Here is a 72,089-nt window from a genome sequence, read left to right as displayed (position 1 = left end):
ATAAGCCAATAAATACAATAAAAAAGGTCCAAAAGGAGCAAGCCTCAACAACAAATGCCCTAGATCTGTCACCACCACCAAGAGAAAAAACCCACGAACAAACTAGATGAACTAAAAATGGAGGTGAGCAAGCTACCCACGCAAAATGCACTTCAATAATCCTACCAAAGAGTACTAAATGCACTTCAACAACCACCCAACACCAAAGTGCGCCGCCAAAGAGAGACACGCGAAAGGCTGAGTAGCAGAGGTCGAAGGTGAAGGATTGACGATGGAGAGAAACATTAGGGGTAAAAAGGGGCATAAAACCTAGATTTGAGACAAGCTCAGGGAGGTTGAGACAAGGTTCAAGGAAGCTAGAAAATAAAGGAAAGAACGCAGCGAGAGAAATGCAAGGAAATAAAGGGTAAGCAGAAGTGAAAATGGAAAGAAAATAAGGAAAGAAGAGGAGAATATTGGTGAAGAAGAGAAGAAAGATGGAGCTTGGAAGCAAATCCCAGGAAAGACGGGGAAGGAAGGGAAAATAAAACAGAGGAAGGGTGGGGTTGAAGAGAGGGGTGGAGACCAAAAACAAGGAAGGTTTTTTTTGGGAGAGGGTGGGGGCGAGAAAGGAGATCAGAGGGTGGGAAGGAAAGGGGAAGGGGGAGGAGGGCTAGAGTGGGGTGGATACTGGGCTGCAAGCCGGAGCAAGAAGCTGATGGCTAGAGGCTCTCAGATGTAGGGTAATAGTATATGTTGTATAAATAGGTAGCTTAGTGAGGAAAATGAGTTGATGTTGTAATAGTCTTTTGTAATACAAGTTGCTGTGCAATTGAGAAAGAAGTAGAGTTGGGTTCTAACATTAGAAGATGGAAGTTCATCTCAATTTCTCTCACCTTTAGACTTTAGATGCACTTTAGGACTACCTAGTTTGAAATTTAGTGCAACTTTCGTTTCCGTTTTTTCTTCAATTACTCATATCATCAAAAGAATATAATTTTTCTATACAAGTTGTAGTCTAAACTACTCTAATTTACGAGCACGAAGATTTGAACTCAGTTACAAAAGACTAAATTTAAAAAAAGAAAAAGAAAAAAAAAACCATGTTATGTGGCTTACTGGGTTTCAAACAACTTTTGGTTTAGCTTTCTGAAAGTTTCGATGCAACAAACAAATTATGTTTAGTTAAATAAAGATGCTTCTCAAGTGTGTAAGATTCATTTACTTTTACAGCTCAGGCTGAATGTTTTAGTTTGGGCAAAATATGAAACTCTACCACTTTGATATAAGGTCTAAACCATATGTTCCATGACTCTGGCGAAAACTGAAATTTATTTTGCCTTAAGCAGCTCCTTCCCACGACAGTACGAATTTTGTTTCACAAAAATGGCTTGTGGTTTTTGGTTTGTGTCAAGGTAGAAGTTTTTGAATCCACTGTGCTAAGTGGTCATGACTTTTCTTTGTTTTTTGGAGCCTTGTAGACATAGGGCTAATATTCCCAGATAATATTAGTGTGATTAATTTTCACCTCGTGTGAATTGGAAAAGGTTGTGCAGTCAAGGAAAACACCATGATGAACTTTTGCAAAGATATCGCTATGCATTTGCATTAAGTTGCACTTAAAAAACATTTATTGGAATTATGTACAAGTTCATTGTATTGAAGTTGTGGAGACACATGGACATTGATTTTTTTTTTTTCTTTTTTTTTTTGGTCAAACGATAGATTTTGTTAGATTAGTCACCCACAAGATTCAAACCCATGCCATCATGAAAAGGCTCAACTCCTTTCCATCATTGTGGTAAAAGACCACTTGCAGACACTGATGGCTGCCATGAGTAAGTTCATTCTGCATTTGTTTGCTTCTGGGAACTACCTTAGGAAACACTTTCGGCCACATCTACAACTGATATGGGAAAATGCCTACATTCCTCTTTAGGGGCTTTGAGCTAGGCACGTTTTATATTGACAATTGCAAAACCGTTGAAAGAAGTTATGCAGTTTGTATCATATTTTACTTCTATCTCTGTGATGATTTTCATATCGAAGCAAACCCATTAAAAGAAGTTATGCATTATCTTCACCTGTCAATGAGTATTTGTGTGCCTTCTTGCATATCATCATAACTAAAACAATCTGGACCAGGCTATACATTGTTAATAGATATACACCATACCTGTCATAAGTTCCAATGATTTTTTTTTTTTTGTTGAAATTCATACAAAATTTACATCAAAATTCACCTAGAAAACACTAAAACACTAACATGGCCTTAGAGCTTTCTTCATGGTGAATCAAGCGGCGTGGATTTGTGAGTGGCTAAGAACTCAAATCGAGCTGCAAGATGGTTGGATTAAGTGCTGAGCTTCGAGCTTTAGTCTTCAGTGGCACCAACTATGAGCTTTGGTGCATAAGGATGAAGACAATCTTTAAATCCCACAATCTGTGGAAATTTGTTGAAAAAGGATTCAAAGCTTCCTCATATGAGAAATTGATGGATGAAAAGTAACTTCTCGTTGCTCAAGATTTGGTTGCTTGCAATGCAAGAGCTATAGGATGGATTCAAGGAGCTGTGAGTGATGAGATCTTCCCAAGGATTGCAAACCAAGAAACTGCAAAAGTTTCTTGGGATGTATAGCAGCAAGAGTACAAAGGTGACTCTTAACTAAGGTGTTTGGATTGATAAACCAAAATGAATATGTATGCTGAAGAACTGCCTAATAAAAGGATTATCAAGAAAATTTTAATTAGTCCTACACCTCAGTATGATAATATTGTTGTTGTGATTGAGGGAGCCAAGAAGATAAGTGAAATTTATCCAAATGAAGTTGTTGCAACTTTGAAAAGGTTTGAACCAAGACTAATTAGGCACTCAGAGAACAATGATGTCACTGAGAGAACCTCTAGTAGTTTGAGTTTGTAGGGAAGAAACCATAATCAATCTGGTGGTTACAAAGGCAAGAAGCCTTGGAAGAACAAAGATAAGAAACCATTTATGAAGTACAATGAGAAGAACAATATTGCAATCAAGAGTAATACTAACAAAGATGGGTGCAAGATATGTGGAAATCTTCATTTTGGTGAGTGTTGGATCAAGGGAAAACCAAAGTATCACAAGTGTGATAAGCTTGGGCACATTGCCAAGGATTGCATAAGTAAAATGATACAACAAGTGACTATGCTAAAGACGTAGGTGAAGAGACTTCTATGTTCTTTGCTTGCAATTTAGCATTAGTGATCAAGGATGAGCATGTCTGGTTTATTGACAATGGTTGTAGCAACCATATGACTTCTCATGAGTTATTGCTCAGTAATGTTGACAAGAATATAACCACTAAAATCAAAATGGGAAATGTTTAGCTTGTTCAAGCAGTTGGATGGAAATTTGCTGAGTGTTGGACAAAAATGATGTAACACTAATATTTCCTTATGTTTGGAGATGATGAGGTTGCAATCTTTGAAGACAGGATGCTGGAAAATCATGTTGTTACAATACAAATGATATGGAACATATGTTTTCCTTTAATAATGGAAGATATGAAACTTAATATATTGAAAGCTGCAGTGGAAGACTATGCTTGGGATTGGCACAAAAGGTTTGGACATTTGAATTTCCAAAACCTATAGTTACTTGTCAGTAAAGAAATGGTATTGAGAATGCCAAATTTGAAGCAAACACAAGGAGTGCGTGAAGATTATGCAGTGGGAAAGCACCACAGAGAAGCCTTCAGTCGAGAGATAACTTGGAGAGCAAGTCATCCACCATATTTGATACTTTAATGTATGTGGCCATATGCAGGTGACAACATTTGGTGGCAATAATTACTTCTTGACTTTTATAGATGATTGTACAAGAATGTGTTAATTGTAACTTCTAGAGCACCAACATGAGGTGTTCAATGTGTTTAAAATGTTCAAAGCCATGGTGGAACTACAATGTGGCTATCCGATCAAAAAATTGAGGAGCGACAAAGGTGAAGAGTACATTTCTATGGAATTTTAGAAGTTCTATGATGATATAAGGCTTGAAAGGTAACTAATTGTGGCCTATTCTCCTCAACATAATGGTGTGGCTAAGAGGAAGAATAAGACTATCATTGAAATGGCTAAGTGTATGCTTCATGGCAAGAAAATGCAATATGAGTTTTGGGGTGAAGTTGTCAATACTGCAGTTTATATTCTCAATAGATACCCTACCAAAGTTGTTAAGAATAAAACTCCATTTGAGGCATTCTATGGTTAAAAACCAGGAATTAAGCATCTCAAGGTGTTTGGATGCATTTGTTACTCTCACATTCCAATTCAATTAAGACAAAAACTGGATGAGAACTCAGTGAAGGGTATTTTTCTGGGGTATGGAAAGGTTGAAAAGGTTGCAGCTTGAATCTCAGAAGATATTTCTCTCTAGGAATGTAAAATGGTAATTGGAATTGGCACTTTGAGAAGTAACTAGACTAAGCTTTCCTATGAATTTGAATTTGACTAAGATGAATAACAATGCAAAATGATACTTGAAATCATTGAGGAAGATCAACAGTTGGAAGAGAGGGGTTCTTAATCTCAGCTTCCAGGCTTGCAACTAACACTCAAGTTGAAATTGGAGAATCAAGCAGTGCAGGAATACACCAATAAGGACAAGATCTCTAAGTTAAATTCAAGCAAGATGTAATGTGAGTATGAATGAACCAGAAAGGTTTGAAGATTCTGCCACTGATAGTCTGATATTGCCTGGAAGAAAGCTATGGAAGCTGAGGTAGAAATGCTTGAGAAAAACAATACATGAGAATTGGTTGATAGACCATCTGATAAACTAATTGTTGGTGATCTCACAAACCTTACCGTTCTCTATCTGTACAAAAATAATCTTTTTGGCACTATTCCTGAATAGATAAGGAACTTAAAGTTCCTTTTGAAGCTTGGTCTTACTGAGAATCAACTCAATGGTTTAATTCCCGCTTCATACAGTAACCTAGCTAAATTGAAAAGCTTAAACCTAGGAGTAACCAATTTTTGGGCTCCACACCTCAAGAGAAAGAGGACCTTAAGTTGACCAACTTTTGCCATTGTAGACAACTCACAAACACTTAAGTATAAAACAACTTTTTTACTGGTCCAATCCCCAAAAGCTTGAAAACTAACATGAGCTTATTTAGAGTTTGTCTTAATGGGAACAAATTGACAGGATCTGAAACTTTGGTGTCTATCCAAATCTTTATTTTATAGATATGAGCCACAATAACTTCTATGGGGAAATCTCACAAAACTGGGGGGCAATGTCCACAATTAGAAACGCTACTAATTGCAGGAAAAAGCCTTCCTGGTAGAATACCTCCTCAGATTGTCAATGCACAGAAAATTCATGTCCTCATTCTTTCTTCAAATCGCTTAGTTGGGGTGATTCCAAAAGGACTCGGAAGAATGACTTCTTTGTAGAAGTTAATGTTGAATGGAAATCAATTTTCAGGCCGTATACCCTCAAAATTTGGATCACTGATTGATCTTGAATATCTCGACTTGTCATCAAACAAATTCATTGGGTCAATTGCTAGCATTCTAGGTGACTTTCTCATAACTCATTTCCACCCCCAAGCATTTTTTTTTTTTAATTTCCCGTTTAAAGACAAAAACCCCATTATTTGCTCATTCTTCATCGAATCATATGGATCAATCTAACAATGACGGAATTTATATTTTGTTTACTAAATCACATGAAATTTTACCTAACTCTATATAATATATGGAATGAAGAGAGATATTTTGAATGACTTGAATAAGAGACGCTCTTATTTTAACTTCCGGTTTCGACGAACGAATAATCATTGAGTCCTCCTCTTTCCGTACAACACATACAAAGAGACCCGCCAATAAATAGTTAAGTAATTAGTGAACATATGAAAGATGTTTAGACCATAGACCTCCAGTTACTGGATCTAATCCTCCACGAATAATAAGAAATTTCACCTATTTTGATCAATTCAAGGTGAAAAATGAGGTTGCTCCCTCAGCAAAACTAGGATAATTTGGTTGTTGATCTAGAATTTGCTTCTTTTATATTAAGATTAACTTGTGATCTAAAAAAGTTCTTGCCCGTTTTTCTTTGACAAAATGTTCTAAATATTGAAGTCTTGTATATAATTTATTATATATCCATACTAATAATCTCGTTGCTATGAGCTTATTCTGAGCAAAGCTTGCACATACAGTGGAAGTGAATGAAAAATGTGATGTTTATAGCTTTGGAGTTGTCGCTTTGGAAACAATAAGGAGATTTGTTCTCATCATTCTCATCAGTACCTTCTTCGTCATCGTCATCTGCAGGGCCGGCCCAGGCCCAATGCAGGCAGGGTGACCGTCCGGGGCTCAAAAAAATTGGGGGCACCAAAATTATTACGGTGGTATATTTATATATGGTTTCATAAGAGTATAAGTTTATAAAATTTGGTTCAATGACACAGAAATTTAACTAGAAGTGGTGGTTTTGTCATTTGAAAATAAGGAGGAGGCCTTGGGTTCAAAACACCACATTGCTTATTTACTTTCCAATTTTTACAAATTTCTTTTCATAAGAGTATAAACTTATAAAATTTGGTTAAAGGATTAAGAAGTTTAATTAGAAGCAATGGTTTTTGTTGTTTAAAATTGATGAGAGGTCCTAAGTTCGAAATGCCATGTGCATGTTTATTCTTTTCAATTTTTAAAAATTTTTGTTTGGTTGTTAATTTATTTTTAGTTATTAGCTAGTCGCTATGTGGGTTGTTATTTTTAAATATTTGTTTCAATTCAAGTCTAATCTTCAACAATGAGTAATACGTAGACCAAATTTTTAGAGCAAATTTGCAAATTATATGATGTGTCATCAAAATGTTTAATTTAGTGACTATTCATTACTAATACATATCAATTAAAAACTCAAAAACATCATTATTTTTTTAGTCCCATATTGACAAGGTTAGTAAATAAGAAAAGACGCCTCACGATTTATACAAAAATACTTTCAAAGTTCAGATGGAAAACAAAAGTCATCATATATCTACTTGTAAGCCCGGAGTTTTTTGGTTTCCTTCTCTCGATACAAAATAAATTAGTCTTTCTGTGTTTCTAAATTATTGAGTTTAAAGTGCTTTTCCAAGTATAATTTTATTGATGTCTTACGTGTGAAAATAAATAATTTTCTTATATAAAGTTAGGGCACTTTTTTTGGCGTCGCCCTGGGCCTCAAAAATCTCTAGACCGGCCCTGTCATCTGCATTCCCAGCCCATCAAAAGCTGATCGTGGATGTTCTAGACCATCGTATTTCTCCTCCAACGCATCAAGAAGTAGGGGAAGTTCTCTCTCTTGTGAAGATTGTATTTTCATGCTTGCATCCCAGTCCACAATCTCGTCCAACAATGAAACAAGTTTCTCAACTCCTCTCAACTTAGAAGTTGCATTTGTCAAAGCCATTACGTATGGTAACCTGCAGTGAATTGCTTGCTCTAGATCCTTTGGCTGCCTGAGAATTAGAGAAAGTGGGTATTTCGTATAAATAAGTTTCCCTTATTTGCTATGGCTCATTGTACTTTCATGCACTTGTTTGGTGCATAACAAAATGTGTTCCTTGGTTACAAAAGAAATGTACTGGATCTAATTATTTGTCCACGGTTTTCTATGCAGTACGATGGCATGGTTTCAAATATTTTCCCTAGTGAGTAAATAAAACATTACAAAAAAAAAATAAAAAAAAATAAAAAATAAAAAAATAAAAAAATAAATCTTTCTGCAGAATGGCATGGTTTGAAATTTCAGATACTCAATGTTGACATGGATCCCTAGTGTAAAATTAAAGTAGGAATCTCAATAGAATTTGGATATCAAATTCTCATAAGCCTTGTATTTCTGGTAAGGCAAGAAAGTCCATAATAATTAGTATAAATAAAGCACCCTTTCTCTTTCCCTCTTCTATATATAGTCAGCCATCTCTCTATCACTCTCTCATTAGTTATTAGCAGGAATATTTTTCAACATTCCACATGGAGTTCCACAGAAGAAATATTTTGGAATTTAGCCATCTTCAACAAAGGGGAGTATTAGTTTCATATTACTCTTGTTTTGATTAAACTTTAATTGAATTAATCTTGGACTGTAGATTAAGGCTAGTTTTTCATGTTGTCTTCTGTTGGAGCTTTCTACGAAGGCACGAGGGTTTTCTTCTTCCTATGTTTTTCGTATCAGTATTTTGATGATTACATGGGAATGCTCTTTCCTATGTTTTACCTTGAAAGTGTTTTCTTCAACTCCACTATTACAATCTATTTGATGTTGATTTGTGTGCTTTGGCTCATACGTAAATGGGGTGCTTTGTAGTTGCAATTTCATTTTTCTTGGGACTAAACAGAATCAAACAATGGTTTCTTTTTGTCTAATTTTCATGGCTTCACATTTCATCTACTCTGTGTTCTAAAATAACCATAATCGAGTTGGTAAGTGAGATCGAGAATTTTCTTCAACATTGTAGTGACTGAGATGTGAAATTTGTGGGTTTTGATTACATGAACGAAAATTCTTCTCGGGTAGGAAAACAAAACAAAAGAGAAGAAATACTCTGCATTCTGCAACCTCAATTCAACTTTCAAAATGTGAAAAATGCCAAATCAAACAGCACGGAACAATCGCAGATTCACAAGCATGCATGCTCCTAAGTCCTGAGTCACAAGCATGCATGCTCGTAAGTTCTAAGTCAGTACATAAGCTGATTAGTAAAGATACACTATTTTTGAACGTGCATGTGCGAATTGGTCATGAGCCACAAAATTCTCATAATTCCCCAATCTTGAATACCTCAACCCCAACTACAATAATCTCTTTGATGTCATTCCACCTGAGATCAGTTCCCTTTCCAAACTCATCTATCTTGATCTCTCGGAAAATTAGTTGTTTGGGAGCATTCCACCTCATATCAGTTCCCTTTCCAAACTCATCTATCTTGATCTCTCGGAAAATAAGTTGTTTGGGAGCATTCCACCAGAAATTTGTATCCTGCAAAACCCATATTTTGCTTTATCAAAATAACTTGTCTGGCATAATTCCTGAGAAAATAGGGAACTTAAAATCTCTTGTCCAACTAGCCATTAGCTATAATAAACTTAATGGTCCAATCCCAACATCACTGAGTGATCTAACCAACCTTACCCGTCTATATTTTTGTAATAATAATCTTTCTAGCACAATTCCTAAAGAGATAGGAAACTTGAAATCTCTTATGGAGCTACAATTGTGCAATAACAATTTAACAGGTCTTATCCCTCAAAACATTGGAAACTTAAAGAAGCTAAGTGTGTTGTACTTGTTCAACAATCACCTTTTTGGTTCTATTCCTAAAGAGATAGGTAACTTAAAATCTCTTGTGGAACTTTGTTTGTATCAGAATCAACTCAATGGTTCGATCTCTGCATTCCTAGGTGATCTCACAAACCTTACTTTTCTCTATCTCTATGCTAATAATCTTTCTGGTTCAATTCCTAAAGAGATATGGAACTTGAAATCTCTTGTGAAGCTACCCTTGTCTAAGAATCAACTCAATGGTTCGATCCCATCCCTAGGTGATCTCACAAACCTTACTGTTCTCTATCTCTACACTAATAATCTTTCTGGTTCAATTCCTAAAGAGATAGGGAACTTGAAATCCCTTGTGGAACTAGATTTGTCTGAGAATCAACTCAATGGTTCAATCCCAAAATCCCTAGGTGATCTCACAGACCTTACCCTTCTTCATCTCTTCAGTAATAATCTTTCTGGTTCAAATCCTAAAGAGATAGGGAACTTGAAAATCTCTTGCGGAGCTAGATTTGTTTAAGAATCAACTCAATGGTTCAATCCCATCCCTAGGTGATCTCACAAACCTTACTATTCTCTATCTCTACACTAATAATCTTTCTGGTTCAATTCCTAAAGAGATAGGGAACTTGAAATCGCTTGTGAAGCTAGATTTAGCTCATAATCAACTCAATGTTTCAATCCCAAAATCCCTAGGTGATCTCATAGACCTTACCTTTCTCTATCTCCTCAGTAATAATCTTTCTGGCACTATTCCTAAAGTATTGGTAACTTAAAACCTCTTCGGAGTCTAGATTTGTCTGAGAATCAACTCAATGGTTCAATTCCCGCTTCTTATGGTAACTTGGCCAATTTGAAAATCTTAAACCTAAGATCTAACCAACTTTCGGGTTCCATACCTCAAAAGATAGGGAACCTCAAGTTGACTAGAATGGGATTAGACGACAACCAATTTTCTAGTTGTTTGCCAAACAATATTTGCCACAGTGGACAACTCATAAACGTTTCAGTACAAAACAACCTTTTTACTAGTCCAATACCCAAAAGCTTGAAAAATTGCATGAGCTTATTTAGAGTTCATCTTAATGGGAACAAATTGACAGAAATATATTTGCAAACTTTGGTATATATCCAAATCTTGATTTTATAGATCTAAGTCACAATAATTTCTATGGGGAAATCTCACAAAACTGGGGATAGTCCCCACAATTACAAACCTTACTAATTGTGGGAAACAACCTTGCTGGTACCATACCTCCTGAGATTGTCCATGCACAGAAAATTCATGTACTCGGATCTTGCTTCAAATCGCTTAGTTGGGGTGATTCCCAAGGGACTCGGAAGAATGACTTCTTTGCAGAAGTTGAAGTTAAATGGAAATCAATTTTCAGACCGTATACCCTCAAAACTTAGATCACTGATCAATCTTGAATATCTCGACTTGTCATTGAACAAATTTAATGGGTCAATTGCGGGCATTCTAGGTGACTTTCTCATACTCTACCATATGAATTTGAGCAACAACAACCTTTCTCAAGGAATTCCACTTGAATTGGGGAAGTTAGTTCAGTTGACCGAACTTTATTTAAGTTACAACTCACTTGAAGGTAGCATACCACCAGAAATCACCAAAATGAAGAGCTTGGAGATGCTCAATCTTTCCCACAACAATCTTTCGGGTTTCGTACCATCAAGTTTTGAAGGCATGCATGGCTTGTTATATGTTGACATATCTTACAATGAATTGGAAGGTCTTCTTCCCAACATCAGAGCATTTCGAGAAGCTCTGCCAGAAGCATTACAAGGGAACAAAGGATTGTATGGCAACATTAGAACATTGCAACCCTGTACGCATGGCTCAAGAAATGACCACAAACGGTTAATTGTAATCACATTCACCCTTCTAGCAACAGTTTTCCTTCTTTGTGCTTTCTTTACAATTTCCTACATAGTGGAAAGAAATAAGAAGCATCGAGATAAAGGAGAAAAAAGCATGCATGAAGAAGTGTCGTTTTCAGTTCTGAATTTTAATGGAAAGTAAATGTATGAGGAAATCCTAAGGGGGACAGAAGACTTTGATTCCATATATTGCATCGGGAGCGGAGGACATGGAAGCGTCTACAGAGCAAATTTATCATGTGGTGACATAGTGGCTGTGAAGAAACTCAATCACTTGTGGGATGGCGAGAAGAATTTGGAGAAAGGGTTTTTGAATGAAATAAGAGCATTGACAGAGATAAGACACCAAAACATTGCGAAGCTTTATGGGTTTTGTTTGCACCATCGACACTCGTTCTTGGTGTATGAGTTTCTTGAAAGAGGTAGCTTGGCTAAAATTTTGAGCAAAGATGAAGAAGCTAAAGAAATGGGGTGGAGAAGAAGGGTGAATATTGTTAACAGTGTAGCTCATGCCTTGGCATACATGCACCATGATGTCATGCCACCAATTGTGCACCAAGACATATCAAGCAACAACATTTTGCTGGATTCTGAATGAGCCTTTGTTTCAGACTTTGGCACTGCTAAATTTTTGAATCGAGACTCAACTAATTGGACTGCCGTTGCAGGCACATATGGATATGTTGCACCAGGTAAAATTGTGTTTTGTTCAATATATTCTTTTGTTTTTTCTTTTAGACAAATGATTCTGACATCTTGCATAAATTTTTGAATTTTTCTTGGATATTTTTGTGCTGAATATTATTATTTTTCGTTGTTAGGCAGAAATTACATCCTTTGATTTGGAATAGAGCTTTGAGATTATGTGTAGGATAATTTGGTTGTTACAGGTGATCCAGAATCTGGTTTTTTTATATTAAGATTAATTGGTGATCTAAAAAAAATTCTCGTCTGTTTTTCTTCCTGATGATAAAATGTTCTAAACATAGAATCTTTGATATAGTTTATTATATACCGATACTAATAATCCCATTGCTAAGAGCTTATTCTAAGCAGAGCTTACGTATACAATGGAAGTGAATGAAACATGTGATGTTTATAGCTTTGGAGTTGTCGCATTGGAAACAATCATGGGAAGGCATCCCGGAGATTTGTCCTCATCATTCTCATCGATACCTTCTTCGTCCTCGTCATCTGCGTTGCCAGCCCATCGAATGCCAATCGTGGATGTGTTGGACCAACGCATTTCGCCTCCAACACATCAAGAAGCAGGGGAAGTTGTCTCTCTTGTGAAGATTGTGTTTTCATGCTTGCATCCCAATCCACTTTCTCGACCAACAATGAAACAAGTTTCTCAACTCCTCTCAACTCAGAAGCTGCATTTTTTGAAGCCATTACGTATGGTAACTTGCGGTGAATTCCTTGCTTTGGATCCTTTGACTACCTGAGGATCAGAGAAAGTGGGTATTTCCTATAAATAAGTTTCCCTTATTTGCTATAGCTCATTGTACTTTCATGCACTTGTTTGCTGCAGAACAAAATGTGTTCCTTGATTAGAGAAGAAATATATACTGAATCTAATTATTTGTCCATTGTACGCCAAGCAATACGATTTCATGGTTTGAAATATTTTCCCCAGTTACCCAATGGTGCCGTGAATCCTTATAAAAAAAAAAAAAGTGTTCCTTGATTACAGAACATTACAAACAAAAAAAAAAGTTAAAAAAAAAAAAAATATATATATATATGTCCTTCTATAGAATGGCATGGTTTGAAACTTCAGATACTCAGTTATGATATGGATCCTTATGGTGTAATGCTAAAGTAGGAATCTCAATAGGATTTGGATGTCAAATTCTCATAAGCTTTGTATTACTTGTAGGGCAAGAAAGTCCATCATGATTAGTATAAATAAAGCACCATTCTCTCTTTCTCTCTTCTATAGTCGGCCATCGCTCTATTGCTCTATCACTCTCTCAATAGTTATCAGCATGAATATTTTTTGACACAGCACATGGAGTTCTAAAGAAGAACTATTCTGGAATTCAGCCATCTTCAATAAAGGGTGTAGAAAAGGTTGCATGAGTTTAAATAAAATTTCCCTTTTAGGTAAGTGAGGCTGTCGCCTAGGTGAAGCTATCCATGAAATGGCTTGGTTTCGCATTCGGCTTTTTAAACATTGATGTCCAGTCATCGTGATAAGGTGGTTCATTGGACAATATGTCAAAATAGACATCCATTTATATTCGATTTGTAGAATTTGCGAACCAAAGAGTGTGGGATGTGTACCAAAATGGTGTCCTAACTAATTTTATTGGAGTACAATTTCAGGGCCAAAAGAGAAGGGAATTAGCTCACCTGGACACCAATACGAATCACAACTGAGTTATGCTGTATAATTTGGAAGATATAATAGGATAAATAATGACTCAAAAGATAAAACTCCCTGCGATGGGTACAGCTTACAACACAAAATGCGTAGATAATCACCAAATTGGGAGTTATCTGAAGAGAAAATGATGCATACAGTCAACGCCTTTAATTACTTTGTGGCATGCCCCTAAACCAGGAATTAAGGAAAAACATTTCCAGGATAAAAAAGCAACCATTTTAACTCGCACTCACTCCATCTCTTTACCGTGTGGAGCAAGACTTGTACAAGCAATGAAGACATGCATTCATGTGTGCATGAGAGGTCGTGAGAGAGAGAGAGAGAGGAACTGCAGGATTATTTCCTTGCAAGCATCATTGAGATTGGTGCACCCTTCCATATGAATCATTGTCACAGAGTTTGGCAACTTATCCAAGCCTGGAATCTCAATGAGTTTGGAGGAGTGATTCAGATGCAATTCCTTCATACTCAACAAATCGAAAAATCTGGCATGTTTTCGAGTGCCGTGCACTCATCCGCTTCCAACATTAAAATGAGGTGTAGTTAATTAGGCTTTTAAAAAACTTTAAAATCATGGCATAGTCAAATAAGGATTTAAGAAAATTTTAAAAAGTATGTCCAAAATCAAAGGTAGCCAATTAAAATTTTGAGTAAATTACATAAAACTACTTCAAGTATGAGTCTAATCACAATCACAAACTTCATGTTTTAAACATTTCAATATTATACATCAACTTATAAATTCGTTACAATATCAAACCTCTGTTCAGTTTTCTGTCAATTTAACTGTTAAATGATAACGTGGCAAGACGATGTGGCATATATTTGTTGACGTGGCATGTATGGGTATTAAATTTGTGTTATGTGAATAAAAAATAAATAAATAAGCTAAATAATTTTAAAACATCATTTCAAATTATTAGGAAAAACAAACATCCAATATTTATTCATCATGACCCGCCCTTCCCCGAAACCCTAGATCATCCCTTCCCCACATCCCTTAGCGCCGCTGCCCCATCCTATTCCCACCATCTCTTCTAAAATCCCTTCTCTCCCAGTCCCCCAATCCCGCAACCACTTTCTCTCCCATCCACCCACTGCATCAACATCTCTCTTTTCTGTGAAATTAACATATTTAAGCAGTGAAACCAAATTCCAAGAACAAATCAAACAAGATGACAGCGACACGGATTGGGGCTGCAGCAGGCGGTTGGCTTCGTCTTCGTTGACGTCGTCTCCCACCTTCGACGACTCGAGTCGTCGTGTTCGCGTAATTCCCGTTCACGATCTTTGTTTGTTAGTCGTCAAGAAAAAAGCACTGCAATTCCAGGCCTTTGAAACTTCTTCGTACCCAGAAATTCCAGGGCTCTGAAGCTTCTTCTGGTTCCGCTTCATCAGGACTGGATCAGGTCTGGATTGGAGTGGGGCAGCGGCCGTGAGGGATATGGGAAAGGGATGCTGGGGTTTTGGGGAAGGGCGGGGCATAAGAATGAATTGGATTTTTTTTTAAATATTTTGGAGTGGTAATTATAAATAATTAAATTTCTTTGTTTATTTTTATTCACATGGCACAAATTTGACAGTCATACATGACACGTAGTCTTACCACATCATTATTTAACGATTAATTTAACAAATTGATTAACAAATGTGTAATATTTCGAATTTGTAAATTGATATATAATATTATAATGGTTAAAAGATGACATAAGATTTTGTTATAAGACAAAAAGTTAAGGGTAAAAATTATAATTTATCTTAAAATTTAAAAAAAGCCGTTTGGTAGTATAAATACCAAATACTACCAAGAATACAATAGATTTTTCTGTTTGATCAGAATAAAAAGTGATATATCACGTGTTATTATGTAAATAGTGAGATATATATATGTTAAAAAATTATTAAAAGCACGTGATATACCATACGTATTCTAATCACAATAAACCTCCATGGGGCTTTTAACAAAGCCATTGAACATTCAAATCTCGGCCACCAAACGTGCAAGAAGCCCTTCAAAATCTCCAGGGACTCGACGGGCTCGACTGAGAGCTTATGGCCACCTTATCCAGCAATGTACGGTGCGCCGCCTGGTCGGTCTGGCCAAGCAGCTCCACGCCCGCCTTGTCCTCTTCTCCGTCATACCCGGCAACTTCCTGGCCTCAAAGCTCATCAATTTCTAACTGCAAAACCAATAACCTCAACTATGCCCGCAAGGTGTTCGACCAAATTCCCCACCCAAACGCCTTCTCTTGGAACGTCATGCTCATTGGTATTCCCTTAGCAATGCGCACGTCGACACCCTGAAGCTGTTTTCGGCTATGGGGTCTTCATGTTCGGATCAAGCGTGCCTGAAATTTTACCGTGACTTGTGCGTTGAAGGCTCTGGGGGCTTTGCTTTCGGGTTGAAAATTTGCTAAGGAGGTTCATTGTTTTGTTCTGCGTCTTGGGTTTGAATCGGATGTTTTTGTGTTAATTCTTTATTTACTTACTACTCGAGATGTGATGAGGTTGGTTCGGCGAGAGCTTTATTTGATAGGATGCCAGAACGAGATATTGTATCGTGGAATTCGATGATTTTGGAGTATTCTCAGGCCGGGTATAATGAGGAGTGTAAATAGTTGTACAGGGAGATGTTAAGCTTAGGCATGTTGGGTTGACACTGGTTAGTTTCTTGCTGGCATGTTTACAGTCGAATGAGAATCAGATCGAGACGGATGTTTTGCTTTGTAGTACAAGATGTGGTAGCTTGGATTATGCTCAAGAATTATGCGGTGAGATGAGTGAAAAGGATGAAGTCACTTATGGCTCATTAGTTTCGAGTACATGTTTCACGGGTTTGTTGACATAGCCACGGATGTTCTTCGGATATTAAGAAGCAGAGTTAACTACTTGGAATGCTGTGATTTCAGGTCCGGTTCAGAATAACCAGCATGAAGAAGCCCCGGATTTAATTCGTCAAATGCAGGCATGTGATTGCAAACCAAATACTGTGACATTGTCAAGTATTCTTTCTACAATATCGTATTTCTCAAATCTGAAACACGTTGAAAGTTTATTGATTGGGCGTCTCTAGTATTGACACCACTTTATTGCTTATCACGCTCAACTTTCACTTTTCTATTTACTCGTAGTGAAGTGAACAGCTTTTGGACCTGCCCATCCTTATTATAAACATGTCTGAAAGTTTTATTAAAAATGAAAGCGTTCTGAAAGAGAATAACTTGTTTGGTATTTTATTTGAAAATTTTTATAATTCCTCAAAACATTTCTTAAGAATTTTTCTTGAAAACAATTTTCTTTAAGACTCAAAAACTTGTTTGGTATGCAATTTAAAATTTTAAACCTTACAACTTAAACTGGACAAAAAGATCCAAAAAGAGGGGGTCAACAGAGAAAGAGGAGACAAGAGGAGAGAGTAAGAAGAAAAGAGAGAATTTTGGAGTGAGGGGGGAGGGGGGAGGAGAGAGAGAAAAGAAATGAGTTTAAGTTTAAAAACTTTAAAAACTCATTTTTTTGTGTTTTTAAATAATAGGTTATATTTTTTAGTTAGTCTTTAATTCAGTTTTTTAAAATAGTCTTACCAAACACGTTTTTAAGGCCTAAAACTTAAAAATTGTTTTTGAGTTTAAAAAGTTGAATTTAAATAGAATATCAAACAGGCTCTAAAATTCCTACGAAATCCATGAAAGATCCGTCTAAATTCATTGACATCCGTATAAATTTGCCAAAATCCATATAAGAATTGTAGAGTCTATTAGAGCTTGTTTGGTACTTTACTTGAATCCAACTTTTTAAACTCAAAAACAATTTTCAAGTTTTAGGCCTTAAAAACTTGTTTGGTGAAGTTATTTTCAACAACTGAACTCAAGACTAACTAAAAAAATATAGTTTATTCTCTAAGAACATAAAAGTAAGTTTTTAGGGTTTTTAAACTTAAACTCACTCATTTTTTTTATTTTCCTCCTCCCCTCAATCCAACTCTCTCTCTCTCTCTCTCTCTCTCTCTCTCTCTCTTCTGCTTTCTCTTTCCTCTTTTTTTTTTTTTTACTGTTTTCATCTCTCCTCTAATCCGCTATCTTCATTCTCTTGATTCTTTCTCTCACTCTTCCTCTCTATCTCATCGAATCCTCTCCCTTCTTTCTCTTTCCTTCAATTATCTCTTACTTTCTTTCCTCTTGTCTCTTCTTTATCCCTCTCTTGCGACCCCCTCTTTATAGATCTTTTTGTCTAGTTTAAGCAGTAAGATTTAAAATGTTTTAATCGCAAACCAATCATGTTTTTTACTCTTAAAGAAAATTGTTTTCAAGAAATGTTCTTAAGAAATGTTTTGAGAAATGATAAAAAATTTCAAATAAGATATCAAATAGACCCTTAATTTTTTTTGAAACTTCACTTAAAAAAGTTTTCTAAAAGTCTATTAAAATCATCTAAAATCCAAATTGACAACACACCTTTAATTTTTGTTAGTTTATTATGATGTGAATTAGAAAAATAAAAATAAAAATATTTGATTGTTTGGTACGTATGTCTGGTTGATTGTTTTAAAAGGTGAAGGCGAAACCAAGACATTTGATCGATAGCTTCACCTATGGGATAGCCCCTCAGTACCTAAAATTATTGTAGTACTTATCGCCTAGGTGAAGCTATCGATGAAATGCCTTGGTTTTGCCTTTGCCTTTTAAAACATTGATGTCCACTCATCCTGATAAGTAGGTTCATTGGACAATATGTCAAAATAGAAGTCCATTTATATTCAACTTGTAGAATTTGCAAACCTGAGTGGAATGTACCAAAATGGTGACCTAACTGATTATATTGGTGTATAATTTCAGGCCAAAAGAGTGGGGAATTATGCTCACCTGGACACCAATATGAATCACAATTGAGTTATGCTGTATAATTTGGAAGATGTAATAGGATAAATAAGGACTCAATAGATAAAACTCCCTGAGCTGGGTACAAATCACAACACGAAATGCAAAGATAATCACCAGATTGGGAGTTATCTGAAGAGAAAATGATGCATACAGTCAACGTCTTTAAATAAACTTAGTAGCACAACTAATTCATCCTTAAGGTCGACACCCCTACACCAGGAAGGAAAAACATTTCCAGGATAAAAAAAGCAAGCATTTTTACTCGCACTCCATCTCTTACCGTGTGGAGCAAGACTTGTACAAGCAATTAAGAAATGCATTTATGCGTGCACGAGAGAGGTGGTGAGAGAGAGAGAGATAAGACCTGCAGGATTAATATTTCCTTACAAGCATCACAAACATCATTGAGATTGGTGCACCTTTCCATATAAATCCTTGTCCCGGAGTTTACCAACGTATCCAAGCCTGGATTCTCAGTGAGTCTGGGGCAGTGATTCAGATGCAATTCCTTCATACTCAACATATCTGAAAAATCTGGCATTTTTTCCAGTGCAGTGCACTCATCCGCTTCCAAGATTTCCAATTTTTTTGGTAATTCTGGGATTTCCTGAAGGTTTTTGCAATTATCCAATTGTAAAGTTTGAAGCTTGAAAAGGCCACTGAGGGTGGGTAGCTCATTAAAATCATTGCCTCTTAGATCTAGAACCTCTAAAGAAGATAGACAACCAAGATCCTTTGGAATTGCATCATTTTTTAGATTGCAGTTCGCAAGAGAGAAATGCTTAAGGTTCTTCAGTTGTACTATGGAAGGGTGAATCCCGGACAAAGTCTCGCAGTCATTGAGTAGCAGTTTCTCGAGATTCGGGAGTTTTGAAAAGTCCGGTGATCTTTCCAGGCGATGGCAATACCCAAGATTAAGAAACTTCAACTTCTCAAGCAGCTGTCAGACATACGAGAACAGAAATCATAATCCAAATAGAAGAGAGGAAGCATGATGTTGGTACTTACAAAAATTGGAGGAAAGAATCAGTGATTTGGTTGAGATTATACTGTACCACGTCCGAATCCTTCCAAGATTGTATTCCGCTATGACTCAGATCGATATCAACCAGGTATGATTGAACAAAACCCTCTGGTATGACCTTTAAAGGAAACTCAGGCCAGCACAACCATCTTAACTTTTTGGAAAGATGTTGATAATTTCCAGTGAACTTTACGCCTTTCAGTTTGAGCAACCGCAGTCTCTGCATCTGTTTAAGTGCTTCTGTACAGAAGATAGGCTCGTCGGATTCTTGCAAATCTAACATGAGTCCTTCAACCGCATCTGTTCCCTTTTAAAAGAAAATAAAAAGAAGAAGAATGGAAAGTTAAGTAAGAAATCGATTTATATCATTGCATATGAAAAGAAGATTTATAAACATGCAACAAAGCCATATAGTTGTACATCATTTCTCTTTGCATTCAACCCGTTGTTCCGTTCAAATTAGTGCATATCATCATATAATTTGACAGAATGTACTTACAGATTTCTCCCTCAATACTTCTTTTACTTCATCCTGATCCCACAATCTACAACGTCTTCCAGTGATTTTTGGGGATTTTGAGCGTACGATTTCTCTGCCCATGTCTCGAAGCAAATCATGCATCATCAGGTTATTCCCTTCATCAACAGTTACAAGGCATCGATCACGGAGTTGTCCAATTCCTATTTCTGGTTCTAAGTCACAGCCATCCAATATTGTCATGACATAGTCCTGGTTCATTCCAATAAAGAAACAAGATATATCAAGGAATATATCCTTCACGAGATTGTCAATCAGCCCATCATAGCTTATTTTAAGCTTGTCGAGAATTGGAATATGACCAATTTTTTTCAATTTACGCAATGCCCTTCTCCATTCACTTTTGAGTTTTGTACATAAAGAAGAACCTAAAATCTCAAGTGCTAGTGGCAAACCTCCACAGTAATCAACAAGTTTGCTAGAGAGTTCATGAAATTCTTGATCAGGAGGACCACTCTCAGCAAAGGCATGGCAACAAAAAAGCTTAAGAGCTTCTTCTTTCTTCATTAATTGTGTCTTACATATATTATCCACTTTAAGTATCTTTAGCAAGTGTTCGTCTCTTGCAGTTACAATAATTCTACTCCCTGGACCAAATGTGTCACGTTTTATAGCCAACTCTTGTAATTGTTTCACACAATCAACATCATCAACTACAACAAGTACCTTTTTGCTGCCAAGTCTTCTTTCTATTTCCTTGGTCCCTTGATAGACAGTACTTACCTTTACTTTGGCTGATTTCAAGATATTACGAAGAAGTTTGTTTTGCAATTTAACCATATCCCCTTCCCTCACTTTTGAAAGGAAACAGTTACCTTCAAAGTTTTGATGAAATCTGCTGACAATGGCTTGTGCAACCGTTGTCTTACCCGTTCCAACCATACCCAAAATTCCAATAATACGAACAGCATCTGATCCTCCAATATCAAACTCTTCGCTGATCAGTTCTACACGAGAATCTATTCCAACTAGTTTGGCGGCTACATCTGGGTATGTGCTGTTCAGTCTTCTAGTGACGTCGTCAACGAATTTCCATATAAACCGTCCTTCATACCTAGCAGTTAAAATACAAAGGTAAATGTAACTCCAGGATTTAACTCAACTAACACATTATTCATTAGTATGATAACAGATTTCGGGATCGAATAAGATTTCAATAAATACATTGTGCAACTTCTGAAAACTTTCATTCAAACAAATGCAATGGCAAATTATGTTGATCCATGTGAATAGTTCAATTCGTCCACATTGATAGTTAGATCAGCGTTTGTAGATTCTCACTAATTCAGGGTTAATTTCTAAGCTTTGAATTGCACTGTGTCAAATGAAAACTTATGAACCCTCCTTGAGAAGCCAACACATGACATTCGTAAATGCAGAGATGTAAAAGGGTATGGAAAAGAAAGTAGATCGACTAGAATGATAAAAATTAAGTTTCAATTGCTGAACTTATCGAAATCAAATATCGACTACATGGCAATCAAATAGTGACAACATGTCGATCATATATGTACGACATACTGAATACCAATCAACTCAGTGATTGGAAAATTGATCATGTCCGCCAATTTTTCAATATGAAGAAGTCAAAAAGCAGATTGTGCAAGGAATTACCCATCACTGTTTTCAAGATTCCCACCAGCCAAATTTCCAGCTTCATTCAAAGCAGATCTCCACCTCAGCACCTTATCTTCAGGGAAGCGCTCTTCATGTTTCTGAAATGGCTCTGCAAAACTACCAGTTTGATGCCTAACATGTGAAGGATCAATATGGTAGAATATTGGCAAAACCGTTAGCCCCGTACTTCTTCTACACTCCATGATCATCTCCAGCTCCTCAAGACACCATCTTGAATCCGCGTACCGTTCTGAGAAGACAATAGCGGCGATCCTAGACCGTTTGATCGCTTCCACCAACTCGTCTCTTATGTTTTCGCCTCTTGGAAGTTTTTTCTCGTCTATGAAGACGTTGACGCCTTCTCTCTTTAATGCGCAGTAGAGGCTGTCGGTGAAGTTCCGGCGCGTGTCTTTGCCTCTGAAGCTCAGGAACACGTCATGTTCCCATTGTTTTGAAGAGGAAGCTTCAAGGGCTGCCATGGTATCCATCAATCAATCCTTCTTCGCCGGCGGAGGTGGTGGTTTTTGCCCAAATGATAGGGAAATACAACGTTAAAGTCAACTCAACAGCTCAAAAACGCGTCGTACCGTATTTGGATTGTTTTGAAGAGGAATATTCCAGAGCTCATCACCTGGGAGTGGTTGTGTTTTTATACGAGTAATGTTAGGTTTACACCAACTTGCAAATTATATAATGTATAACTAAGTTCATTTCCAATCTAGCCTCATTCTAGATTATAACCCTACATTAAATGATTTTTTAATAAACAATGTCAGACCATATTTATATGTCATCTCCAACTGAGCGGGCTATTTTTTAGCCCCTCAATAATTTATTATTTTAAGTTTGTTCTTTATTTTTATTGGTTAATTGAATTAAATTATCATATTAAAATAAGATTTTTGAACATATTTTGAGTGCCACTTATCGCTGAATGAATAAGCTGACACACCTCGACCCGGAATGTCCATCTGGACCCCAAATCGAGCAGCGATGGCCGACACCTAGAAGATAACAAAGCCATAAAGTGTAGTGATGTGGAAAGGTTGGTAAATTTAAACCTAAAGTGCCTAAATGTAAGAGTGAGCTTGTGAGCGAGAATGAACTCATTTCACACGTGATGTCAAAGCATAAGTAAAGTATAGTATAGTAGATTGAGAATTATACCATCGAAGATAACCACCTATACCAAGATTTGCCAAGAATCCTCGTCGACATGAAAGCTCTGCTACTAAAACCTGGAGGGGCAAAAAACAAGGGTGAGTGGGCCTAAAAATAAAGTTTTGTAAAACCCTTTTCGAAAACGTAATAACCCTTTGCCGTAAAACAAGTATAGTTTTCAAAATATACATACTACGTATCATATGAAAATACTTACCGTAGCTTGCAATATCTCAAGAATTCAGTACGTCACAATATAATTCATAAATAACCATCTAACGTCCGGCAATCACATAATCTCACATAAACAAACATATCATATCGAGTGCTCATCGACATATGCTCTCACATGAGTTCATGCAAAGGTATTCTGGCATGAACATGACTGGGTGTAACAATGATTTACACTCTAGTACTACAATCTCGTGAAGACTACCACTAAGCGCGTCACCTATGAGTCCTAATTGCCTATAGCAATCTAGGACAGGACTGGCACCTACAATGGATCCAAAGTGAGTGTACGGTACGATGTGAACATACATGTGAGAGAATGGCCTTGGACCGGGTGAGTACTAACACTGGTGTAGCAACGATGAGCAGATAATTTAAATAAAATCATACAAAGGTAAATCAATACTTTGCGTCGACATAATACTATTCACTGTCATAAATATAAATAAGGTGTTGATGCACAAAATCACCGAGGACTTTGGTACAACAGAAAGTGTCAGGTTTGTGACCTTCGCTAGATTGCTCCGGCCACCAGAGTGGATAAGTATGCGAAGGTATAGAGACAGGGAAGTAAACACAAGATGTACGTGGTTCATCCAGAATGGCTACGTCCACGGAGTAGAGGAGTTCTCATTAATTGTGAAGGGTTTACATAAATACATAGGTTCAAGCTCTCCTTTAGTGAGTTATAGTGAATAGTTTAGTACAAATGACATTAGGGATTATTGTGGGAGAATGATCCGCTTTTATAGAAGAGAGTTCCTAGCTTTGTTTTGACATTGACACGTGTCGTGCTGTGATTGGCCTCTGATATCGACATGTGTCGCGTTGTGATTGGCTTCCTGGTTGGAGGGAAACTCTTGTGGGTCTTTGACAGTATACTGTTGATTGGTGCTCAGTAGTTTCGGGATTGATCAAGTATGGTACAAACAATGCTCCCCTAAGTTCCTGAGTGAGGGAAGCTCCTCGGTTTGGGACTTGCAAGATCCAAGCCATCGAGTAACCACGAAACTTCTAAGTACCGAAGCGTGATATCATTTTCATTTGCCTCTGTTCCATAGGTAGGTGTGGCCTCTTCTCTGGAAGTACTTTTCCTCCATCCAGGAATAGTATATTTAGCTAATGTTGACGCACAAGGTAATGTATCATTTTCATTTGAAGCTTACTTGTAGTTTCGGGCTTGGTTAAGTGCGATATAAACCCTATAGTAGAAGTCCCCCAAGTCTCTTAGTGAGGAGATATGCCGAAAGAGGTGACAGACAAGGTAAGCAATCAGAGTTCCAAGCAATCAGCCTTAGATCGGAAGCTTGATCTCGGGTTCTAGCTGATTATTTTCCTTCTTCTTGTCTCTCATTCAGCACTAAGGACAAAGAAAAAGACAGGGAGAAGAAATGATATGGGATGCTCTTGTTTTGGGAGAAGACGGATGAATCGGCACGTGCTTTGTTGTACTTGTTGACTTTCCACAGACGTATTCTTGAACTGGGCTTGAGGGTTTTCTAGTTTCCTCCAGAGGAGCAAGCTGACTCAAGAATTTGAGGGTTAAAACAAGCCCGTCAAATCTGGAGTACGTTCGATCCTGATGATATGGGATACTTTTGCTATTGACAAAGTAGTGGATGTGGTATGGCGAGGCTTTGTTCTTCGGTGACAGTGTTAGCAAAAGGATGTTGAAGCTTCGCGATCTCTTTAATTAGAGCAACGATGCTGAGCTTGGATTTGACTTCGACTCCTCTGTCTGGATTGTGCGGTTCTACTGGAAGGGTGTCGTGCTGTAGTGATCTATTCCAGCTCATCATTGAACCTTCTGCTTCAATCTTTTGTATAGCAGAAATGGTATGCAACCTTTGTATTTAAATGGTCATTCAGAGCGCTACTTCTCAGCGACTCATCCATACGTGGCGGCTTTAGTGTAAAGAGCCAATATTGTACCAACTGTTCTAAGGTATTTGCAGAAGGAATTCGTGGCTTTGACAACAGTTGAGGATGAGTACTCGAGAGCAATGCTAGGCAAGCAACCATGCGAAGGTTCCGGGCAATCAGTTCCAGATCGGAAGTTTGATTTTAGATTTCGACTAATTACTTCCTTTCTTCTTGTTTTGCATGTAAACGTAAGGGCAAAGGAAAAGACAGGGAAACAGCATGATATGGGATACCCTTGCTTTTGACCCTGATGATATGAGATGCTCTTGCTTTGGCGTGGCTTGTTTGTAGAAGTATTATTTTTTTTGGGGGGAGGGGGAAGAAAACGGAGTATTTCGATATGCTATATTGGGAGTGCCCTTTTGGATTTTTTGCAGGTCTGCCTGACTGTTGAGGATGAAGGTCGACATATATAGGAATTCTTCCAACAGCAAGTAGTAATGTTGTTCCTTTACCCTTCTTGATCAGAGCAATGTACAGGGAGCTGCAAGATTCACGTGTTTTAACTTTGTTAGAGCACTTTGAAAAAGTGGTCCGTGGTATCCAGAAAGCTGATGTTGCGTGTGAAGATTGTAGACAAATTTTATCCAAGGAGTTCTGGCTCTCGAAGTTCAGAGAGCGGTGCCTCTTCAATTTTTAAGCAAGCAATCTTGTTGGGGTGCTTTCTCGGATGTGAGGAAAGGTTGGGCCTTTTTGCAAGTCTGCTTTGCCACGGAGCATAAAGGTTGACACACATAGGGATTTTCCAGTTATCAAGCAGTGGTGCTATTCCTTTACCCTTGTGGGTAATAGTAGGATAACTAGACCTTCAAAATTTACGTGCCTTCACTTTGTCAGAGTTCTTTGGCAAAGTTATCCTTGGTATCTGAGGAACTGATGTCACGTGTGAAGATTGCTAATAAATCTTACTCAGGAAAATCTGCTTCTCGAAATTCGGAGAGTGGTGCCTCTTCGATTTTTGAACAAATAATCATGTTGCCCTTTCTTTTATAGGGGCACCAATTGTGTTCAAGAAGTAAGTTCAGAGAGTTACTGCTTGTAGGAATTCTTCCCTTATTTTCGTACTTCTGAGACTTACTGTACCTCATTTTTTTCTTCATATTTTTTGAGAATGTTTGGCCCGTTTGACCGTCGTTTGGCCCTGAATGTTATGGAAGAGGTAATCATGTCTCCTCAGGATAACATATGGTGCCCATCCTTCTTATCTCCTACTAGTCCTCTTACTATTGGGAACTCTGTGATGAAGAATGATATGATCGCTGCAGTGGTGGCTAAGAATTTTCTCACTCCCAAAGACAACAGACTACTTTCCAAACGGTCCGATGAGTAGGCTGTTAAGGATTCTCTGGCTCTTAGTGTTCAATGTGTAGGTTCTGTGTCTAATGTGGCCCAACGCCTATTTGCTCGCACCCGCCAAGTTGAATTGTTGGCGGCTGAAGTGATAAGTCTCAAACAGGAGATCAGAGGGCTTAAGCATGAGAATAAACAGTCGCACATGCTCGCACATAGCTATGCTACAAACATGAAGAGAAAGCTTGACCAGTTACAGGAATCCGAGGGTCAAATTTTAAATGATCATCAGAGGTTTGTGAGTTTGTTCAAAAGGGATTTATTGCCTTCATCCTCTGGGGTTGTACCACGTACTGAAGCTCCAAATGGTCAACCTCCGGTACCTCCTCTTTCTGGGGTTCTGTCCAATACTGAGGCTCTAAATGATCACCCTCCGATGCCTCCTATTTCTAGGGCTTTGCCGAGTGCTGAGACTTCTCCTGAGCAACCTTTGTGAATGCCCCCTCCTGTTTGTCTGGTTTGATTCATGTGTATGCACGTATTTGTAATTTATCGAAGATATCAATAAATAAGCTTTACTTCATTCAACGTGTTGTGTTAAATACACTAAGACATCCTTTATTAAGTTCTTTGAAAAATTTCTTTTGTTGAAGTTTGCATGTTAAAACTTCGTGGGTAGATCTTGTAGGTTGGAATAGTGCTCCCTCAATTTCCCGAGTGAGGAAAACTTCTCAGTTGGGACTTGACGAATCCAAGTCATTGAGTAGTCGTGAAACTTTCGAGTATCGAGGTGTAGTAGCATATGGTAGGAGTCCCCCAAATCTTCGGTCGAGGGAATTGACAAAGGAGGTGTTTTACTAGTAGTCAAGTTGTCAAAATAAGCAAGTGGCTCATCGATCTACAAATAAATGTTGATGCACAAAATTAGGTCAATCTTGGACCAATGTAAATCCAACCGTAAATCACACAAATGCACAAGAACACAAAGATATATCGTGGTTCACCTAAGTTGGGCTATGTCCACATTGGTGTCGATCTCATTTCACACAATGTGTGGATTACAATGGACAAGCAAGTGAGCTCTCTGTGTTTCCCTTTGCTTTTGCTATCCCTCCTAAAGTGAGGGTGAGGAAGCCCTTTATAGAATAAGGGTTTCCTCATCTCTTACGTGAATCATGGGCTAGGTTATAAGGCCCAAATACTAAGGCCCAATGTATGGTACAACAGGAGTCCCTCAAGTCTTCAGTCAAGAGTCTTTTGGCTGGAGACTTCAAATCCAATCCATATGCGGACCGAAATGACTAGATGTCGTCCAGATCAGCACTCGACATGAAGCGGTATTCAACATGAAGCAATACTTAACTAGAGGTAGCACATGTTGCGAGGCTGCTCGGCTAGAGGCAATGCTCGTGGCGAGGCGGTTGCTCGGATGGAGGCTGTGCTTGTTGCGAGGCGGCTCGGTTCATGGCGTTCCTTGTTGCAAGCATTGATGTGAAATATTTTAACACTCAAATTAAAATCCTATGATTGTAGTATATGAAAGTAGGGATCGTTTTAGGCTGGGGATTAGAATGGATGCTAATCTACTCTAAACTGACTTAAAAACACAAAACTAAACTTAAAAACACTTAACTAGACTTATATGACTCAAAACAAACTAAAAAGACTCAAAACAGCACAAAACAATCAAATAGACTCAAACTAAACGCTAAAGGGTGATTTGGACGAATTCTAACTTAACTTTGACTCAAAACACTTAAAAACATAAATTTGGACAGATTCCAACTAAAAGACACAACCAAGTAAAGGGGGATTGGGTTTTGGACGAAATTAAGGTAAAAACAAGCAGATTGTAAAGATCTAAACAATTTGGACGAAATTGGGTGAAATATGGGTGAATGCCTAGCTAGAGGGTTCATCTCCACACATGACACACATGCATACAAATCGATTTCCAGTTATTATTCCTTTAAACCATGAATGACAATACCCCAAGTTAATTGCATCACACACCCAACCATCAGATTTTCCTTATTTCATTGAATTGAATGAATACGCATTACAACCAAATTATCTTTCTCAAGTTCCCTATATGAAATGCATGATAGAGATACATATCAAAAGTCATTAAGTTCTATGAAAATCATAAGCATTGACAAGGCATTCATCACTATGAAACGCATGAGACTCCTACCAAGGATTCACTTAACACAATCATGACTAGTGACTTCCACTACTTATGAATATAAATGAATAACTATTACGTGAAACTCCCTTATATTCTAGCATCAAATTCATGCATGCAAACTAAGTAGGGCTCCTTAATCAACATACAAGAATAAGTTATCAATCAAACAGATAAGTAAATCGCATTCATGATTTATGAAACAATAATTGGATGAAATCAATTCATATCACATATATGTTCATGGCTTTGAATTCACCTCTAACTAAAACGAATTTAGTTCCTCATGTTCGCAAAACAAAGATAATTAAAGTTAAACATTGAAAACAAAGAATAGAATACACCTAGAAACGCTCCAACAATCCAACGTTTTGAATGGCAACCACGGCTCCAGGTGTGGTGGATGGTGTGGTGTGAAATTGTGGTAGAGGGTGGTGGTTTATGAGTGTTGTGGTATCATGTATTTATAGGGTGAAGGGGAGGCACAAAATTGGGCTGAAAATGAGAGGAATTAGGACTCCAAATCACCAAAGAACAAGGTGACATTCAATCAGATTCTAGGGAGGACAAGGAATGGTCATTGTGGCAGATTCTAGAACTTCTAGAAGGGTTACATGTGGCATAAACTTAGGGCACAAAAATAGGGATTCTAGAACCTGATATTTAGGTGTTTTAATGTGAAAATGAGTCCTTTTTGCAGCTGGAATTAAGGTAGGAAAAGATTAGGATAGGATAAGATAAGGTTGGATAATGTTTGGATAAGATAAGGTAATTTGGATAATGTTCCTTCTTTGTAGCTGATTCCTTATCTTCCAAGTCTTCAATTTAATTCTTCCAGATGTTAATCACATTCCTAGCCTCTCTTGATCTTCAAATTCATCCATCCACCTTGCTCCATATGCAAGCTATCCATTCCATGCCCAAAACTGCTCCAAATAACTCCAAAATGCACTTTCTTGCCAACTTTGTCATTTAAACCTACAAACACACGAAAATAGTTTAAATTACTATAATAAATAGAAACTAACTATGTAAATGCAAGAAAACAAGCTAACTAAGTCGCATAAATATGCTCATATCAAGTATGCACTCAACGTCAGCGGGCGTTCATTATGAGTTTACTTTCGACATGGCTCGGGTTCGCTTGTCGGGTTTGCTTATTAAGTTTATGTGTCGGGCCCCCGAATCGGGTCTACATGTCGGGTCTTTGAGTCGGGGCCATACGTAAGGTCTTTAAGTTGGGTCCACAAGTTACGTCCGTGAGTTGAGGTCTGAGCTCAAGGGTGTCCAGGTTTGTGGGTGTCTAATCTCGTAAGTGCCCGAACGAATGGGTGTCTAAGCTCGCGGGTGTCCGAGCACATATGTGTCCAAATGAGCTAGTGTCCGAGCAAGTGGGTGTCAGGTCAGACAAGAGATTACTATTCAGACTAAATCTTTGTCACCATAAGAATGTGGCTCATCAGTCTATAAGTTGGTAGGCTTCTTTAATGAATGACAATGTTGATCAATAGAGCTAGTTGCTCAATAATTCCTGACAATAAATGACAGTATAAGTATGAACGTATAATGAATAAATCAAATTGACATAGTTTGGCAAGGCAAAATATTGTACCATGTGCCTACTACAAATAAATAATTTATTAAGTTGTGTGGTAAATCACATGTTTCATAAGTGAAATAGTCAACGGCATCACATATCACTAGGCAATGAATAAATATTTGCACAAGTAATTGACTATGTAAATTTGTGTAATCACTAATGAACTACAAGTTAGAAATTTGAAAGGCATTCCAAGCATGATAACGTGTAGCAAAAAGGACGTGTAAATATATATAACTTGGTATATCGTACCATGCCATGAATCACCAAAGTTATGTCACCTTGACATTCAAATAATAGGAAGTGTAATTTGGTCGGAATTGCCACGTGTTATGGGAGATATTTAGGTGATAAACCATTAGTAATAATGTAAAACATATTATTATAACATGTCATCCCGTTCAGGCAATCAAAAGCAACTCCTGCTTTTCCACTTGGTACTTTTCAAAAAGCAGTTTTCCCTTTCAAAATGATGATAAGGGTCTCGTGGTGTAAATATAATAAAATAATGATAGTAGTAATGATAGTATTTGATGTGACCCGGCATAATAAGCACACAACAGTAGTCATGTAGCCTTAATTTAATGACAATGGGGACGCACTATATATATTGTGAGGTGCTGCACTATATATACACAGATCATAAAAACAAATAATATATTGCTAACTGTGCACTAAAATATAAGTGTGATATAAGTGATATGGTCTCCTGTTAAAGAATATACACACAGATGTAAAGCAAACGCTGCAGTAACAAGACCAACACAAAATAATAATAAATTATTAAATAATAAACTAGTTAATGAATTGGAAGAAGACTTATCTTCTTTGTTGGTTTTCCACCGGTGGCCGTGGCGAGTTTGCAGCGCCTTCGTCAATTCCTGACGAATTTTTCCAAACCGGTGTCACCTGGGTTGAGTGGGGAACTGACAGTCCGAGTCCCTCGATTCCAGGATAGCGGTGGTGTCACAAGGAGACAGAGCGAAAGCTCCCAATTGCGCATGGCAGCCATAAGAGAAATTTTCGGCGGTGCTACGACTATGGTTTGGTCAGGTTTTCCGGCAGTGCAACGACTATGGTTTTGTATGGGTTTCGTAGACCAGTCCATTTCACCCAAATCGCAGTCGTGAGAGGGAAGTGGAATTGTGGTGGTGGATTCCTCGTGGTTGAGGCTACGGTGCCGAGTGAGATGTGGATGTTGTAAGGGTTTCACCGTGGGGATGTCTAGGTTGCTTGGAGAATTTGGTCACAGAGGGGTTTTGGGTTCTTTGGGTTTTACAGATTCACGGTGGACGGTGGTGAGGTTGTGAAGGTTTCACGGTGGTGAGATGAAAAATTGAGAGAGAACCGACATAGCTTTTTGTATCGTTTCCCACAAATGCCAATTGTTGATGCACAAAATCGGCGAGGACTTTGGTACAACAGAAAGTGTCAGGTTTATGATCTTCGCTAGATTGCTCAGGTCACCAGAGTGGATAAGTATGCGAAGGTATAGAGACAAGGAAACAAACACAAGATGTACGTGGTTCACCCAGAATGGTTACGTCCACGGAGTAGAGGAGTTCTCATTAATTGTGAAGGGTTTACACAAATACATAGGTTCAAACTCTCCTTTAGTGAGTTATAGTGAATAGTTTAGTACAAATGACATTAGAGATTATTGTAGGAGAATGATCCCCTTTTATAGAAGAGAGTTTCTAGCTTTGTTTTGACATTGACACATGTCGTGCTGTGATTGGCCTCTGATATTGACATGTGTCGCGCTGTGATTGGCCTCTGATATTGACACGTGTCGCGTTGTGATTGGCCTCCTGGTTGGAGGGAAACTCTTGTGGGTTTTTGACGGTATACTGTTGACCGGTGCTTAGTAGTTTCAGGATTGGTCAAGTATGGTATAAACATAAGGTATTCTCAATAATCCGCTTACCTGTGCATCACGTAAGATTAATCATAATTTTCCAACAATACAACATTTCTTTATAACCGTTAATTTAATTACGGCAATCACTTAGAAAATTCATTAATAATTATATGTATGGAAACTCAATAAGCACAAATACTACATAAAAGAAAAGACCCTTTCATAGATACTTGCAAAGTTGTACCTGTTCGAACGAGAAAGCCGGAGTCTCTGATAGTAATTGCACCAAAGTATAATATTGGGACCCATTAGTAAAACTCAATTAAAATGCTTGAATTTGGAGAAACAAACGCCGGATTCGGAATTAGCGTGTCGAAATACGCTAAGAAGGGTCCTGGGCAAATTTTTGTAAAAAGTCAACAAAAAGTCAATAGTCAACCCTAAAAAGTCAACTGACACGTTTCGCGGTCAACTACGTTAAAACTTTGGAATTTCACTAAATGGATGGCAAAAAAGGACTCCAGGCATCGAAATTAGCCTAAGAGGGTTAACCCAGTCCCAGTCGCGAGTTCGATTGCTAGTTTCTAGGATGTTTTGGTCAAGATAAGTTCCCAAGCTCCAATAGAGCCGGATCTTTAACCATTTCACTCCAAAATTAAACCAAAATAAAGACGAAAAGATGAGGGAGTTGAATCTACCTTCCCAAGTAAAATAGGTGGCCGAAGAGGCTTGAGAACTGCCTGCAAAAATCACGGTTGTTGCTGGAAAACCGGGGGAGGAATAGATCGAATGTATTTCGAGCCTTACCTTGATGTATACAACTAAAAAATCGAATCAAAACTTCAAAGAGGAATAGATTGAAGGTATTTCGAGCCTTACCTCGATGAAAGATTTGAGAACTCGCCAAAGTTCTCCATCCTCTGTTTCTCCGGTTTGAGTGTAGGCCCGAGGTTTAGTTCAAATTTCTGGTCTCAGGGAGACAAATGAGACGAATTGAGGGTAATGGTGATGTAGCTCACCGGAGAGGTGAGCGGTGGTGGTGGTGCAGTAGTGCACAAAGAGGAGTGAAAGAGCTAAGTGAGTGTATGAGAGAAAGGGTTGAGAAAATAGAAAGAGAGTGTCTGAAGGAGGTGAGAGATTTCTAGAGGGTCCCAAAACAATGGGGGAGGAACTGCCACGTGGCAGGAGATGAGTGGAGAAAGTGTCATTTGTGGGCCCTACGGGCCAGATATGTAATTAAAATAATAAAATATTCTTTAAAAAATATTAAAATAAGGGTAAATTACACTTTACCACATCAGGTTTGAGGTCTATTGCAACTTCATACAATAACTTCAAAAATTTTCACTTTCATACCTTACTTACTATTGTATTTCAATATAATACATCCGTTACATTTTCTATCCATTGGTCTGTTAAGAGCAATGAACCTCGTTACACTTCAACCCACTCATTCCAATTTGAAATTCATTCTCTGTCTAAACTGTGAGTTTTGAAACTTAATAGCATTTTCGTTTTGGAAACAACAATCTCATTGGGGTGACGGAGAAGGCTAATGGTGGCTGGTTCCTGGAGAGAAAAAAAGGTTAGGCATCGATGAAGAATCACGGATAGTGTTTGGGCACCGACCGTGGGGAAGAGCTAGAGGAGGTGTGCGAGTTTGAGGGTTAGTGAGTCTGGATTGGCCTCATTGCAATGGTTGAGGAAAGGGAAGGTGGCGATGGTGGGTGGAGGGCCCCTGGAGGGGGGAAAAGGAAGAATGCAAGGACGGGGTGAGAGCAGGAAGGGGATGAACAACACCATTTTTTTTATCTTTCTATTTTTTAAGTTTTTAATTATAAAAAAAATTAAATTTCTATTTATTAATAATTTTTATTTGTTTTTATTCCACGTTGATCATAATTGGCATCCACATCAACAAAAATGTTGACCTCACATTTGCCATGTCATCACTTAATGGTCAAACTGACGGTTTAACTAACGGATGTATGAAAATGCTAAAAATGATAAGTAAAAGTATTGATAGAAATGTTTTAAAGATGTTGTATGAGATTACATTTGCACTCAAACCACAGAGTGTAAAATGTAATTTATCCATAAAATAATGATATAATAATATAAAAAGTTTGACTAAATATATAAAATATAAAGTTGTTATTTTCATGAAAGTAATTTTCGGATTTGTAGTTCCGTAAAATCTTCGTCGTAACTTCGAATTCAGTTCTGCTTGCGCCTACGCATTCTTAATGTCAAGTACTTTGAGGATACAAAAGATTAATAGCTCACACGCGTCACGAAATAACGGTCTACGAAAGTCAAAAACCATATCTCTAGGGGCATTTTCGTCGATTTATTATTTTAAAATTAATAAACTCATAAAATTTGGGACGGGTTGTCACAATCTACCCACCTTAAAAAAAATTTGTCCCCGAAATTTGAAGTCACTTGTTATACATAAAATACTCAAAAGAGATAGGAAGACAGAGTTATATAAGGAAGAAATCAAGTTAGAGCGGTTGCATAAAAGAGAATGCTATTTTGTTGTGATTAGATTGAAATGATTGCTCTTTAATGCCTTCAATTTCATACTTTCCTTCTCCTTCAGTACAATAATTAAATAATGCCTTACAAAAATATAAGGTCAAAAATACATACATAATAACAGAACGTCAAAATACATATGTAAAAATGTAAAGTCGAAATAATTATACTGAAATTAAAACTAAAAATAGAAGTTTTTCACCTACGCATTCATAGCGTCACGTACTCCGAAGATATGTGTGTAGTATCATTGGGTCAACCCAAACAATAAATGAATAACTAAATAAATAAAAATACTAAAGCCGACGGGCCTAATTATCTGCTTGCTTAGCGAACCCAACGAATAAATTATTGATACTACGGTATGCAGCCCGCAATACCAATAACTGTTGTCCCGATAAATTAGCAATAAATTCCCGAGGATGCAATATTACCGTCATGCTCCCCATTGGGAAATACACATAAATTGCCTGATCAAAGCTTCTATCGCACTCATATACTACCCTTTCGGGCGACATCATTAGTAGCACACAAGTTTGCTACATCGTAATTTCAATCATTCGAATACTTGTCGCAATACTCTCAGTCAATCATGTACTGTGCATAAAGTCTCTATACAACATCTCAATGGTGCCATAACCCAACATTGAAAATTGTAACCGTAGTTACATGCTAAAATTGCAAATCGAACAAAACACAACACGTCCATTAAAATTTAGATAGTTCATTCAGACTGGCCATTAGTCTAAAGGTGAATGTGGTATTGGATATCAACTTAGTACCCATGACTTTCAAGAAGACTTCCCAGGACTTGAAAGTGAAACGCGCATCACAATGAAATACGGTAGTGACCTGCACACCATGTAGTCGAACAATGTAGTTCACAACACCTTAGCAAACATTCATAGTGAATTTCTCTCGAATTTAACGAAAAATTATGTCGAGAAGGCTAAAACACCAATCAAGAATTTAAGGGTCAAAACAAATCCATCAAAGGTGATTGAGGAAATAATGGTCACAACTAATATTTTTTAACGTCAGCGGTTCTTCTAGACGATCTATCTGCCTCATAAATAATACGAAGTGCAGTAGGGTAGACATGTACCCACGGTAGACTGAAATGGTTTCTAACACAAGAAAATGAATATGGATTAACAATCAGAGTAAATGTTGATCGAAACGCCAGAAAATCTGATAAATTCAAGTATGAGAAATTTTAATAAGTGGTCTAAAATGTAGTCCCTTTAGACCAACAGAAAGTGAGCTGACTTGTCAAGTCGGTCGATAATCATTGAAACATCATCATAATCTTCACATGTACAAGATATTTCGTACCAGGAGCTTATGGTGATATTTCCCATCTTCATTTGGATACAGGAAGTGATTATAACCACTCGAACAATATCTTAATGATTTGTAAATAATGTCATATCAATACTTGTGAATTCCAACTAAAAAGTGGTAGGACAGACTGAAGGTGCTCAAGGGTAAGTATGTCTTTTGCTATGGTAAACAGTCACTATGTTTGCACAACCGAGATGATACAAGATAATGCAATCGTATGCGCTGATTTGATTCTTCCATCGTCGTTGTAAAAAATTTATCTTGTTTCAAGTGAAGATGTATTTAAGAAGTCTATAGTTGGTAAAGATTTTGGACACGTTCTCCACAGAGAAGTGTCATCCGATTTTCAAGTAAAGATGATAACTAACTGACTCTAAGTCATGAGTATGAAGGTTCATTTCGTACGGTTCCGACCGTTGGGAAACATAAGCAATACTCCATTATGCTTTGTTAATATAGCCAGAATATCAAGTGAAAATGTTATCGCGGATTTCAAAATTATCGATGTTATCAAAAAGTGTACGAACAAGGGTGGAAGATAGGCGACACTTCAGTTGTCAAAACTTTACTCATTTTTCACATATAAGCTAAATTAATGTTTTCATCGGCCAACTTGGATAGAAAAACATTATAGCTAAAAAGTCGTTAACGAACTGCTGATAAAATTGACAAGGATAACAAATAATTCACAAAAATTTGTGGGAATGTCACACTTTCTTTAGCTACAACCTTTTGGGGAAATGAAAAGAATATTGTCTGCTGAGATCATTTCTTCCAAGAAAACTACCAATCTAAACAAAGCTAATATTCAAGAAATTTGGTATAAACTTGACAGCCAGTGTTTAGAGAATTGATCTCGTGGTTGAAATAGGTGAGAAGGTCCTCGATAGGACTACTACGAATTGTCAGGCTATGAAAGAAAACTTGGACTAAAAAGGTGGGTTGGGTAGACCACCAATTCGAAGTATGAATTAACGGTTTTTAATCGTCACCCGATTTAGTTGCAAAAATCTAGGTATGATCCTAAGGTTCAGTCTTTTGCCTTTGCGGATAAGTTTGAGGTTCCCAAGATAAAGTGTTGGGTTGGATAAATCCTTAATCAATAAGCTTTCACAACTAAATTCTCTCAATGGTGTCAGAGTTGTTCGAAAGAGGCAAGGAGAATTGTAGTATGAGAAAATGGATCGATGATGTATTCTACCTTTCGCCTAAGTGGTATTCCAAGTAATTTTGAGAAATAACGCCAAATATATGCATCCCCAAATCGAAACTTACTACTTCCTTTCCTTATGACACATGCTAATAAGTCTTCACAGCTTTCTTGATACTTAAAACGCTCTTACAGCGGAATTTAACTCGTGTTTCAAATCTAGATGTGACCATAAGTATGACTGGTTGAGAGTGTTGGGGTTACCTAATGGGATAATATGGTTGACATAATTGCGAGTTTACGGTCCTCCTACAAGGCTTGCTCCTAAGTTTCTACGATTTAGTTTCTTCGGCTTAGGTAGTCATTGTTAATCAGTCCATCAGTCACACCGCTAATTAACGCATTTAAGATATTGTTCGTTATCCTAAAACTGTGTATTGGCATTTTGGCATAAAGGTATGACTCCAAGATACTAGTACATATGTCCGGTATCAGAAATCATACTGCCTGAATACTAGTTGACATCTTCTAGGTATCAAACAATATCGTCAATTAGTAGTGCCACCGTAGGCTGATTACAGGTTAGAGCCCGTTTAGATTGATGGTTTCAGATGATTGGTAAGAAACTGGTCCTATGAGTTGGTTTCGTTGATTCTAGGGCAAAAAGGTTACTGTTAATCGAAGGTATAACAATTCATACTCTCATGCCTATACTCATTGAAATGACGACTACAACATCGAAAAGAATTATGGGAACTAATGTTGGTTAAATGTCCTAAGATCGGAAAAAGGAATTTACTAAAAACCTACTTTAGAATGGACGTAAATGGGATTCGATCTTCCTCATGAAGATCTAGAATTACAACTACTGCGTTTGAGAAGATTAGTGCTATCAGGGACCAAAAGTAACTATCTCCCCATATGTTCTTCCGTTGAGTGCTACCACTTTAGCACTACATTGTCACTCGAGACGTTTCTGGAATCTTCATCGGAGTATAAAATTTCGTAGGAACTCATATAGGTGGTATTCTAATAGATATTGCCAAGGAATCAAAACTATTTCTAGTCTTCTATGTTGGTAGGATTGGTAACGATTACTAGATTGTGGTGGGATTGATTGGTAAATCTCTGGTGGCACATAATTTTTTCTTGGCCATGAATTTGTGATTTTTCCTTGGCATGGAGCTTATTTGTTTAAGTCTAGAGGTAATCGTCTAAATGTTCTTCCAGAAAGTCAATAAGTCATCTAAATCACTCGTAACTTAGAAAAGCTAACACATTTTTCGTGCTCGACGAGGTGGCAAGATTCGACAATTAGGTTCAAGAATCGGGAATGCTTACATCATGCGTGTGATGAATGCAATACTGCCCAAACTTATGCTCTGATACCAAACTGACACGCCTCTACCCAGAATGTCCACCTGGATCCCAAATCGAGCTGTGCTGGCTAACACTCGGAGGGTGACGAAGCCATAAAGTGTAGTGATGTGGAAACGTGAGTAAATTTAAACCAAAAGTGCCTAAATGTAAAAGTGCACTTATGAGTGGGCATGAACTCATTCCACATGTGATGTCAAAGCATAAGCAAAGTACGGAAGAGTAGATTGAGAATTATACCATCGAAGGTAACCACCTATACCAAGATTTGCCAAGAATCCTCATCGACACAAAACCTCTGCTACTAAAACCTGGAGGGGTGAAAAATAAGGGTGAGTGGGCCTAAAAATAAAGTTTTGTAAAAACCTTTTCATACGTATAATATGAAAATACTTACTGTAGCCTACAATATCTCAAGAATTCAGTATGTCACAATATAATTTGTAAATGACCATCTAAAGTTTGGCAATCACATAATCTCACATAAACAAATATATCATATCGAGTGCTCATCGACATATGCTAACACACGAGTTCATGCAGAGGTATTCTGGCATGAACAGAATTGGGTGTAATAATGATTTATGTTATTAGTACTACAGTCACATGAAGTCTAGTGCTTAGCGCGTCACATACGAGTCTAATTGCTATAGTGATCTAGGACAGGACTGACACCTACAATGGATCCAAAATGAGTGTATGGTGCGATATGAACATACACATGAGAGACTAACCCTTGCTTGGGTGAATACTAACACCGGTGCAGCAACGATAAGCAAATAATGTAAATAAAATCATACAATGGTAAATCAATACTTTACGTCGACACAATACTATTCACTATCGTAAATATAAATAAGGTATTCTCCATAGTCCGTTTACTTGTGTATTCCGTAGGATTTCCGTAGGATTAATCATAATTTTCCAACAATACGACATTTCCTTATAACCGTTAATTTAATTACGGTAATCATGCAAAAATTTCTTTAATAATTATATGTATAGAAACTCAATAAGCATGACTACTACTTAAAAGAAAGACCCACTCACAGATACTTGTAAAGTCGTACCCGTTTGGACGAGGAAGCCGGAGTCTCCGATAGTAATTGCACCAAAGCATAATATTGGGACCCATTAGTAAAACTTAATTAAAACGTTTGAATTTGGAGAAACAGACGCCGGATTCGGAATCAGCGCGTCGAAATACGCTAAGAAAAGTCCCAAGCAAATTTTTGTAAAAAGTCAATAAAAAGGCAACGGTCAACCCTAAAAAATCAACTGAGACGCTCCAACGGTCAACTACGTGAAAGCTTTGGAATTTCACTAAATGGATGTCAAAAAGGGACTCCAGGCATTAAAATTAGCCTATGAGGGTTTCCAAGAAAATTTCTAAAAAGTCAACCCAAGGAATATTCTCAGAATATTCTAAGCCAATTTGAAACTAAGCTGGGTTGGAACATTGGCCCAAATGTTTGGGCTGGGTCTTGGGCCTTTTTTTTTTCGAGTCGGGTTAACCCGATCCCCATCTCGGGTCCGGTTGCTAGTTTGTGGGCTGGTTTGCTCGGGATAAGTTCCCGAGCTCTAATAGAGCTCGATCTTCAACCATTTCACTCCAAAATAAAGATGAAAAGATGAGGTAGTTGAATCTACCTTACGCAAGTAAAATAGGTGGCCGGAGAGGCCTGAGAACCACCTGCAAAAATCACGGCTATCGTAGGAAAAACGGGGGAGCTCTCCCTAAGTTGATTTTTGCGTTAGATTGTCAACAAAACATGTATACAACTTAAAAATTGAATCAAAATGTCAAAGAGGAATAGGTCGAAGGTATTTCGAGCCTTACCTCGCTGGAAAGATTTGAGAACTCGTCGAAGTTCTCCATCATCTGTTTCTTCAGTTTGAGTATAGGCCCGAGGGTTTGGTTTAAATTTCTGGTCTCAAGGAAAGAGATGGGACGAACTTGGGGTGATGGTGATGTGGCTCACCGGAGAAGTGAGCGGTGGTGGTGGTGCAGCGGTGCACAGAGAAGAGTGAGAGAGCTAAGGAAGTGTATGAGAGAGGGAGAGGGCTGAGACAGTAGGGATAGAGTGTTTGAAGGAGGTGAGAGATTTCGAGAGGGTCCCAAAACAGTGGGGGAGGAACTGCCATATGGCAGGAGATGAGTGGAGAAAGTGTGATATCTGGGACCTACGGGCTAGAAATATAATTAAAATAATAAAATATTATTTAAAAAAATATTAAAATAATGATATAATAATATAAAAAGTTTGAATAAATATATAAAATATAAAGTAGTAATTTTCACGAAACTATTTTTCAGATTTGTTGTTCCGTAAAATCTTCGTCGTAACTCCGACTTCAGTTTTGCTTGCGCTTATGACTTCATAACGTTGAGTAGGTTGAGGATACAAAAGATTAATAGCTCACACGCGTCATGAAATAATGATCTATGAAAGTCAAAAACCTCATCTTTAGGAGCATTTTCGTCAATTCACTATTTTAAAATTAATAAACTCGTAAAATTTAGGACGGGTTGTCATAATCTACCCACCTTAAAAAAAAATATTTGTCCCCGAAATTTGAAGTCACTTGTTATACATAAAATACTCAAAAGAGATAGGGAGATAGATATATATAAGGAAGAAATTAAGTTAGAGCAGTTACATAAAAGAGAATGTTATTCCGTCCCAATCGGATTGCAATGATTCCTCTTTCATGCCTTCAAACTCATAATTTCCTTCTCCTTTAGTACAATAATTAAATAATGCCTTTATAGAAATATAAGGCAAAAAATACATACGTAATAACATAACGTCAAAATACATATATAAAAATGTAAAGTTAAAATAATTGTGCTGAAATTAAATCTAAAAATAGAAGTTTTTCACCTACGCATTCATAGTGTCATGTACTCCGAAGATACGTGTGTGGTATCTTTGGGTCAAGCCCAAACAATAAATGAATAACTAAATGAAGAAAAATACTAAAGTAGAAGGGCCTAATTATCCACTTGCTTAACGAACCCAACGAATCAATTATTGATACTATGGTTTACAGCCCACAATATCAACAACTTACAGTTGTCCCAATAAGTAAGTAATAAATTCTTGAGGGTGGAATATTACCATCATGCTCCTCATTGGGAAATAAACATAATAAACATAAATTGTCTGATCAAAGCTTCGATCGAACTCACATGCTACCCTTTTGGGCGACATCATGAATAGCACACAATTTTGCTACATCATAATCTCGATCATTCGAATACATATTCGCAATACTCTCATGTCAATCATGTATTGTGCATAAAGTCTCTATACAATGTCTCAACGGTGCCATAACCCAAAACTAAAAATTGTAACCGTAGTTACATGCCAAAATTGCAGAACGAACAAAACGTAACACGTTCACTAAAATCTAGATAGTTCATTCAGACTGGCCATTAGTTTGAGGGTGAATGTGGTATTGGATATCAACTTAGTACCCATAACTTTCAAGAAGACTTCCCAAGGCTTGAAAGTGAAACACGCATCATAGTGAAATATAGTAGTGACCTGCACACCATGTAGTCGAACAATGTAGTTCACAACACCTTAGCGAGTAGATTCATAATGAATTTCTCTCAAATTTAACGAAATATTATGTTGAAAAGGCTAAAAGAACAATCAAGAATTTAAGGGTCAAAACAAATCCATCAAAGGTGATTGAGGAAATAATGGTCACAACTAATATTTTTTAACGTTAGCAGTTCTTCTAGACGATCTAACTTCCTCATAAATAATATGAAGTGCAATAGGGTAGAAACGTACCCATAGTTGACTGAAATGCTTTCCGACATAGGAAAATGAATATGGAATCACAATCAAAGTAGATGTTGATCGAAACGCCAGAAAATCTGATAAATTCAAGTATGAGAAATCTTACTAAGTGGTCTAAAATGTAGTCTTTTTGGAACAACGGAAAGTGAGCTGACTTCTCAAGCCGGTCGATAATCACCGAAGCATCATCATAATCTCCACATGTACAAGATACTTCGTACCAGGAGCTTATGGTGACATTTCCTATCTCCATTTGGATACAGTAAGTGATTATAACTCCTCGAACGATTTCTTAATGATTTGTAAGTAACGTCATATCAATACTTGTGAATTCCAACTGAAATGTGGTAGGATAGACTGAAGGTGTTCAAGGGTAGGTATGTCTTTTGCTGCGGCAAAACAGTCACTATGTTTGCACAACTGAGATGATACATGATAGTGCAATTGTAGGCGCTGATTTGATTCTTCCATCACCATTGTAAAAGATTAGCTTATTTCAAGTGAAGATGTATTTGAGAAGTCTATGGTTGGTAAAGATTTTGGACACGTTCTCCACAGATTTTCGTGAATTATTCGTTATCCTTATCAATTTTATCGGTTGTTCGTTAGTGACTTTTCAGCTGTGGTGTTTTTCTATCCAAGTTGGCCGATGAAAAAATTAATTTAGTTGATACGTGAACAATGAGTAAAGTTTTGACAATTGAAGTGTCATTTATCTCCCACCCTTGTTCATACACTTTTCGATAACATCGATAATTTTGAAATCTGTGATAACATTTTCTCTTGATGTTTTGCCTATATTGATGAAGCATAAGGAGTATCACTTATGTTTCCCAATGGTCGAAACCATGCAAAATGGACCATCATACTCATGACTTAGAGTCAATAGGTATTTCAAGTGAAGATGTATTGATAGGAGCATATTTATGCAACATAGTTAGCTTGTTTTCTTGCATTTATGTTGTTAGTTCTTAGTTATTTTAGTATTTTAAGCTATTTTCATATGTTTGTAGGTTCAATTGACTGAAGTAGCAAGAAAGTGCAATTTGGAGCATTTCAGAGCAGTTTTGGGCTTGGAATGCTTAACACATGCTTGAAGCAAGGTGGATGGACGAAATTGAAGTTCAAGAAAGGCTAAGAATGTGCTAAAGAGATGGAAGAAATCAATTCAAGACTTGGAAGAAAAGGAATCAGCTACAAAGAAGGAAATATGAGTCAAACTTCCTTATTTTGACTTAGTCAATCCTAATCTTTTCTTACTTAATTTCCAGCTGTTAGGGGGGGATTCCTAAATATATTGGGACACTTAAATATATGTTCTAAAAGCCTAAATCACATTCCTACCTTGATGCTGCACCAAATCTGCAAGGAACCCTTCCTTGCCGTGCAAGGCATGACCTTTCCTTCCCTTCCCTTTCCTTGCATCAAATCTCTTTCCCTTTCTCTCTAGGACCTTGCCGCAGCTTCCCTTCCCTTTTCCTCTTGGGATTCTGATTTGTTACGCTTTTCTTGGAGGATTTGGAGTCTTAAAACCTTCCTAAATTAATTAATTAATGTCTTGCCCGTTTTCCCATTATTTTAGACAATCTGCCGCACAAAATAAAGCCCTTCATCATTCACCTATTCAGCCATCATTCTTCCCTTCCACACCCACATCTGCACCACCTATTCACCATCCACCACAACCTAATTTCACACCCATTCACCCTTGTGTTGCAGCAAAAGAAGAAGGAAAGAAGACCCCTTGGAGCCGTGCTTGCCATCCAAGATTGTTGGATTGTTAGAGTGTTTCTAGGTGTATTCAATCTTTGTTTTCAATGTTTAATTTAAGTTTTCTTTATTTTGCTGTGAACATGAGAGGCTCAACTCGTTTTGGCTAGAGAAGACTTTGAAACTGATAGGAGCATTTTTAGGCGACTTAACTAGCTTATTCTTGTGCATTTGTGCTATTATTTCTTAGTTAATGTCGTATTACAACTCAATTTCGTGTGTTTGTAGGTCCTATGGGTTAAAGTATCAAGAAAGTGCATTTTGGTGCATTTTGGAGCTATTTTGGACACTAGGTGGTGAGCTTGCATGTGGGCTAACATGGATGGACGAATTTGGACTTCAAGAAGGTGGAAATGTGATAAGAAGAGGAAGGAACTAAGCTAAGGACAAAGTGGATAAGGAAAGTGCAAGAAAAGAGGAAACATTATCCAAAACATTATCCAACCTTATCCAACCTTATCCAACCTTATCCAATTATCCAAAACATTATCCAAACCGTATCTCATCTTATCCTATCCAAACCTTATCATGTCTTACTCCTAATTACATGGGGACTTAAATGGATCATTCTAGAACCTATTTCTAGAAGCATTCTAGTCTAGAAGGCCCAAATCTGCCACAAAACCTACTCTTTCTAGAAACCCTAGAAAAGTGGCGCCCCAAACCTTTCTAGAAGGCTTTACCTTGCCTTTCAAGCCAAGCTAGCCTCTCCCCTAAATCAGCCGCACCTCCCTAGGCCCAATCCCTTTGGGATTCTGATTTCCAAGGCCTAATCCTTGTGGATTTGGGTATACAATTCGTTTTATAAAACTATGTGGGCCAAAAACCTCTTCCTAGGTGGATTTAACAACTCATGGCCGAATTCTAGGGCCCTAATCCACCAAATCTGCTAAGTAAACCCTAATCTAATAAACCCTAGGACTATATAAACATATTTTCAGCCACAAATTCGTACCACCCCCTTATGCTATTCAGAAACCCTTGTGCCGCACCTCCATTCTCCATTCTTGACCTCCATAGACCTCCCTCCACATCCATACATCTCTGCCGCACCCTTCCCCACCATAATCAACCATCCTCCATCCCTCCAAACAAGAAAACACCACCCAAAACCACCAATTCCATCACCCAAACTTTGTGCCGCAGCAAGGAGGAGGAAGAGGAGCCAATCTGTGCATCGAATTCATCTTGGATCGCTGAGCAATTAGGTGTATTCTTTCTTATAATTTCAATGTTTAAATTCAATACTTTTTGTTGTGCAAGCATGAGGAACTAATCCCCCTTTTGGCTAGGGGGGAATTTCGAAACCATGGTTATATTTGCATGATGATTTGATTACTTTTAGTTATGATTTCATGAATGATGAATTCAATTTGCTTATCTGTTTTAATTAAAACTTGCTTATGTATATGAATTGAGAGTGCACGCTTAATTTGCGTGCATAAACATGATGCTAGGGTATGAGGGAACTTCACCTAATCGTTGGGAACTTATATTCATGAATATTTAAGATTGTTGGTCACAATTATGATAAGTGAATTCTTGGCATAAGTATCATGCACTTTCATAGTTACGAATGCCTCGTCAACACCTATGATTTCCATAGAACCTAATGATCTTTGATTGTCTTTCTATCATGCGCTTTCATATAGAAAACCTTTAAGGAATAATTTGATTGCAATGCACTATTTCCATTCAATTCAATGACCAAAGGGAAATATGAGAGTTAATTTAAGCGTACCTAATTAACTTGGGGTGTTGAGGTTCATAAATTCATCGAATAAGCAACTGAAGATTATTTTGTATGTAAATATGCCATGTGTGGAGAAAAACCTCCTAGCCATCTCACCATCCATTTAATTCCACCAATTTCATCAAAATCTGCCTAGTTTACATATTTGTTTTGTTTTGTTTATTTTCGTCCAAAACCAAATCCCCGTTTATTCTAGAGTGTCTAATTGGTCCAAATATGTTTTAGATTGTGTTTTTTAGAGTTTTGAGTCAAGTTAGAACCAATTTTTGTCCAAGTTTGTGTTTAGGCTCAAAACTGCCCAGATTGTGTTTTTAAGGCAGTTTTGAGTGTTTTTAGCCTATTTTGAGTCTTGTGAACGTAGTTGAGTCTTTTTACGTGAGTTTAAGTGTTTGAAAGGTTAATTTTAGTTATTTGAGTCAGTTTAGAGTGTTTAGCAAGCCCTCCTAATCCCCGGTGTAAGAACGATCCCTACTTATTTATATGCTACAATTGTCAAAAGAGGGTTAATTTGTGTGTTAAGCTAATTTTCGCATCAAATTTTGGCGCCGTTGCCGGGGATTAGCAACTTTGCTAATCCCTTGGTTCTTTTCTTTTTGGTTTAGTTGTTTTCGTTTTAGTTTCTAACTGAGTGTTGTTTTCTTTGTTTGTTGTTACTTTTGATATTTGATTTAGTTTTCTTTCTTTGATTTTAGGTACTAGAGAAGTAAGATATGGATTTTGCTACCATTCAAGCTCAATTGGCAAATCTTACTTCTCAATTGTCGCCGTATGCCGAAAGGACCACAATGCAGAGTGTCCCTACATTTGGTGCTTCATATAGGCAAGGATGTCAAGCCAAACAATGTCCATAAAGAGATTGGAGGGATCATTCGAACTCTATGTGGTGGGAAGCTCAACAAGTTCAACGTGAAGCATATTGGCAGCCATATGAGGAGTTCTATTCAAGACCTATGCAGCCACCACAACTTCATATGCAATATGCTCAATTAAATTCAAGTTCGTCAATAGATTATAATCAAATTCTTAATGAATTAAATTCTTTGGTGCAGGGGTCACAAAATCAAGCCAAGGAGGCTCAACAAGAAGCATATTGGCATCCATATGAGGAGTTCTATACAACACCTATGCAGCCACCACAACCTCCCCCACAACAATTCCAATCAAGTTCAAGTATGTCCATGGATAATGATAAAAATTTTCAATTACTAACCTCTTTGACGCAGGACGAACAAAATCAAGACAAGAAGTTGGGTAAATTGGAGGAGCAAATTGGGCAGATTATGGAGTTCATGAAACAAATTCAAGAGCAATGTGAACTCTCCAACTCAACTATTGAAAACTCGAAGGAAGATTTTGAAATCCATAATGCTATCACTTTGGGAAGTGCTATGGAGGTTGGAGCTGACCTAAAAATGTCCAAACATAGCCTAGAAGTGGATGAGGAGCTACTAATTGAGGAGGAGGAAGAAGACATGCACACGACAAGGGTAGAACAACCCTTGCCGCAGCCCCCTAAGCCCTCTAAACCACCCACCACAAGTAAGGACGTCCCAATTTCATGTTATTCTGATGTTATTCCACCCAATGCCCCTTTTCCTAGCAGGTTTTGGATTCCCAACCAAGAAGAGAGTAAAAAGGACATCGTGGAAGCCTTCCCAAAGGTGCAGAATGCTATTCCAATTCTTGGTGCAACACAGCAAGTTTTAGATGGTGTTGAATTCTTCAAAGGACTTTGTACACCAAGAAGAATGATTCAAGAGAAGGTAGTGGCTGGAGAAGATGTAGAAGGCATCAAAGAGGACATATTTGAAACCACAAAACCCAAAGAAGTTGAATTTGATGACATTGGACAAGTCATAACCATCACATGCAATCTGGCCAAGTCCAATATCCCTGAAACTTTCAAAGGAGTGGTGTTTGTCATTGAGTTCTTGTCGGACAAAACAAGTAAGTCATCTTCTCCAAATTCCATTACATTTTATACTAACTGGCTGATTTTGATGAATCAGGCACCTACACTAGAATTCAAACCAATGCCGGTTCACTTCAAGTATCACCTTCCATTCAAGGATCCATTCTATGCCGTGAGCCCTAGTGGAGATTAAAAGAAGGTTTCGTCCGGCTGGAAGACGTTAAAGCAAGCGCTTCTTGGGAGGCAACCCATGCATTCAACAAGGAGAAGATGGAACTTCCACTCCAAACCCAGATTTGCGTTTCTAAACCCTTCTCCTTGTTGTTTATTTTATCGTGCTTAGTTGTTTATTATTTGTTTGCTTTTATGTGAGTCTTTGTGTGAAACATTGAGGACAATGTTTGATTTAAGTGTGGGGGGGGGGGGGGGGGGGTAAACAAGTGTTTTTATGCAAAATTCGTGGGATTCTATCACCTATCACTTCTAATGTTGTTTCTCACTGTTTTTAAGTGTTTTTAGTGCATTTTAAGCTGTTTTGGTGTGTGTTGAAGTAAAAATCCGAAAATTTGAAAAAAAATTTGAAAAAAGTGTTTTGAAAAAGCCAAAAAGAGTTGTTTTTGTGTGTTTGTTTGTGTCTTAGAGTACCTTCCAACACAATGATGAGGATTTGGTTTTTAATGCATGACTGTTAAAGAGAGTTACAACAATGATGGACGTGTGATTTGCTCTTTGGTTTATGCTTGGTTGTAGTTATAGTTTACGAATTCACATGTAATCACAAAGGATAAAATCAGTTTTTGTAACATGCTTGAAGGAAGGAACTCAAACAAACGCTACATCCCTGAGAGACTTGAGCCTAAATGTTTATTTGGAGAGTTATTAATCTGTGCATTCTTGTTTTCTAAAGTCGTTGCATGATCTCATTATTCTTTGCTTGGTTGCTACTTAGAATGCGTTTCATCACTATAGTTCCAAATACTAGAACTCATACCCGTTTTATTCAAAGCATGAAATTGATTAGCATAACAAATAACAAGATGAAGTTGTGTAGCAGTCACCACCATAGCCAAACAGCCGAATCCACCCTTGTCACTTGTATTGTAGGTTTAAACCCCTTTGAGCCTTATTTAGCCTATTTTCTTGTTAACCACATCATCCTTACCTAGCCTAGAATAGGACTTTCCATACCCTTGTTCTTGAAGTATAGTGGAGCATAACTTAGAAGGAATTCCTTTTGAGTGACATTCTTGCAGAAAGCAAGTGTGGGGGAAAGGATTTTGTGAGTGTGTGTGTGCCAAAGTCTTAAAAGGGGCACGGGAAAAAGAAAGAAAAAAAGAAAAAAAGAACGAAAGAAAAAGAAAGAAAAAAAATCGTGAAAAAGAAGAAAATAAAGAAAAGAAGTGAGAAAGAACTCACAAGTGAGATTGTTGAAGAAAGGGTCTAAAAAGTTGATTATGGCCCTAATTTTTGTGTGACTTCCCCCTTGGGTGATCGAAGCCATCGTTTACGTATTTCGTTTACACTTTTGGTTTCTCCAATATTCTCTTTTTCTACTATTATATCCACAAAGTGAATTGTCAGATAATTTAGAACGCAGGAACAAAGAAGGAAGGAAAACAGGAAAGCCTTCATGTTAGTTTTCTTTTACAGGAAGACCCATTTCACTCACCGTGATCAACAACTGCAGCTTCTTGAAGTAGCCTTTCACTCACCATAAACGACAAGTGCGGCTTCTTTAGCAGTATGTTTATTAGTCTCTTTTCAAATCAAATTCACTGCCATTAATTAACTGTTTCTCATCGATCATTCATTTCTGATCATATTGATGCTATTTGATTATTCATAGATCTGCCAAATACGATATATAGTATAGAGTTGTGCTATGTATTTCTAATTTGGTTTCCATGCAAGAGAATAATATCATATTTGCATATCAGTGTATTAGTTTACAAAGTGTTTGCGAAAACGTTTCAAAGTGTGTTTTGATTTCTGGTTTGCTTAATCTATATCTATATATATAAAGAGATAAGCCTAAATAAGTGAAGCTTTTAATATTCCAATTATGTTCTTACTTTGATAGAGAAAATAATTAACAACTACCCAACAAAGTAGTAATATTGTACAATTTAGAAATCAAACGTGGAAAATGGACCATCATACTCATGACTTAGAGTCAATAGGTATTTCAAGTGAAGATGTATTGATAGGAGCATATTTATGCAACATGGTTAGCTTGTTTTCTTGCATTTATGTTGTTAGTTCTTAGTTATTTTAGTATTTTAAGCTATTTTCATATGTTTGTAGGTTCAATTGACTGAAGTAGCAAGAAAGTGCAATTTGGAGCATTTCAGAGCAGTTTTGGGCTTGGAATGCTTAACACATGCTTGAAGCAAGGTGGATGGACGAAATTGAAGTTCAAGAAAGGCTAAGAATGTGCTAAAGAGATGGAAGAAATCAATTCAAGACTTGGAAGAAAAGGAATCAGCTACAAAGAAGGAAATATGAGTCAAACTTCCTTATTTTGACTTAGTCAATCCTAATCTTTTCTTACTTAATTTCCAGCTGTTAGGGGGGGATTCCTAAATATATTGGGACACTTAAATATATGTTCTAGAAGCCTAAATCACATTCCTACCTTGATGCTGCACCAAATCTGCAAGGAACCCTTCCTTGCCGTGCAAGGCATGACCTTTCCTTCCCTTCCCTTTCCTTGCATCAAATCTCTTTCCCTTTCTCTCTAGGACCTTGCCGCAGCTTCCCTTCCCTTTTCCTCTTGGGATTCTGATTTGTTACGCTTTTCTTGGAGGATTTGGAGTCTTAAAACCTTCCTAAATTAATTAATTAATGTCTTGCCCGTTTTCCCATTATTTTAGACAATCTGCCGCACAAAATAAAGCCCTTCATCATTCACCTATTCAGCCATCATTCTTCCCTTCCACACCCACATCTGCACCACCTATTCACCATCCACCACAACCTAATTTCACACCCATTCACCCTTGTGCTGCAGCAAAAGAAGAAGGAAAGAAGACCCCTTGGAGCCGTGCTTGCCATCCAAGATTGTTGGATTGTTGGAGTGTTTCTAGGTGTATTCAATCTTTGTTTTCAATGTTTAATTTAAGTTTTCTTTATTTTGCTGTGAACATGAGAGGCTCAACTCGTTTTGGATAGAGAAGACTTTGAAACCATGATTATATTTGCAATATGAATTGATTAACTCTAATTGTGATTTCATAAATCGTGAATGCAATTTACTTAACCGTTGGATTAAGAACTTATTCTTGTATACTGATTGAGGTGCACACTTAGTTTGCATGCATGAATTTGATGCTAGAATATAAGGAAGTTTCACATAATCGTTATGAACTTATATTCATAAGTAGGGAAGGTTGCAGGTCACGATCATGTTAAGTTGAATTCCCGGCATGAGTATCATGATGTCATAGTTACAAATGCCTTGTCAATGCTTATGATTTTCACAAAGCTTAATGATCTTTGATTGTATCTCTATTACGTTGTTCATGTAGGGAACTATTGAAGAATAATTTTGTTGCCAATGCGTATTCCATCCAATTCAATGACTTAAGGAAAATCTGAGGGTTATTTAGCGATGTCACGGTTAATCTGGGGTGTTGAGGTTCATGGTTTATTGAAAAAGCAACTGGAAATCAATTTGTATGCAAGTGTGTCATGTGTGGAGAAAGACCTTCTAGCTAGCTAATCACACATCAATTCACTCAAATTCGCATTCCTTTACTTAGTTTTTGCAGTTTACTTGTTTTTACTTTAAATTCGTGAAAAAAAACCCAACCCCCTTTACTTTGTTGTGTCAAATTAGCTAGAATCTGTCAAATTTGTGTTTTTAAGTGTTTTGAGTCAAGTTAAAGTTAGAATTCATCCAAATCACCCTTTAGAATTTAGTTTGGGTCTTTTTTATTGTTTTGTGTTGTTTTGAGTCTCTTTAGTTTGTTTTGAGTCATATAAATCTAGTTAAGTGTTTTCAAGCCTAGTTTCATGTTTTAAAGTCAGTTTTAAGTAGATTAGCAATCCTTCCTAATCCTCGGCCTAGAACGATCCCTACTTGCATCTTTACTACAATTGTCAACAAGAGGGTTTAATTTGAGTGCTAGTTTATATCACGTCATGTATTTGAGAAGTCTATGGTTGGTAAAGATTTTGGACACGTTCTCCACAGCGAAGTGTTGTCCGATTTTCAAGTCAAGATGTATTTGAGAAGTCTATGGTTGGTAAAGATTTTGGACATGTTCTCCACAAAGAAGTGTCATCTGATTTTCAAGTAAAGATGATACCTGTTGACTCTAAGTCATGAGTATGATGGTCCGTTTTGCATTGGGAAACATAAGCGATACTCCGTTATGCTTCATCAATATAGCCAAAACATCAAGAGAAAACGTTATCGCAGATTTCAAAATTATCGATGTTATTGAAAAGTGTATGAACAAGGGTGGGAGATAAACGACACTTCAGTTGTCAAAACTTTACTCATTTTTCACGCATCAACTAAATTAATTTTTTCATCTGCCAACTTGGATAGAAAAACACTTCAGCTGAAAAGTCACTAACGAACTACTGATAAAATTGATAAAGATAACAAATAATTCACGAAAAGTTGTGGGAATGTCACACTTTCTTTTACTACAACCTTTTGGGGAAATGAAAATAATATTGTTTGCTGCGATCACATCTTCCATGAAAAGTACTAATCTAAACAAAGCTAATATTCGAGAAATTTGGTATAAAACTGACTGCCAGTGTTTAGAGAATTGATCTCATGGTTGAAATATGTGAGAAGGTCTTCGGTAGGACTACTACAAATTCGTTAGGCTATGAAAGAAAGCTCGGACTCAAAAGTTCGGTCGGGTTGACCACCAATTCGAAGTATGAGTTCATGGCTTTTAATCATCACCTGCTTTAGTTGCAAAAATTTAGGTACGATCCTAACATTCAGTCTTTTGGCTTCGCGGATAAGTTTAAGGTTCCCACAATAAAGTGTTGGGTTGGATAAATCCTTAATCAATAAGTGTGATGTTTGGTGCTAAGCGCATCACATACAAGTTGTAATTGTTATATCGATCTAGGACTGGACTGGCACCTACAATGGCTCCAAAGTGAGTGTACGGTGCGATGTGAACATGAAGTTGTAGCCGTTCGAACGAGGAAAGCCAGAGTCACTGATAGTAATCGAACCTAAGCATAATATTGGGACCCATTAGCAAAACTCAATTCAAACGTTTGAATTTTGAGAAACAGACGCTAGATTCAAAATCAGCGCATCAAAATACGCTAAAAAGGGCCCCGGGCAAATTTTGTAAAAAGTCAACGGTCAAGCATAAAAAGTCAACCGGGATGCTCTGGCAGTCAACTATGTTAAAGCTTTGGAATTTCACTAAATGGATGTCAAAAACAGACTCGGAGTGTCGAAATTAGCGTAGAAGGGTTTCCGAGAAAAATTTTGAAAAAGTCATCACAAGAAATATTCCAGAGAATATTCCTAGAATATTCTAAGCCCATTTGAAATTGGGCTGGGCTGGATCATTGGGCCAAAGGTTCAGGCCGGGTTTGGGCCAGGTTTGAGCTTAGGCCCTTTGTTTTACAAGTTGGGTTGACCCGATCCCTGTTGCGAGTCTGGTTGCCGATTTTTGGGCTGGTTTGGCCAGGATAAGATCGGAGCTCAATCTTTAACCATTTCACTAAAAAATTCAACCAAAATAAAGATGAAAAGACGAGGGAGTCGAATCTACCTTACCCAAGTAAAATAGGTAGCCGGGAAGCCTTGAGAACTGCTTGCAAAAATCACGGCCGTCGCCGGAAAGCTTGGGGAGGTCTCCCTGATTTGATTTATGCATTAGATCATCATCAAAACATGTATACAACTTAAAAATTGAATCAAAACATTAAAGAGGAAGAGATCAAAGGTATTTTAAGTCTTACCTCGCCGGAAAGATTTGAGAATTTGCCGGAGTTCTCCATCCTCTGTTTCTCTGGTTTGAGTGTGGGCTCGAGGATTTAGTTCAAATTTCCGGTCTCGAGGAGATAAATGGAAGAACTGAGGGTGATGGTGATGTGGCTCGTCGGCGATGTGTGCAGTGGTGGTGGTGCTTCGGTGCACATAGATGAATAAGAGAGCTAAGGGAATGTATGAGAGATATAGAAAGAGAAGGCTGAGAGAGTAGAGAGAGTCTGAAGAAGGTGAGAAAGTTCGAGAATGTCCTTTGAATGATCTATGGGCCTTATGGGCAAGAAATATAATTAAAATAATAAAATATCCTTTCAAAAAAATATCAAAATAATGATATAATAATATAAAATTTTGAATAAATATATGAAATATAAAGTAGTAATTTTTACGAAAGTATTTTTTAGACTCGTAGTTCCGTAAAACCTTCATCGTAACTCCGAATTTAGTTCTTCTTGCCCCTACGCGTTTGTAACGTCGAGTACCTTGAGGATACAAAAGAATAATAACTCAAATGTGTCACAAAATATCAGTCTATGAAAGTCAAAAACTCGTCTTTAAGGGCATTTTCATCAATTCATTCTTTTAAAATTAATAAACTCGTAAAATTTGGGACGGGTTGTTACATAAGCGCTCCAGATTTCTTATCTTTACATAATCTCAATATTTTTTTAGATACAAGTTTGTAGAATTCGATCACCGCTTAAGTTCTGTAAAGATGACTTAACCGAACAGGATCTCCTGGAGAAAACCTATTCAACCTTCACCAAATTTTCAGATTTGATCTCCATTTTACTTATCATTGAAAAGCAAAACTAGCTTTTGATGAGGAATCATCAAGCTCGACCCATTGGCTTGAACGCTCTTTGAATCGCATGCAACCAATTCTAGCAACCACAACTGACAGAAACCCCATCGTGGCTGTGGTAATGGGCGGCAAGCCCTACCACGGGCCCAAGATCAACAAAGACAAGGCCCACCCAAGGGAATAAATGTGACCCAGAAGCATTAACCCCTTGCCTCTAAGGCCCCAAACTTCAAGAACAAGGGAAAAGCTACCGTTCAATTGGCTTTTACTGAATTAGACGTGTGCTACCGCTGTGGATCAAAGGATCATTGGTCACGCGTATGCCGAGCTACCCCAAGGCTATTGCCAAGTATCATTTCGGTTGTGAGACTAACTTTATGGAAGTTGAACATCCCAAATATGCTACTACAACTATGGAGGTTTCAGATTTTTAGGAGGCATCTGTTTAGGGAATTTTACACCCCTTGTGGCTAAACCCACTAAGAGTGGCCGAACCCCCCTTTTTTTTTTCTTGGTTTATGGTTTAATTTTTGGACAATTTTTCTAAGTGTTTGGAATTATTTGTTTGGTTTGGTTTGTTTTGAATTATGGATAATTTTTTTATGGACATTATTTCTTGAATTAATTACTTGAATGAATGGAATTATATTTATGCATATGACCGATTCAACTAATTTATTTCTAGGTATGACTAGTGGGGAAGTTAATTGTCTGGTTAATAGTGCAACCATGCACACCATCCTGTGTGAGAAACACTATTTTACTTACTTCGTACCTAAAAATGCACCTTTGACAACCCTTTCAAGCCCATCTAACCTGATAGAAGGATACGGAAAGGCCCACATTATGTTGTCCAATGATACTGAATTAACCATTAAGAGGCACTCTATTCTCCACGTTCCGGAAGAACGCTGCTGAATTTTAGAGATATTCGAGATAATCAGTATAATGTTGAAACCACTAAAGATAATGGTTCTGAATTTCTTTGTATCACTTCTTATGAATATGGCCAGAAGCATATTCACGAGAAGTTGGAATGTCTCCTGAGTGGGTTGTACATAACAACCATTTGATCCATTAAGACACATCATGTGGCCAGCCCTATGGCTGGGTTCTAGAAAACCCTACTGCTTTGGCATGATCGAATGGGACACCCCGAAGGAGATATGATGCGCCGTATCCTTAAAGTATCACATGGGCATCACTTAACATCTTATCTCAGCCATCTACTTTGCAAAGCATGCTCCATGGGGAAGTTGAACATTCAACCCTCAATTACAAAGATTATTCATGACCCCAAACCTAATTTTCTTTAGAGGATTCAAGGGGATATTTGTGGACCTATCTAACCAACATGCAGACCATTTAGATATTTCATGGTGTTGGTTGATGCATCGACACAATGGTTACATGTCTGCTTATTGTCGACACACAATGCTACATTTGTGAAACTCCTAGCACAAATTATTAAGCTTAGGGCTCACCATCCTGATTATCCGATCAAGTTGATTTGACTGAATAATGCTGGAGAGTTTACATCACAAACTTTTGATGATTATTACATGTCAATTGGGATTGAAGGTGAACATCTTGTACCCCATGTTCACACCCAAAATGGCTTGGCAGAGGCTTTCAAAAAGAACTTTCAAATGATAGCACGGACTTTGGTTATGAGAACCAATTTGTCGATTTCTGCCTGGAGCTATGCAATATTGCACGCAGCTATGTTGGTCCCCATGAGGCCCACTGCTACCCAACCTCATTCACCATTACAGTTGGTTACTGAATACGAGCTCGACGTCTCGCATTTATGTGTGTTTGGATGCACAGTCTATGTGCCAATAGTGCCACCACTACATATCAAAATGGGTCCTCAGAGAAAAATAGGAATCTATGTCGGTTATGATTCATCATCCATTATACACTACTTAGAGCCCTTGACAAGAGATCTCTTTACCGCACATTTTGTGGATTGTCACTTTGATGAGACAGTCTTCCTGTCGTCAGAGGGAGATAAGATCACTAACGTTTCTGTTGAACGCCACGAATTGTCATGGATTACTCTTACTATGTTTCATTTAGATCCTCGCATCCCTCAGTCTGAAACTGAAGTGCGATGTATTCTAGATCTTCATAGTATCGCTCAAGGCATACTGGATGCTTTTATTGATCTAGCAAATGTGATGAGATCATATATACCCATTGCAAACGCACCTGGAAAGATCGACATAATTAACATAAGCCATAACATCACCGTGTAAAGCCGAACCGTCCCCGAGGGTGGGGCGGCCGCACCTCCCACACGGCAAGGTACACTGGTGGCTAGCCAATCATCTGCTCCTACCTTGAAGCATGGCAGATCTCTTAAAGATTCACAACCCCGAAAGAGGAGAACGACACAAACTAGTAACACTAGTTTGAATTCGACCATTGCTTACTCACCTGTTTCAACGCATGAGGTTATTCTAGATTACGGTGATGTCTTAGACGAGACATACCAACCTCCCGAGAATCATGAGATTTTGGTCCATTATGCAGTATTGGATGAGGTTTGGAATCGAATGAGATGATTGTCGATGATGTATTCGCGTATATCGTTGCTTTTGACATCATGTTTACCAATGATATTAAACCACATTTTGTTTATGAGTGTCGACGTAGAACGGATTGGTAAAACTGGAAACAAGCAATCTAGGTCGATTCGCTTGCAAAACGTAAGGTGTTTGGGCCCGTAATGGACGTCATAACGTTCCTCTACCTTATCAGTTTGGTAGTTTATGAAAAACTAAATATGCAGCTTATGAATGTGGTAACTATGTATCTCTATAGGGATCTAGATACAGAAATCGAAATGAAAGTTCCAAAAAGACTTCCATTAACTAGTTCAAATAGTTCTAGACCACGGAACATTCTCTCGATAAGATTGAGGATATCACTTTACGGATTGAAACAATCCAGGCGGATGTGGTATAACTATCTGAGTGAATATTTGACAAGTCAGGGTTATGTGAACAACGCAACTATGCCCATGCGTGTTCATCAAGAAGTCACATTCTATATTTACGATCATTGTAGTTTGTGTCAACGACATGAACCTCATCGGAACTCCGGCAGATCTTGAGGAACTTACCGTTCACTTGAAATTGAAATTTGAGATGAAAGATCTTGGGAAAATTTGATATAGTCTTAGCCTGAAAATCAAGCATTGTTTGGATGGAATCCTAGTACATCAATCGAACTACACTCAGAATGTGTTGTGACGTTTTAATGAGGATAAAGCGAAGCCTTCGAGTACTCCTATGGTCTTTCGGACTCTAAATGCTAAACAAGATCCTTTCCGTCCCAAGAAGGATGAGAAAGAGATTTTGGAGCCTGAAGTTTCATACCTAAGTGCAATTGGTGCTTTATAGTACTTGGCTCAATGCACTAAACTTGACATCTCATTTGCTGTTAATCTTTTGGCTAGATACAACAATGCTGTTAATCTGTTGGCTAGATACAGCAATGCTCTTACAGGTAGACACTAAAATGGTGTTAAAGACATTTTTCGCTACCTTAAGGGTACGATGAATTTGGGCTCGTTCTACACCCATGAATCCTCGAGATGAGTCGTCGCCCCTTCGGTCCTCGAGCCGATTCCCAACTCGCTGGTTATGCATATGCCAGTTATCTATCTAACCCACATTAGGCACGCTCTCAAACAGGTTATGTCTTTACCCTTGGAGACACTGCTATATCTTGGAGGTCTACCAAGAAAACGTTAGTTGTGACTTCTTCAAACAATGCTGAGATTTTCACCTTGCATGAAGCCTCATGTGAGTTTTTTTGGTTGAGAACAATTATGGAACATCTTCGAAGCACTAATGGTCTTACTTCCAACGATGATCTTCCTACGACAATCTTTGAAGACAATGCAGCATGTATCGAGCAGTTAAAGAAATGATACATCAAGGGAGACAACATCAAACACATAGGGCCGGAGTTCTTTTATTCTTATCAACAAGAACAACATCAGAACATTGAAGTCAAGCAAATCCGTTCCCAAGATAACCTGGTTGATCTCTTTACCAAGTCATTGCCCAAGTCTACTTTTCAAAAGCTCGTCCAAGGAATCTGTATGCGTACATTATATGAGTTGAAATGCTTGTATTTATCTTATTTGGAACTTGTCTAACTCAAGGGAAGTATCCCGAAGCATACTCACTGGATCTTAATGCACTCTTTTTCCTACAATTAGGAGCATTTTTCCCACTGGCTTTTTGCTACCTAACGAGGTTTTGATGAGGCACCCATCCTAGGATGATCATACTTTGTTGAATTCACTACTTTCGTCCTGTTTGATGTTTGTTTTGGACATTATGCATACTTCTCACTTTTCTCATTAGTCCATGGGTTTTTGCCTACCTTAGGTTTTACCATAGCGAGGTTTTGTGGGTTTTACTAACAATGCATACTTTCTTTTAAATTTGAGACTCTCATTCACCTGTTGTGCCGTCAACTTCATCAACTGTTCTACCTCAACTATTGAAGACCTGATGCGATATTTTGTTTGAGTATTTACACACTAAAGGGGGAGTGTTGCAGTCCTACTGGATTAGAAATGTGATTGTGTAAATCCTAGTGTATCTAAGAATATCTTGGATTATCCTATTAGGCTTGTTATCCTATTAGGGTAAGGATTGCTCCTATCCTACTACTATAAATAAAGGAACAATGGGGGTGATACAACAACACCTCAAAATTACATCTATCTTTTCTTTCTCTTGCCGCCGGCCCTCTCCCTCTCTAGTTCTGAATTACAGTTCAGTTGATTAGGCCTACAACATTTAGGTATTTATAGGAAGAAAAAAAATAGAATTTTAATTTTTTTTAATTCGTCCAAAGAAAAAAAATGAATCCAACTGCTACATGACGTCAACTTGATGTCATGCAACTGTTGGCTGATGTAGGTTGGGCCCCATCAGTGGGCTTGCTAGTTGGCTTCAATTGCCTAGCTCGATGGTTTTGGGTTGGAGTTTGGCCCAATGGATCCTCTTTTTTCTTTGGCTTGGACCTTTGTTGAATATGGCTTTTTCCTCATTTCAGGCTATAAAAGAGCCCATAGCCCTATGACATGACCACTCCAGATGGCCTAATAAAAAATACGGAAATTGATAGAAATGGATCATTTCCTTAAGGCTTACTATATTAGTACCCCACATATTCTTGATAAACCTCATGTACTTAATACACCCTACATTTATTTCTTTAATTAAAAATTATCTTAATACACCTCCCATATTTCCCCATAATACCCTGACACTCTATATTCTTAACATACACTTTATATTTTCTACATACACCCCCACATTCTTCAATTTTTATGATACTAATTTTTAATTTTGATGGCCGCACATTTCTTATACACCGCACATTCTTCAAATTTTATGATGCTCATTTTAATTTTGATGGACTGAATCTAGATACCTTGCTGTTCACTAGGTTAATTACTTATGTGGTTGACTTTGCTTTAGTTTCCAGCTTGATAGCATATTGTCATTAACGAGTTTGGGCACTTACGCTTACATTAACTTTTTTATCTTCGTGCAGATTGGAAGATCTTATGTTACTTCCAAACTCAAGAATTATCCATAGTTTCAAGCTGTCGCTTTTGTAAACCACAGAGTTGGTTTTAAGGCATAAGTTCTGAACCTTTTCGACATAGTAAATGCCGGGATGTGATATAATGTGTGGTTGGAATGAAAATAATTTCTTGCAGTCACAGTGACCAATACCATTGACATATTCATAGACATTATCTGACGATTTCTAACAAGCAAAATGATATTTTAGAGTCGACAGGGCCATATCCATCACAGAAAATAATTAATTAATAACCATGGGATAGTTCTTTATCTCATGTGAACTTATGAACCCCTGCATATATGGAGTAGTTTCTCAAGCGTTTGTAGTTTCATTAGTTATGGTTTAGCTCAATGACGGAAGATGATAGGGGTTTTATAGTTGAAGAGATAAATATAAATTAAAAGTGATGTGGAGTGTATTTAGAAATCTCTTAATTTTTTTTAAAACTTAATAAGATCAAATTGGCATTGCATAGTATTGTACATAAATCATTTAATATTGAATTTTAACGTGGGATGCATTCGACAATACGTAGGATGCTAATAAAAAAAAATCTTTCCTTAATTTTGGGATATGCACAGAACATGCAAACAGGCACAACAATATGACAGAACTGGGACTTACCTAAAACTTGAAATAACCAAATTTTCCTATCATATAAACGCGTTGTTGCAAAGACCCAGTAGCATTTTCTTCTTCCTTGTCCGAAAACCACTATCGCGATCCCCAGCTCGACGAACCGTAACCTGAACAGTACGACCTATTTTCCGACCGACACCAAGTTTTTATATCCTTCTCCAATTTTCCGATGAATGCCAAGTTTCCAAATCATTTTCCACTTTTCCGAGCGATGCCAAGTTTCCAATTTACCGACCAGCGTGAACCAAATCCTTCTCCAATTTTCGGACCGTTGCTGTTTTAACTCAAATTTTCTGCAAGTTTCATGGTCAACGATTCATACAATTTTAATGGCAAAATCAAGAAAGAGGTATGTTTTGAATTGAATTTTCATTATTTGAACTGAGGTTTTCCTAATTTGGGAATTTAGGATTCTGGGTGAGATTGATTGTTTTGTACATTTAATTTGGGGGAAATAAACGAATTAGGCTTTAGGGTTGTGTAGTTGCATGTATTTTGAAGTTAATTTTGTTCATGGTTTGTTCGATCTATATTTAATTTTCATTTGTGCATATTGTGTACATATTATGTGCATTTGCATATGATACTGCTGGAAATTAATTAATTAATTTGTACTTTGGTTATATGGTGTAGATGTTGGGCATAGTTGCTTGAATTTGGTTCATGAATTGCTTAAATTTGATTCATATAAAAGAGTGCACATCGTGTGTAGATTGAGCATATAATGTGCATATACTATGTATATCATGTGTGCATGTTTGTGTTATTAATTTGATGTGCGTGTAAAATCTTATGGTTATCATTGTTAGATTCAAATGCTGTGTTGAAAATCTTACAGGTCGAAAGTCAAATCTTCTCCCCCGAAAAAACTCATGTGTTGGCCCGATGAGTTCTTTCTGCCACCATCTCGTGTCTATCATACACGATGGGGTGTCTTTCTAATATAAGAGGCTGATTTCCAAAAGATCAGCTAAAGAAATTTGAGGATTCTTGTTTCGAGAATCTTGTTGACGTGGACCGCATTGATTGGTTTAGGCAGTTGAACTACTACGTTATCCTTAGGGCTATTAAGGATAAAGTGACTGACGATTCCATATCCTTCCTATTTGGGAAAGATATTGCGACTTTCTGGAGCCGCTAATTCTATTTGATCACCGGACTAAAGCTTGCATAATTCTCGCCGAAAAAGAAAGAAGAGGAATGTCATATAATAGATACGTATTTCATGGGAAGAAGAAGATATTGTTGAAACAATTGGAGGACCAATTTAATAGTTGCCAAAACCAAGATGATCTGTACAAGCTGGTGCTACAGTCCACTTCGTTGTTTTGGGGAAAGAGAATGACTCAACCATTGAGTACCATCTCATTGACTTGGTAGACAATGAAGAAAAATGGGAGACCTATCCTTGGGGTTCACCATCGTCCCAATTGTTGATGCCAACTATCACCACTGCTACTTTGACCCAATACACCATTATCAAAGGAAAAAAGCAGAGAAATCAGGGGCTGGGATCTGGATTTGTATAAACTACATTCCAGTTAATTTAATTTTTCTTTTTTGTTATAAGTTTAACGTACTTTTACATTCGTTTTCGCTGCAACTTTTTTACAATATCAGTTTCAAATTTGCAGATTTGGTTATTCGAAACGTTTCTGTACCTAAAGAAAAAAAAAAAAAACAACTTGAGGGTGTGCATTGAGAACCTTGAGTTATTGCCCCGGATTTGCCATTAGGACACCAATATAAACCCGTCACATGAGAAGCTAAAGAAGGGTCTATTTGCTCAAGGAAAGGTATGTGTTCTTTTCATATCATCTCGCAGCAAGTTCTTGCAATTTTAATGAACTTACTGCATTTTTAAAATAAACAAAAAAAAAAAAAAAATTGAGTATACTAACTTATGCAACATCAATTCTGTTGAATGCAGCTTGTCGTCCAGCCCATTACTGCGCGTTACTAGAATAACATGTTTGATGAAGTTGAGCCTTCTACGAAAGCAACACCGCAACAAGAATATAAAGGTTTTGCGGATGTTGACGATGACTTTGAGGAAACTCCTTCATCGAAAAGCAAAGGGAAGGGCGAACATGAGACACCAATGGAAGCGAGTGTTGCCTTCAACTTCCAATTCAGTGGTTCATACATAGATCCGCGTACATTACAGTTTGAATTTAGACACATTGTTGTATTGTTTCTGTGAATGAATATCACTTTCGAGGGTAATTGATGAAATCATTATTTTTCATACATAGGATTATGAGTTTTTCCAAGGAGAAAGTTTGAGGAGTTCACACAGTCGATGAAGGTCCGGTTAATGACAATGTTAGAGGAATTAGAGTTCGAGCGGGGTGCCGAGAAGGCCTTGGCTACCAAGGTTGATTGTCTACGAGCCGAAGCAGTTGGTCAATCATTTCAGAAGAGCCCGACCCCGGATAAGTTGGTATAACCACGGACGCAAAAAATAAGTGGTGGATACCAAGTTGGATAAATCTGGTACCCCTCCGCAAGACCATGACCTAGTTTAAGAAGGTCTAAATGCATCGTTTGCTCCTCCTCACACCTCTACCATCGAACAAAATTCACCTACAGGAAAAGACAAAGGTGTATCGATAAGAGGTGTCACTTTTCCAGATTTTGATGTCGACCTGCCCACGATAGTTTCAGCCTGCAATGTAAAGGATGTCGCCCAATCACTCATGCATATATTGGAGTATAAATTGGATGGTGACTTGGGAGAAGGGCAAGTTGTGTATCTTCAAGAGCAAGATGACAAAACTGAGGTGAGCGAGCAAAATGGGCCAAATGAGGAACTGTTGAAGTGAACAAGCCCGCCAGTCTGTCTGATTCCGAGCCATTTCTCAGTAAAGGAATGTGGCGGAAGCGTAAAGGAATGCAACTCGTGCACCCTTTCACCCCTTTCTAATGCTACAAAAAAAAAAAACAGGAAACTTTCTGATAGTCGAGGTGAGGATGTCAGAGTTTTTATCGCGAATCCCATGCGCAGTATCCCGAAGCCCGATGTGGAGGTTTTCGTCGACGTCGTAACGAATTGGGCATATTCGCCGATGTACGTTCATTTTCGATGGTAATTAAAAAAATTGAATATTCCACAACTATCCATGTTGGAATAAAAACCTAATTTTTTGTCGTACTAGCGATAAAGTGGACTTACACATTGGCTACTGTGGGCTAGCAATGTTTTACCACGCGTCCATTCGGAGGGTAGATTGCACATCAACATAAGTATTTTTTTTTTTTTAATTTTTAACTACTTTCTGTTTCACACATTATAAGTCAGTACAAGTGTTTAGTATTGCCTTTTACTATGCATTTCAACTTGGACTCAACACATCGACGTCGGCCTTTACATTCTGAGGAATTGACCATTGGATTATCCCAAAGTTTTTGGGGATCGGCGGACAACTGCTGACTATTTTTTCTGGGTAAGTTTTATGTTGTTATTCTTACCCTCAATTTCGTTTACTTCTGTTCCTAATACGAATTCATTGTGATTTACAAATAGATCGACATGTCCTTTGTTTTTGTTTTATGTGCGAAAATCTTTATTTTTGTTGCAATGCATTGGTGTAGGAAAAGTTGAAAAATGAAGTTACGGATTTTGAGAACACCAAACCAAAGGTTAGGGCCAAGGGGAAGCCAAAGGCGAAAGATGCTCCGACTTTTATGCCTTCGAGGCACTTGATCAATGTCGCGTTAGGCATAGTAGGCGTTACGCCACATACGTGTTTATGGGAGGATGTTAATGTAGTATTTATCCTATGTCACGTGAACGGCGATCATTGGTTATTGGCTGATGTTCACCTCGTACGTAGCACCATCACGACTTATGATTCACATTTCTCGAGGTCACGGTGGCCAAAAATTAAGAAAGAACTTGCACATCTCTGTTTTGCAATTCTTGCTCTTCTGAAGGTGATGGGATTCGAGAAGGTGCGGCCTGATTTTAACCTAACCCAGAGAGCGATGGATAAATAGTTTATGTGAGAGTGCATTTTTGTGAAGTCATATCTAGACAACATTTATCTGACTACATTGTTTTTATTAAATTCTGCAATTTAAGTTACGTACACTTTGCATTTTATTTGTTTAAATGTTATCATAATTTTAGTACTTAACGGATCAGTGTTTGCCTTGCCATGTGCATGTTTTTGTAATTTTAGTACTTAGTGGATCAGTGTTTGTCTTGCCATGTAAATGTTATCGTAACTTTTGTAATTTTAGTATGCATTATGTATATCATGTGCGTGTGTTGAGCATGTAGTGTGCATGACATATGCATCCTTTGAGCAAGTTTTGTGCATGTCCCAAAAATCCTATTTTGGTCCTAAGATTAAGCAAATGGCTCATTTCTCAATAATAAATTACATAGATGACATTGAAGTAATGAAACGTTAATGTCTTTCTTATGACAAACCACACAGGGAATGTCGAAATATAAGAAAATTCAAAGATATGACCTTGCTACTAGAGTTTAACTTGAACATTTAACTAATGAAGCATTAAGGTCATTCTTATGACAAACTATATCGGAATGTCGAAATATAAGAAAATTTGGAGGACGCACAAAAGAGTTCCAAATATCCCTAACACAAAAGAACCGTAGAACAATCTACCAAGTGGCCCCAACGGCAAGTGCCTAGTAATAGTCAACGGCCGCTCGTTTCCCGTTGACATCTACTTTCATTGCATAGTGGCGAAATATCTGGAATCCCTCACAAAGTTCCAACCGATAACCTTCCTCGCCCAACGCATCAATGTACGCAGTGGATGACATGAACTTCTTTATCTTGATATGATCTCCTCGATCTCTTTTGCCATGATCATCTTCACAGGTTGACGAGCCCTTTTCAATTTCCGTTTCAACGATGTGAGGTTCTTCACATGATTTTCCTTTTGCTTAGAAATCCTCCCTACAATTGCTTCAACCTCATACGCCTCCCACGAACCTATGTCTTCAGTTCGGGAGTAGGTGAGAGGTGAGCAAGAGTGGGGATGGGAAGGGGAATATTTTAGGGGGGAAGCAAGAGTGGAAGGGAAAGATGAAGATTTTTTTACTTGAGTGTGGTTATGGGTGTCTTTGTTTGAGGGGTGTATTGTGTTGTCTTTTATAGACACAAATTCAAAGGATAACCAAATATTTCGTGCCTACCTGAAAACTCAAAAAGGCGGCCCAAAATTTAGCCCCCTTTGAATTTCCCTATGAGGCAAAATTTTGAAAATTTACTATTTCAAATTATAATGCACATGTCATGCACATTTATGTACAATATTTGCTCCATAAATTCTCAAGTATCTTAATACAGGACTTTTAAATTGGAGCAAGTAAACTTTTGATATTTTGTTATATTCTTTCAAGCATAACTGAAAGCATACAATGGCTTTCACACTAAATGGTGAACAAGAGTGAAATTGAAGTAGTCATTAGTCCCATGTCATTGCAAAGAACGGGTATTTGAATCTTACATCAAAGTGAACAAAAGTATTATCTTGACACGCCAATGTCCCAAATTAACAAGAAGGACACTAATAACGTTGGAAGACTACACAAAAGGGACCTTTACAGTGTGTGAAAAAAGGCAGTGTAACTGGTTATCGTTGAAGCACAAAAACTTCCGACTTTTCCCCACTACAAACATGGGCGGCAAATGCCTCGCCTAGAACAAGTGCCTATGAATAAGGCTACCTTTGTTGGTATGTAACGTCGATATTATGCCAATCCGTGTTGGTCATGCTCCCCTTAAAAAGTTTGGCGCATGCGGAACAACTTAACAACAGCTTCATACGCCTTATTCTTCTTCATCCCCAGCTCGCCGGACACCTTGAACCACCTAACATTGTCCTTATACAATCAATGTTTAAGTTTCTATTTGAGGAGTCTCACCTTTATACGGTTCTGCCAAGTTCAAAGTCCATGCCCGTGCTCAATTTCCTTCAACCACTCAATTCTTGCCCGACAAAGCTCTTTTTTTCGTTTTCAATCTTGGTGATCCAACCCTTGAAGAATGTTACCTATACCCTAGCAACAATGTTTTCCGCATTCAAATCAAATTCTAGTGACATGGTTCTCTACGTCGAATTCCCCAATGGATGTCAAGTAATCAGACATGTTGGACCTTTCTTTTTTTTTCTTTTTTTTTTATTTTTTTATTTTTTTTTTGAAAAGAGGCTATTAAGGTGATGAAGTCTGCAGTGTGTGTTTGTGTTTGTGTGGAGTGAGAAGTGTCAAAGGTGTGTTTTAATAGGTGAACCAATGCATGAGTGCCTAGCAAAATGGGCCATAAAGTGGCACCAAAACTTATTTTGTTGGCCTAGGAAAAAAAAGGGATAAATGGCGCCAAAAAGAACAAGAATGGGACACTTTTCCCCAATTTTTTAAGGAACAATTTGTTATAAACAACTATGTGATGGCGCCAAAAGGGATGAGACTTACCCCATTTTTGTAAGATTTCTTATCTTTGAAAAGGCATGAACCTCATCTTAGTGTAAATCCGAAGCTAAAAAGTACTACTTGCTTAACAATTTTTGGCTTCCATGGTTTTTGCTAAATGGAATGGTTGGCTTCATAACCTTAGTGATAAGACAAGGTAGATGTGTTGTAGATGACCTCATCTTTATGTCTTATCCTAAACTACTTGAGTTGTGTAGTGTAAGTGGACTACGTAAGATGTGCTTTGTCCTCATGTTTATTGTCACCTTGGATTACCTCCAAACCCGAAAAAAAAAACCATGTAAAAAGGGAAGGAAACCTGCAAAGGTCCCTTAGCAATTTCCCAAAACAAAAATGCATGGCAACTCATTAATGATTAATAATAGGGTTGTTTTATTAACACCCTATATATTGTTGAATACACCCCAAATACTTAATACATTCCACATTTCCTTTTCAATTGAAATTTATCTTACTACACCTCACATTACTTCCAATAATATCCTTACACACTACACTTTCAACATAAACTCCTCATTTTATACAGATAATCCACACCGTTCTGCGCATAATTCAAACAATTATCCTAGATATGGCGATCCTTTTGAGTCCCGCATGCACAGTGGAGCTCCTTATCCCTTTCCCAGGCAATACGAGCAACCGTCGCTTCCATACTTTTCTGGACATTATGCTGAAAACAATCCTAATCCATATGGGCTTTACCCACATAATGGATTGTTTCACCATCCTACTTGCCCTTGCTTCTATTGCTATGACAAACACCTGCGGGGTTCAACGCAATACGAGATGGTCAAGTGACTTTAATCCCTAAGTGGGAAGCTTTGTTCATTCCCATCCAGATAGGATGGTGTTAACCGGTGGTGGCCGGCCATGTCTTCCATTTTCTAGTGGTGCTCCATTTGTATATTTAATTAGGTCAAAATTGTCATTGCATATTAGGGCTTATAAGTTATTTAAAATGTAAGACGTATTCAACATTGTTTGGAGCACCAATAAAAAAAAGCCTTAATAATAATATTTATTGTAAAAGTAATGGGTTTTAATTGAGGTTTTGTTTGGGTACTTAGTGATATGTAACCTTGTATATAAGTTTGTGTATCTATCATTAATGTTTAGTGTTTTTTTTGTTTTGTATGTAGTTGTAAGCAATAAATGTTTAAAAAATGTATACAAAATGTTTGATAGGCAATGAAATACATTACTGAGAATTTATATCAACTATGTTAACCATGTGCACTTATTCAAATACTTTGCACTATGTTGCTACCATAGTTTGTGGTAAGGGTGTGAGATTTGACAACACACTAACCTATATGTTGGAAATAAAGTAGCAGAAGTTGATAAGCTTAACACACCCTGACCCCAATAACACAAGTTACGAGGCCATGATATGCTGACCGTCACTAAATTAACCATATGACCCCATTGAGAGATGGTGTCACAAGCTAACTTAATAACAAAGCCAATGCAAGATAATTATGATGTCAGAGAATTTGAACCAAATATGTTCATTCATTTATAATAAGATAATAGATACTACAAAGTCTCATAATCAACCTCCCTACCTGGGGACACAAGTACAGGGATATGATCTCATTATTATCACGTCACATCAAAGCAGCTAGAAGTTTCACACAAGAATAAACACATAAAGGTGTAGTGCTATGCATAATCGAAAGTATGATCATGTGATTATTATAAACTAGAATAAACTGCAGTAAATAAATCATCATCCAAATTCTAGATGATGGATGCCTCATTGCCAAGCCCACTCGTCACCTTAGGGGTTCTCCTTATTCTTGCTACGTCTTGAGGGGTCGAAAAACAAAGTGTAAAAACTACATACGCATGATACTAAAACAATAGTAGTCAAGCTCAAATCACATCACTCGTCATATCAAAGAAAGTAATACTAATCACAAAATCAAAGTAATTAAAATGTATAGCAAGCAGGTGGATTGGCATCTACCTTATTGATAACTAGCGTCTACCAGTGTTTCTAGCCTCTACTAAAAAGATAAATACCTGCAAATAAACTACGGCCGTAGCTAGCTATACGATATGTATGATGACTATGTGGTGAAAATAAATCACCAATGAACTCAAGATATCAACAAATTTAACTAGATACAAGTCTCCTCAAAGATTATCAACAATAATCACATGCATCAACATATATAATAATAATAATAATAATAATAATAATAATAATAATAATAATAATAGTTTGAAAACATTTAGTTTTGAAGGGATCTACTCACAGGTATGCGGAGTGCCTTTCCTTAATAGGCTCATTGCCTAACTCACTTTTAATCTCTAAGTCACCTATGAATTTGTTAAAAAGCTACTATAAGCTTTAAAGTGAAATCTAAGAAGAATTGTCTAAAACTACCATTTAGACATTGAATTTGCAAAACGGAGGGCACCAAGTGATTCAGAACATCGAAAAACCTAAGATTAGGAGCCGTGGTGCAAGATAGGCACGATTGTGAGCCACGTAGCTAAGTCTTCGAATGATGATGATGGCAGAGGCTTATTTAGCTCTTCTATGCCATTGGTGGTTTCAATGGTTCCTCAGCTTCTTGATAGTCAAGTGGAGATTCACTTCTTGTATTGACATAAAGTGATTTATGTTAGAAACGTCCAAATTAGTGAAATCGAACTTGTGAGGGTTCGACAATCCACTAAATGGAGGGAATAAGATTGTGATTAGGGCTATGGGAAGTAAAACATCCATAAGCATCAAAGTTAGAATATTCAGGTTCTAAGACATGATTTATATGAAAAACTTCCGATCTTCATAGGTGTATTATTTTATAAAAACTTCGGGTTTCAAAGGCACTAAATTTGAAACTACAGGTTCGAGTTTAGTTATGAACTTCCAATTCATAAAAATGAGGTTCCTGCAAGAACACAAAATACAAGGTACTGATTTAAGTGCAATGGATTTGTGTTGCTTTGAGAACTCAAGTGTGAGCGCTTTGGAACTACAAAAGGATGTCAACGGTTCAAAGAAGAATTAAAATATTGAATCGTTAATGTTCAAAAGTGAGATTTAGGCCAATAATTTTGGATTTCTTGTTAGATTAATAGATTGTTAGTCACTTTTAATTATTTCAATAGGTCGAGACCATTTGGGGTCAATCGTAGAAGCAAAGAAATACAAAGATTAAGGCCTACACACATAAATTATTTAGGTTGCAGGCCAATTAGGAGGCAGCCCAAAAAAAAAAAGGCTCAACTCTGCTGTGGGCAACCCTAGCCAAAGCTAGGTTGCGGGCCAAATCAAGAGGGAATCCTAATTGTGCTTAGTCTTTGAAAAAGAGGCAGCCCATGTTGCTGGTTGTGTAACCCAGCATGAGCTGGTGTGGGCTGTTGGTTACGTAAGCCCAACAACTGCAAGAAGATGGGCCAAAGGGCAACTGGCTCAAAAAATAACCTAAAAGCCCAATTTGGGCTTGGAAACCCACGGGTTTGGTTCGTGGTCTGGGTCAGGTCTTTCTAAGTAGTGGGTTTGAAACAATCCCAGAAAAGCTGGGTTATGGGTTACGCCGAAAAAAGGGAACGACGCTTTTTCATGCGGCTGTTCAAGGTGGTGCTCAAGGATATTAGTCACGATGAGCGACAACAAAGAAGAAGTCGAGCACATGGGTGGCTGTGAACTGAAACGGTGTCCAAAAACCGATGCTGTTCAATCAGAATTACCCAAAACCCGACCAAGATTCTACTGGAATCTCATTGATTGTCGTCGATGATGACAGTTCTCACCAAAGGATACGACTTCAGGTTCTCGATGGTGGTGGTTATTGAGTGTTGGCTGGGCGAGATGGCCGCCCAAATCAATAGAGGAGACGATGCGAGAACTCCTTTGTTTTGGTGAATTCAGGTTGGGCTAGGTAACAGCTCAAGCATCTCCAACCGAATGGCCCAAAGGGCCATGTTTAACCTTGTAGCTCTGCAAAAATTTATTTTTTAATGAACAGTGTCATGCAATATTTTATACCATCTCCAATTGAGGAGGCCAAATGACCATAGGCCAAAATATAGTCCGTTGGACAAAAAAACTCATCTCCAATCGAAATGAGTTATTTTTTATCCCCCTCAATAATTTATTATTTTAACTGAATTAATATGGTTAATTGAATTAAACTACCATGTGAAAATAAGGTTTTCGGACATATTTTTAGTGCCAGTTGTCGCTAAATTAATAAGTCTCCGGATTTCTTATCTTTATATAATGAAAATCATGTGAAAAATTGGTGAATAATTGAAATAAAATGAGGTAAGATAATATGAAATGGTGAAAAGGATGTGAAAAATGGGGTAGAAATAGCTTAGGTATTTACAGAAAAAAAAATTAGAATTTTTTTTTTCTTGAAAATTTCATTAAAAAAAAAAAAAAAGTCAAACCTAACAGTAACTTGACATCAGGTAGCATGTGTTTGGGTTGGGCTAGTTGGCTGGCTGCTCTTGGCCATCCCGCTAGCCCATTCTCCAATTTTTTGACTGGGTGGGGTCCAGAAGCTCTTTGGCCTAGCCATCAATTGGAGATGATTTTCGTGTCAAAACCGGCTATTTTTTTGCCAATAGCCCTTTGGCCGGATTGGTTAGAGATGGCCTCAGTGGCTTGACAGCTGAAGGCTTGGCTACCTGGCGCAGCTCAGTTTGGCAAGTCTGCAGGAGCGTGTGGCTCTAGTGCACTGGCTCGGCTCGACTTGGCAGTGTAGCTACAAGCCGCGGCTCAGCTGTCTTTCCTTTTCTTTTATCTTTTTATCTTTTTCTTTTCTTTTCTCGTTTTTTTTCTTTTTTTTTCTTTGACTCATAAATTCCACATAGCAAAAATTGCGTAATGCATGATGTGTGTGTGTGTGTAAGAAGGTAAATGCAAATGTAGGGTTTCATGCATTATTGAGAATGTTTTCATATTTCATAGTCGTTTCAAATATCTTCTCTTATTTTAAGCCTACCTGATTGGCACAAAACAATAAAAGTCTTTGAATTTGTAAAAGATCCTTA

General features: G+C 37.6%; 2 protein-coding genes, 1 long non-coding RNA gene and 2 pseudogenes across 18 annotated transcripts; 4 read left to right on the top strand and 1 right to left on the bottom strand.

Annotated features, from left to right (window-relative positions):
- The first annotated feature begins 5,310 nt into the window (after nucleotides 1–5,310).
- LOC137726489 (MDIS1-interacting receptor like kinase 2-like) lies at nucleotides 5,311–12,639 on the top strand. 15 transcript variants are annotated; one of them, XM_088686205.1, is made up of 6 exons: nucleotides 8,777–8,990; nucleotides 9,058–9,211; nucleotides 9,569–9,702; nucleotides 9,845–9,938; nucleotides 10,082–11,883; nucleotides 12,248–12,639. In XM_088686205.1, the coding sequence occupies exon 6, from the start codon at nucleotides 12,262–12,264 to the stop codon at nucleotides 12,637–12,639; it is 378 nt and encodes a 125-aa protein (XP_088542331.1). In that variant the 5' UTR covers nucleotides 8,777–8,990; nucleotides 9,058–9,211; nucleotides 9,569–9,702; nucleotides 9,845–9,938; nucleotides 10,082–11,883; nucleotides 12,248–12,261. The 15 variants fall into 15 exon arrangements, with proteins under 15 accessions (XP_088542322.1, XP_088542336.1, XP_088542331.1 ...); XM_088686201.1 differs by having other exon boundaries at nucleotides 8,789–8,990; nucleotides 9,058–9,129; nucleotides 9,202–9,765; nucleotides 9,836–9,938; XM_088686207.1 differs by lacking the exon at nucleotides 9,058–9,211 and adding an exon at nucleotides 9,270–9,499 and having other exon boundaries at nucleotides 8,873–8,986.
- A 2,893-nt stretch (nucleotides 12,640–15,532) lies between these two features.
- On the top strand, nucleotides 15,533–16,682 carry LOC137729790 (pentatricopeptide repeat-containing protein At2g37310 pseudogene; annotated as a pseudogene).
- Nucleotides 16,683–18,497: 1,815 nt separating this feature from the next.
- LOC137749235 (disease resistance protein RUN1) lies at nucleotides 18,498–22,266 on the bottom strand. The gene is made up of 4 exons (XM_088686195.1): nucleotides 21,637–22,266; nucleotides 19,984–21,076; nucleotides 19,516–19,791; nucleotides 18,498–19,400 (listed from the first exon to the last, which is right to left on the bottom strand). Exons 1-4 carry the CDS (start codon nucleotides 22,125–22,127, stop codon nucleotides 18,768–18,770), a joined length of 2,493 nt encoding a protein of 830 aa, XP_088542321.1. The 5' UTR covers nucleotides 22,128–22,266; the 3' UTR covers nucleotides 18,498–18,767.
- Nucleotides 22,267–26,065: 3,799 nt separating this feature from the next.
- Nucleotides 26,066–26,740, top strand: LOC148690480 (uncharacterized; annotated as a pseudogene).
- Nucleotides 26,741–60,679: 33,939 nt separating this feature from the next.
- On the top strand, nucleotides 60,680–62,752 carry LOC148690479 (uncharacterized). Of its 2 annotated transcripts, XR_015956487.1 has the most exons (4): nucleotides 60,680–60,950; nucleotides 61,440–62,141; nucleotides 62,236–62,397; nucleotides 62,532–62,752. It is a non-coding gene; the product is annotated as an uncharacterized LOC148690479 (long non-coding RNA). The 2 variants fall into 2 exon arrangements; XR_015956486.1 differs by having other exon boundaries at nucleotides 61,440–62,397.
- Nucleotides 62,753–72,089: the final 9,337 nt, after the last annotated feature.

This window comes from Pyrus communis, chromosome 15 (assembly GCF_041283825.1).
Source record: "Pyrus communis isolate YQ-2024b chromosome 15, ASM4128382v1, whole genome shotgun sequence".
Lineage (NCBI taxonomy): Eukaryota > Viridiplantae > Streptophyta > Magnoliopsida > Rosales > Rosaceae > Pyrus > Pyrus communis.
Note: the sequence above shows the minus strand (reverse complement) of the source record. Positions and strands in the feature narration are given on the sequence as shown.

What these genes read in the sequence shown, in the direction of transcription:
- LOC137726489 (XM_088686196.1), top strand. Translation starts at nt 12,262, where the DNA reads ATGGAAGTGAATGAAACATGTGATGTTTATAGCTTTGGAGTTGTCGCA.
- LOC137749235 (XM_088686195.1), bottom strand. Translation starts at nt 22,127, where the DNA reads ATGGATACCATGGCAGCCCTTGAAGCTTCCTCTTCAAAACAATGGGAA. An exon ending in AATCTTGAAAACAGTGATGG is followed by an intron (nt 21,077 to 21,636) that starts GTAATTCCTTGC and finishes TTTAACTGCTAG; the next exon opens with GTATGAAGGACGGTTTATAT. An exon ending in CTTGGAAGGATTCGGACGTG is followed by an intron (nt 19,401 to 19,515) that starts GTACAGTATAAT and finishes TATGTCTGACAG; the next exon opens with CTGCTTGAGAAGTTGAAGTT.